The 62,302-nt window shown below is 38.0% G+C and overlaps 2 protein-coding genes across 3 annotated transcripts in view; both read right to left on the bottom strand.

The window, feature by feature from the left end:
* Positions 1-6,291: 6,291 nt before the first annotated feature.
* TBK1 (TANK binding kinase 1) lies at positions 6,292-55,300 on the bottom strand. Its single transcript, XM_023225089.3, has 21 exons — positions 55,144-55,300; positions 51,710-51,827; positions 47,701-47,841; positions 43,663-43,792; positions 41,056-41,237; positions 33,769-33,929; positions 28,247-28,357; positions 26,404-26,583; positions 23,976-24,172; positions 22,968-23,026; positions 22,467-22,558; positions 19,909-20,010; positions 18,382-18,460; positions 12,821-12,942; positions 12,650-12,726; positions 12,025-12,064; positions 11,382-11,483; positions 11,176-11,272; positions 10,665-10,771; positions 10,376-10,447; positions 6,292-7,080 (listed from the first exon to the last, which is right to left on the bottom strand). Exons 2-21 carry the CDS (start codon positions 51,794-51,796, stop codon positions 7,029-7,031), a joined length of 2,190 nt encoding a protein of 729 aa, XP_023080857.1. The 5' UTR covers positions 51,797-51,827; positions 55,144-55,300; the 3' UTR covers positions 6,292-7,028.
* Positions 55,301-58,940: 3,640 nt separating this feature from the next.
* XPOT (exportin for tRNA) overlaps positions 58,941-62,302 on the bottom strand; it is a 44,685-nt gene continuing 41,323 nt past the window's right edge. The window contains exon 25 of one of the 2 annotated variants that reach the window (XM_023225090.2): positions 58,941-59,525. In XM_023225090.2, the coding sequence (XP_023080858.2) occupies positions 59,499-59,525 (27 nt within the window). In that variant the 3' untranslated portion in view covers positions 58,941-59,498. The remainder of the gene's footprint in view (positions 59,526-62,302) is intronic. The other variant, XM_023225091.1, reaches the window with a different exon arrangement.

Raw genomic sequence — 62,302 nt, 5'->3', positions numbered from 1 at the left:
CTCAGTCTCCTGAGTAGCTGGGATTACAGGCACCAGCCACCATGCCCAGCTAATTTTTTTGTATTTTTAGTACAGACTGGTTTTCACCATGTTGGCCAGGCTGGTCTTGAACTCCTCACCTCAGGTAATATACCCGCCTTGGCCTCCCAAAGTGCTGAGATTATAGGCATGAGCCATGGGGCCCAGTCTTCACTTCTGTTTTTAAAGGAGGGTCTGGCACTGGATAATCTGGCACATCATCAGATTATGTGTGATAATGTATCAAACACATAATACAACTGATGTAATTGTTAAGCACTTACATAAAATGCTGAGCTACATAGGTGTGAAAGAAACATAATTAGAATTTTGATTCAGTTGCAAGATGAAACATTATGAAATGAGAGAATTGGCTTAAGTAGTGTAAGTAGTACAACCAGTGCTGCAGAGTATGAAGGCAAAAGCTGGGCTCCTGCAGATACCAGACTTGGAGGGGTCATCTACTCCATTTAACCCCCTCTCCTCTGACCCTTGCATATTCCAGTCAGGCAGGACTGGACGGAAAAGGCAGGGCTTTATGTGGTAGCAAATATAAGGTGCTTTAAATTCTCACATCAATAAATACCTGACTAAAATGTGATGCATAAACTGACGCAAATAAAAGAGATTTAAGGCCCACTGACCTTTTTAGTTTCCTATGAAAAGGAAGGGAACTCATTGTGACTTATTTTTTATGTTCTGTTTATTCTAAAATGTTTTAGTACTAGGACAAGTTAAGAGTCCCTGAGAATAAGAGCTGTTTTTGTTGTTTTTAAATACGAAACATTCTCCATCTCTCTCTAGTCAACTTTTCGGAATCAAAATGCCTAAAAAGCATACAATTGGATTGTAACAGTGTTCATGGTTTCTAATACTGCAGCCTCAAAATGCTTAACTTTATTTTCTCTCAATTTTCCCTCCAGATGACCAAGTGGAAAAATACCTTTTAAAGGCTTCAAGACTTTTCTTTCCCACTCCTCCCTGCCCACTAGAGGGAGGCTCCATTTAAAAATGTAACAGAAAAAAATGGATTTGAAATAAGGCATTAGCCTGAGGTAACTTACCCCCACCTTGGCTCCAGAGCAGCTTGGATTTCCGATTCTTTGAGCAGGTCAGTGATTTGGGGAACCAGTAAAAGAGCCGGGCTATTCTTCTGAAGGTCTCATGAAAGTCACTTCTTATGGCCATAGCGAGAACCAGGAGTGTTCCAGAACAACTCGCTACAGAGAGCATGGATGAGGAGCATAGTAACACCCACATATGACACTTTAGCTGTGAACTGCCTTTCAGCCAATATGTCTGGGGACCACCTGTTAGCCCTAAATCCCCTTCCTCTGTCATTCTTTTGGCTTGTCCTTTAGGCCTTGGCCCTCATAACTAGAAACTGTATTAATAGATGTTCTTTCTAAAGAAAGAGTTTTAAGCTTTCTTAAAAGAAGCTCTAATCTAATGCAACACTTGGTAATTTTCAAGCATGGACCTCCTGACCTCGTTCATAAAAACACAATTATTTTCACAGAGGAGTGAAAAAAAAAAACAGTATTAACTAACTCAACTTCCAACAGAATTGTCAGTGGTAAGTTGCAGGACTTAGTGGTGATGGGCAAGCAATCTCCTAAAGCCATAGCCTTGATCCCATTTGTTTTGTGCATTTTTACTGGAAAAAAGAATCTTATTTTAAACTCTGGCAGGAATTTATCCCAGAAAAAAAAATTAGTTCTTATGAGTCAAAAAATGTGTAAAAGTGCCAGGCACAGGGGCTCACACCTGTAATCCCAGCACTTTAGGAGGCTGAGATGGGAGGATTGCTTGAGTCCAGCAGCTCAAGACCAGCCTAGGCAACAAAGTGCTGTCTCTACAAAAACAAACAAACAAACAAAAAAACAAAAAAGCTGGGTGTGGTGGCATGTACCTATAGTCCCAGCTACTCAGGAGGCTGAGGTGGGAGGACTGCTAGAACCCAGATGAAGCTGTAGCGAGCTATGATTGCACCACTGCACTCCAGCCTGGGTGACAGAGCAAGACTGTATCTTAAAAAAAAAAAAAAAAAAAAAAAGTGCAAAAGAACATTTTCCCCCAGGGTCCTATTTTGATCTTTAACCATTTATTGAACAATTCTCTAGAACTTCTAACATTATTGAATCCCTTTCAGCATTTCAGCAGACATCAATGCCTAGTTGTTTACCACGCAGCTCATACTGAGGTTCCCATCATCACTCCTGAGACTATGTCTAACAGTTGGTCCTTGTGCCTTCTGTTTATGTCAAAAGAAATAAACTTATTCATATATTCATTTAGGAGCTAAGTCGCTTAAACAGCCTGATGCTTGCTTTTTATATGCCACAACAAATTTTTGGAGCTGATTTACTCTCTAAAGAGAAACAAGGGATATTATTATTATATTGCCAGTTTTTATTTCCAGATCAGATGTTTTTGTTTTCTATTCCACTTTCAGTATTTCTTAAGAATTTGGACTTTGATTCTTCTTATAAGTGACAAGTGGGGAGCAAGTCCAACTAAAACAACAGTGTAAGAGTTTTTCAGGTCTTCTTAAAAGTGGGATGTGGGGTGGAGAATCCAGCTAAAACAGTACTGTTAAGATTGCTTTAAATGTTTTTCCCTTCAACTGTGTCTGCCCCAGCACTTACCAGTTTCAAAAATTTGAGTGATTGTAAATTTTCTGCAGCACTTCCTCAAAGACAAAGCACAATGTATAAAACACATCTGAGTGAGGTGAAATTAGAAACAAAAGACTAGCTCTTGGCCAGGTGTGGTGGCTTACACCTGTAATCCCAGCACTTTGGGAGGCTGAGGCAGGCAGATAACCTGAGGTCAGGAGTTTGAGACAAGCCTGACCAACATGGTGAAACCCCATCTCTAATACAAATACAAAAATTGGCCAGGCATGGTGCTGGGCACCTGTAATCTCAGTTATTTGGGAGGCTGAGGCAGGAGAATCACTTGAACCCGGGAGGCGGAGGTGGCAGTGAACCGAGACTGCGCCATTGCACTCCAGCCTGGGCAACAAGAGTGAAATTCCAACTCAAAAAAAAAAAAAAAAAAAAAGACTAGCCCTGGTGGTGGCTGTAATTCTGAAAAGGGAATAAATTGTTGACATTTCAGTTGAGAGTGCTTATTCCTACTGATAGTTCCTTTCTTAATTCTAAACAATCTATCTCTTACTTTTAACACAGATCACCACAAAAGGTAAACACTATTGTAAAAACAAAAACCAAAGAAATAAAAACAATCTAAACCAAAACAACCATAAAAAGTTCAGGATTATTGTAATTTTTTTCTGGATAATTTATTGATAAAGACACTACCATTTGTAAAGAAATGTTGATTTTTTTAATATCTAAGAAGCATTTCTTTTTGACATGGTATAATCAGGTCTATAAGCCAGTAATTTGGTAACCTCCAAAATAATGGCAGCTGGATTTTTTTTTTTTTTTTGAGATGGCGTCTCACTCTGTTGCTCAGACTGGAGTGTAGTGGTGCAATCTCAGCTCACTGCAACCTCCACCTCCCGGGTTCAAGTGATTCTCCTGCCTGAGCCTCCTGAGTAGCTGGGACTACAGGTGCATGCCACTACACCCAGCTAATTATTTTTATTTATTTATTTTTTTGAGATGGAGTCTTGTTGTGTTGCCAGGCTAGAGTGCAGGTGGCACAATCTCAGCTCACTGCAACTCTGCCTCCCAGGTTCAAGCAATTCTCCTGCCTCAGCCTCCCAAGTAGCTGGGACTACAGGCACATGCCACCACACCTGGCTATTTTTTGTATTTTTAGTAGAGACGGGGTTTCACCATGTTGGCCAGGATGGTCTTGATCTGTTGACCTCGTGATCCACCCGCCTCAGCCTCCCAAAGTGCTGGGATTACAGGCGTGAGCCACCATGCTCAGCCTAATTTTTTATTTTTAGTAGAGACGGTGTTTCACCATGTTGGTCAGGCTGGTCTCGAACTCCTGATCTCAGGTGATTGGCCTGCCTCAGCCTCCCAAAGTGCTGAGATTACAGGCATGAGCCACCGCACCTGGCCAGCAGCTCAAATTTTAGGAGACTTAATGGGATTATTTTTCCCATTTCTTTCCTAACCTTACGTTCCTGTTTATTTACTTGAAGCTTTTTTTTTTTGAGACGAAGTCTCACTCTTGTTGCCCAGGTTGGAATGCAGTGGCGCAATCTTGGCTCACTCCAACCTCCGCCTCCCAGGTCCAAGCGTTTCTCTTGCCTCAGCCTCCCGAATAGCTGGGATTACAGACACCTGCCACCATGCCCAGCTAATTTTTTTATTTTTAGTAGAAACAGGGTTTCACCATGTTGGCCAGCCTAGTCTCGAACTCCTGACCTCAGGCAATCTGCCCGCCTTGGCCTCCCAAAGTGTTGGGATTACAGGCGTGAGCCACCACACCTGGCCAAAGCTATCCCTTCTTTTCATATACTTTATGTTCACTTATTTCACTTTTATTTTTTCCGCTGTCCGTACTTTAACTTGTTTTACGCTAAGAGTTCTAACTACTAACTCTTCTATTTTAATTTTTTGAGACAGGGTCTCTCTCTGCCACCCAGGCTGGCAATCATAGCTTGCTGTAACCTTGAACTCCTCGACTCAAGCAGTCTTCACAGTTCAGCCTCTGAGTAGCTGGGACTGTGGCACATACCAGCATGCCTGGCTAATTAACATTTTGTTGTTTTTTTTTTGTAGAGACAGGGCTCTTGCTATGTTGCCCAGGCTGGTATAGAATTCCTGATCTCAAGTGATATCCCTGCCTCAGCCTCCCAAAGTGCTGAGATTACAGGCATGAGCCATCACACCCGTCTGCTATTTGTTATATATACTATTTTTATACCATTAATTGCTATCTTTTCAAAATATAATATTTAAAAAGGGCTACTAAAGTGAAGATACAACTTATTTTAAAGCTAATTTCATTTAAATAGTCACTGAAAATTAGCAGACTGGTATCACCATGCATTTATTTATTTAAAATGTTTTGAAAAATAAATGTTTTGAATGAGGATGCATTTTTGAGGGTAAAATACTGAAAGCAAGAATGCTTCTCTTCCATGTCACTGTAATGGGGGAATAAGAGTCAAACTTCAAAAATACTACTGTGGAATAGATATAGTCCTATCAATACTATTAATAAAAATACAATCTCCACATAAAGGTTCTGTTTATTGGTGTTCTGTGCTAGAGGTGCTGAAATAAAAACTAAATTGGCAAATATATCAAATAATCACATAATTTGAGTAAAATTTTACCTAATATTCAGTGATGTAAGCTTTTAAACTATACAAGACACCCATATTAGATGGTCAAGTGGAAAATTAAAGCGGGATTAAATACTTCCTTGCCCCACACACTCTCAAACTAAACAGGTAACTGACAGTGAATAACTGTATTATTTAAATAAAGGCATTCACCCTTGCATTTATTTGTTATGTGTACATATGATGCCTAAAATTCTCCACTACAATAATGCATTATAATCTCACATAAAATTCTAATCTTCTCATTTCTTAAAACTGAGGGTTACTGATGTTCTTGGTACACAAATTTATTTTTCTTTAGGATATGTTCTTTTTATGATACGCAGGCTGTATGTAATCACACTTCACCAGTCTGAAAAGCCAGAAACCAAAACCAAAAGAAAGAAAAGTCCTGTTGGATGAAATGATGAAATACTTTCTTGCTAAGCACAATCCCTTGGTCTAGGACTCTGGGTAGATTTTTCAGAGAAAACATTCCTTTTTGGCTGGGCGTGGTGACTCATAGCTCTAATCTCAGCACTTTGGGAGGCTGAGGCGGGCGGATTACTTGAGGCCAGGAATTTGAGACCAGCCTGACCAACATGGTGATACCTCATCTCTACTAATAATACAAAAATTAGCCAGGCGTGGTGGTTGTAATCCTAGCTACCTGGCATGTAATCCTAAATACCTGGCAGGCTGAGGCAGGAGAATTGCTTGAACCTCGGAGGCCGAGGTTGCAGTGAGCAGAGATCACACCACTGTACTCCAGCCTGAGCTACAGAGCGAGACTTGTCTCAAAAAAAAAAAAAAAAGAAAATGTTTCTTTTCAATTTGTATACCCTAAGTATATGAAAGAACTTCTATACTAAATTGAGAATTAGTGGGTTTAGAAGAGATACAAAATTGTCCCTATATCCAATATTCTGAGAGTAGTTTATGATTACCATCTATATTGTTACTTTCAAAAGATAACTTTTGCTTCACAAACTGAATACATAGAAACACATGAACTCTTTACAGTAAAATTGAGAAATTTATTTTTTTCATGAAATAGTAAGCAGAATTAAAGTAAAGAAATATACAGCTTAAAACAGTTGAAATGACCTTAGAATTTTAATGACAATTATACATTTATGGCCAAAGGAAAAAAATGAGAAGTTTTTAATAATGAATTCGCTTTAAAATGTCTGCTTAATAATTCATCTGAAATTACATGGATACAAGGATAACTGGGATCTGGGCACCTTGTAAAATAAAATAATGCCACTTTATCCTTCTCAAAAAAATTGTTATCCCAGTATAACAGTGGTGCGGTTCTGCTCCCCACTCACAGTAGCCACCGTGCTACCATTTACAAACGTGTCAACTCAGTCTTCCTGATTTGTAAGGATGCCTATTTTGGTTCCACTTAAAAATATTTCCAGTAGGCAGTCAGAGAAAATGCCTTATTTAGCCCCACTCAGAGTAGAGGATCAGTATGTCAACACATTGGTCGGTCATGGCTTTCTTCTCGTGCTCACTGAGGTCAAATTTCCTCATATAATTATAAATGTTAAAAGATAAAATTACATCTTCACAGCAGCCAAAAATTTATATATTTTTTATGTATTTACAATATTGTACATATTTACATGACCACATCAAATACTGAATTGTAGAAACAAGTGACTATCTATAAAGGCATTCATTTAATGCCCAAGCGTTATTTTCTTGTGCAAACAGAAACTTTTCTCAAACTTCTATTAGAAAGCTAAAGACAGTCAACGTTGCGAAGGCCACCATCCATGGTTAAAGAGCCAAACCTAAAACACATACAAAAAGAAAAAAGGTAATCTCAAAAGTTGAATTTATGTATAAAGGCCCCCAACCTTAAAATACTTTTCAGAGGAATAAATAGCTATTTATTTTTAAAGAGTTTAAGCAACTACCATTTGTTCTATTTCTTACTGGAACAGCATGGTATTATCATAAATACATGAAAAATCGACGTAATGATGTAATTAAGAAACTGTTAGTAAGAACTGGATAATTTCTTTCTGGTGGGGTGGGATTTATAAACTAAGATAGAGTTGGGGCAGGGCGCGGTGGCTCATGCCTGCAATCCCAGCACTTTGGGAGGCCGAGGCAGGAGGATCACTTGAGGTCACGAGTTTGAGACCAGCCTGGCCTATATGGCAAAACTCCTTCTCTACTAAAAATACAAAAATTAGCTGGGTGTGGTGGCACGTGCCTATAGTCCCAGTTACTCAGGAGGCTGAGGCAGGAGAATTGCTTGAACCCAGGAGGCAGAGGTTGCAGTGAGCTGGGATCACGCCACCACACTCTAGCCTGGGTAAGAGAGTGAGACTTTGTCTCAAAAAAAAAAAAAAAAAAAAAAAAAAGGTTTCTGAGTTGGGAGTGTGACATACCCAACGGAAGTTGAGAAATGATACCTTGCTAGAGAACACAATGCTATCTTGGGGAGCAGTGGGAAGTAAAGTTGGGTGAACAGGCTGGGACCAGACTATTATACTCTTTGAATGGAGTATAAATTTAGACTTGACTTTTTAGGTAACAGGAGTTTAGAAACTTTTGAGCCAAATAAGTCGTATGATTACATCAGTATTCTGAAAGATGATTTTGGCTGTAATACCCAAGACAGATGGGAAGAGCTTGGGGTTAAGAAAAAAATAGGTTGGTTATTACCATACACCACATATGAAAGGGAAAGGAAATCTGAATGAGGGTGACAAGGGGAAATATGGGAGCCAAACTTGTTGAGAGGGAATAAAGAAGATTAAGTGTCTAAAATAATTTATGTTTAAGGGAATAGGAGAAAGGTGGTACCTTCAAACAGGATTAAGGAGAGTAGAGGGAAAATTGAGTTAGGACAGATGATTTTAGATTCAAAAAAAAATTTGCAGTGATAGTGGGTTATCCACATGGAGACAGAGTAGTGTAATACTCTGAACAAAATCTGGCTTCCATTACTAGTTCTGGCACTTAACATTTAAGTTAAGATTATGCCATGTTATATCACCCATATATTGTCAAAAAATCTGCAAATAAAACATAGGAGGAATTGACTTACTAAATGTGGTTTAGGAAGTTGGGATTTTATTCCTCAAGGAATAAGTGGTTAAATATAAGTTTGTTACAAGCACATCTTTGGCCGGGCATGGTGGCTCACACCTGTAGTCCCAGCACTTAGGGAGGCCGAGGCAGGTGGATCACGAGGTCAAGAGATCGAGACCATCCTGGCCAACATGGTGAAACCCTGTCTCTACTAAAAATACAAAAATCAGCTGGGCATGATGGCGTGCGCCTGTAGTCCCAGCTACTTGGGAGGTTGAGGCAGGAGAATCGCTTGAACTCGGGAGGCAGAGGTTACAGTGAGTCAAGATCGCACCGCTGCACTCCAGCCTGGCGACACAGTGAGACTCTGTCTCAAAAAAAAAAAAACAAAAGCACATCTTTATAGTCTCTTCTACTTGGTGATCTTTAAGCCTGAAAGGATTTAGCTAAAGCTGTGAAGAAACTGTAAATTGGATACTATAAAAAAGTTGGATAATTACTATAAACAAGAAAAATATTTTTAAAAACGAGTAACTCCCCCCAAAAATGGAAATTGAACAAACATATTAAACGATGTTTGACAGCACTATAAACCACAGAAATATAAATTAAAATAAGATCTCAGTTTTTACTAAACAAATTGGCAAACGTTTAAAAGACATTATACATTCAATGTTGCCAAATGCGTAAGTTTTGTTTGTTTAGGACTATAACAAACACCCTTTTAAAGAACAAAATTGACCGGGTGCGGTGGCTCATGCCTGTAATCCCAGCACTTTGGTAGACTGAGGTGGGTGGATCACCTGAGGTCAGGAGTTCAAGACCAGCATGGCCAACATGGTGAAACCCCATCTCCACTAAAAATACAAAAAAGTAGCTGGGTGTGGTGGTGGGTGCCTGTAATCCCAGCTACTTGGGAGGCTGAGGCAGGAGAATCACTTGAACCTGTGAGGTGGAGGTTAAGTGAGCTGAGATTGTACCATTGGACTCCAGGCTGGGCAACAGAGAAACTCTGTCTCAGGAAGAAAAAAAAAAAAAAAACAACCAAATTAGTAAAACCCAACACAATTTAAATTGGCATACTCTCTGACCCAAAAATTCCATCTCCTTTTTTTTTTTTTTTTTTTTGAGACAGAGTCTCGCTCTGTCAACCCAGGCTGGAGTGCAGTGGCATGATCTTGGCTCACTGTAACCTCCACCTCCCAGATTCACACGATTCCTCGTGCCTCAGCCTCCCCAGTAGCTGGGATTACAGGTGTGCACCACCATGCCCGGCTAATTTTTGTATTTTTGGTAGAGACAGCATTTTGCCATGTTGCCTAGGCTGGTTTTGAACCCCTGAGCTCAGGCAATCTGCCTGCCTCGGCTTCCCAAAGTGCTAGGATTACAGGTGTGAACCACCGTGCCCGGCCAAATGTGAAATATTTTTATTAGCATTACAAGGGTTTGAGAACCCATAGAGGAGCACCTAAAGGCTTGAAAAAGGAAGGGTTCTATTAAAGAGTCAAATATGACTTAATTTCTCTGAGGAATCAGGATAAGGAAAACAGTCATCCAAAAATTGCTTTATTGCCTCTTCAGGTTTTCAAATCTCTTTCGGCCTTATCTATTAGGATTTTGCAGATAATAAGCAGACACCTAGCTCCTCAAAGTACTGCATTTACCTATGGCTTTCACCTGCAAGGAGGTGTGCAGCGGACTCTGTAAGCTACTCAGCACCAGAGTTCTGGTATCTTAACAAGCAACTCTGACTCACCAAATTGAAAATTATGATTCCAATGAATTCAGTTATAAAAATAATGTAAATAGAGTTTGATCTTTACAATTCAAATAAGTAATTCGATTAACCAGTGCTTCTATAAAATGGAACTAATCAACCGTTAAAAGGCATCACAAATACGCAATCATAGAGAGAAAAACCTGAGTTCTGACTTTCCGACCCTTTACCACTGCTGAATCTATTGACACAGGGAAGATATAAGTACAGATGTGTATGAACTCAATTGCAAAGAAAATCACAATAATTATTTTTGTATTACTCACCTTTCTAAAATGTGGTTATTTTCAGCAAGTTCTTTAACCACCCCTTCCATCTCTTCCTTTAATTTCTTCATACTATATAAAATAAACAAGCACTTTTGCTCAAAAAAGTATGCAAATGTTTTAGAATGATGTTTATGTTTCAGTTTTCTAAATTTAACTAGTCAATAAATAACTTGATTAAACATTGTATTACAACAAACATAAAAAATTTCAAAATGTAAGAGCAAGAGCACAAACTGCAATGAAAGCAAATGGAAACACTACAGTTTCCAAATGATGAGTTTCTTACCCAAGAGTCATTTCTACTAATGTGTTAGAACTTGGATAAATTGGGGTCATGGTATGTTTGATTCCACTGGAAGCAGCAAACATTTTCTGAGGCAGAGTTTCTTGTAACTAAAACATCCAAAAAAGAAAAAAACCCCACATTAATCACAGAACAAAAGTACTTACTACAGATCTGACATCAAGTGTTACAGCTTTTAATAAGTCCTTTATAAAAACTTTAAATTTTGATTTCAAAACTATCAATGATACAATACTTAAATCAACACCCTTTTAAGAAAGAAACTTTTCTTATAGTTGATAAAAGGATGGTTTATCAGCTGTTTTTCGCTGTAAAACATCCACATTCTTAAAACTTGGCTCAAAATACATATTAAAAATTGGTGGGTAGAACTGAATGTAGGCACATTATATCCCATTTCTTCCCTGTCAATCACTATCAGTCATAAACTGAGAAGAATTTTAATTTTTCCTAATGAGAAAAAAGCTTTTTTTCTTTTGATAGCTGTACCTACCTCATTAGTATAGTCTTGATATTTTGATACTTCTTCTTCAATATCAAAACACTGATTAGTCAGAGATAATAACTGTTTCCTAAGATGAAGCATCTTTCTGAAAACCAAGAAGAATCAACTGATATGCAGTCTAGTGAAACATTCTTACTTCAAATGTACATTTATATTGTGCAGTCAACCACTAATTATTCCAAAAGTTTCCTCACCTCATCCATTCTTCTGACTTACTCAAAAATGCCTCGTACTTTTTAACACATTCATCTGTAAAGTGCGTCATAGCTTTGGTTGCATGGTAATACAGTTTTTGCCTGTAATTTAGAAATAATCCAAGAGGCTTAAACCAATGTCACTGTTTCTACTTTCGATATTTATAAATTTTCAAATATATGAAATGTATCTTTTTCTTATAATGATTGTTGTGGCTTTAGAGTATCTACAGTAGAAAGTAAACGTTCCTAAGACATTATAGCAGCAAGAAGATAAAGAGAAGGTTCAAAATGGATGTAAAAAAAAATGCCTATTGAATGAGGTTAAAGTTAAGATGGTGGTTAAGTCTGCCCTCGCCTGTGCTCTATTATCTGTCCTTCTGTAATCAGAGCACATGAGGCAGAAGGTGACTGACTGGAACAGTAATCTTTCTCCCCTCTCCTTCTCCCATCATGGTAACTTCCCAATTAGGGAGCAGATGTGTGAACCTCAAAAATGTGTACATATTGTAACAATCCTGTAAAATCAAGATTAAAATGCACTTTTAATTGTAATTAATTTCAACTTTAAGAAGAATCCTAATAAAGATAACCAAAATAGCACCAAAAATAACTAATTATTAAACATAATCTGGATACTTACTTATCAAATTTGTGGATTTGTTCTTCATTATAAGCTAGTCCTAGAAATAGGAACATATATTACTGTTGTTAATGTAGAATCATATCATTATACACAACATATTTTCTTTCGAGATCACTGCTTCAAAAAGGCTAAGAGTTTGAAGCAGATGTCATAGATTTGTGGCTCATGGGCTTCTAATGGCCCACAGATGCTTTTATTTGGTCTGTAAATAACAATGTAAAAAGCAATTAACTGTTAACATTTAAAAATCAAGATATTTCTAACAAATTCTGTATTTCTAGCTTTTTCTGAGAAATGGGAAGACTGGGCAATACCTTTGGTGAATCTGAGTAGTGGCTCTCCCCTGTAGATAAGTCCCCACTGGCCAATCTCATTCCTTTGTTACCTGCCTGGCCTTTAGAGGTTCTGGAGTTCATGACCCTGATTTAAAGTATCCAAAAGGTTGATTTTAAGGATAGTTTTTTTTTTTTTAACACAATCAACCTTTTTCCTGACAGAATCACATCTCCGAAACAAACAGCTTAAGAAGCCACCCTTACAGATATGCCAAATTAATTTAACTGAATTATAACTAATTACTAAGAAGGATTTATTAAATTAACAAACAGCAAATTTTACTTACTACGTTCTGCTTTGTCTTTTTTGAACTGATAGTAAATCTCTGTCATGCAATTTAACAGGACTTGTAGTTTTTCCACACTATTTAAGGAAGAAAAACTCAAATAAATTAACTGAGTCAATGTGAAAAAGGACATTAATAAGAGCAGAAACTACGCACAAAGCTATAACCTACTTTCTATCTTTTGGATGAGTGCCTTCTTGATGTGCCCATGCATCTGCCAGCGATCCACCTGGAGATAATCTGCTGTCAATATCCTGAAGACTGGTTTCTATTGTTCCCTGAGAACTGGAAAGCTAAATAAAACCAAAGGTTCAGATCCAGGTTGCCAAAAGCCAGAAATGATTATCACAGTACCAACAAAGTCTAAAGTGTGGACCACATTTCTTTTGTAGACTACTTCAATTCAAAGGCACAGTAATTATTTCCATTTTTAAATACAAGAGTTCCTTACATTGATTTCCACCAGGGGTACAGTATGATAATAAAACATGAGACCAGCACTAGTACATCTTATAAAACATTTCATTCAATACCCTTCTAAAACCACATGTAAAATACTTCTAATCTTGTTTCCTTATCCGTAAAAAGTGGTTAATTCTCCATCTCACAGCCCTGTTGTGAAAATTAAATAGAACTACTAGAACAGTCCCAAGTATCAACTGTGTAGGTAGCAAGATTTGTGCTCTTCTTGTTTTAAGAGGCCAAACCAAAGCAACTCCTCTTAAAAACAGAAAATGAAAAGAAACCTCACCTAAGATTCTGTTCATTTTAAGCTTAGGAAATTTATCACTTACCTAACACAGAAATGCATACAGTATTTCTAAAATTTATGAAGAAAGGATGAAGGTTAGGCTTAAAGGATAAATAAGTCCAAATATTTTAAAGGTCCTGATACACACTATTGCCTTTCAAATAATGTTGTCAGTAGCAGCTGACATTGCCACTAGCAAAAAACAAGGGTGCTCTTTAAACCACACTCTTGTCAGCACTGGCATTATAATTTTTTAAGCCTTGAAAATCTGAAAGATGGCCGGACGCGGTGGCTCAAGCCTGTAATCCCAGCACTTTGGGAGGCCGAGACGGGCGGATCACGAGGTCAGGAGATCGAGACCATCCTGGCTAACATGGTGAAACCCCGTCTCTACTAAAAATACAAAAACTAGCCGGGCGAGGTGGCAGGCGCCTGTAGTCCCAGCTACTCGGGAGGCTGAGGCAGGAGAATGGCGTAAACCCGGGAGGCGGAGCTTGCAGTGAGCTGAGATCCGGCCATTGCACTCCAGTCCGGGCGACAGAGCAAGACTCTGCCTCAAAAAAAAAAAGAAAATCTGAAAGACAAAAATAGTATCTTACTGTTTTAACAAGCAATTTTTTCTTGCTATTGGATTTGAGCATTTTTTTTCAAGAGTGTTTTCACCAGATATATTTTCTTCATTTATAAATTGTCTCTAAACATTCTTTGCTCATCTACTTTTTGCAGACTATTTTCCTTATCAATGTGTATGAGATATTTTTATAAAAAACCCTTTATCACATTTTCCCAACTTATTTGCGTTCTAGCATTTTTTAAACATACAGAGATCTTAAATTTTTATTTTATTTTTGAAACAGAGTCTCATTCTGTCACCCAGGCTGGAGTGCAGTGACGTAATCTCAGCTCCCTGCAACCTCTGCCTTCTGAGTTCAAGTTATCCTCTCAACTTAAGCCTCCTGAGTAGATGGGACTACAAGTGCGTGCCATCACGCCTTGAGAATTTTTATTTTGTTTTTTTTTTTGGTAGTGATGGGGTTTCACCGTGTTGCCTAGACTGGTCTTGAACTCCTGAGCTCAACCAGTCTACCCCTACCTTGGCCTCCCAAAGTGCTGGGATTATAGGTATGAGCCACTGTGCCTGGCTTAAATTTTTATATGATCAAATATATATCTTGGTTTTTATGCTTTGTGTCTTTTTTAACATTACTGTTTAAAATGTGTTAACTTATACATCCAATATATGGAAAACAGTTTATGGAAAAAGTCATTTCTTACAGCATTACATAGAAGAGTGAAAAGCAAACTAAAGTACCAACAGTAGAGGAATAATAAGTAAGACTGTAATAAATCCACTGGCTGCAACATGGTATCATTAAGAAAATGGTGTTACCAAAAAAACCTGGAAAATGCCTACACTATAATGTTATACAAAAAGTAAAAATAACAACCATATGTTTGTAGAGTAACAATCATTTAATAATACATATACAAGAAAATGAAAAGAGTGATTACCCAAATTTTAGCAGCATAAGAATCACCTGGAAGGCTTATTAAAAAGGGCCTTTGCTGGGTTCTGCCAGCTGAGTTGCTGACTCAACATATCCGAGGTGGGGTCCCAAAATGTGCATTTCTAGTAAGTTCCCATGTGAGGCTGAAGCTGCTGGCCCAGAAGCCACTCTTCTTATTTTTTATTTTTTGAGACAGGGTCTCTGTCGCCCAGGCTGGAGTGCAGTGGCATGATCTCGGCTCACAGCAACCTCCATCTCCCAGGTTCAAGTGATTCTCTTGCCTCAGCCTCCCCAGTAGCTGGGATTACAAGCGTCTGCCACTACACCGGTTAATTTTTGTATTTTTAGTGGAGACAGGGTTTCACCATGTTGGCCAGGCTGGTCTCAAACTCCTGGCCTCAAGTGATCCGCCCACCTCAGCCTCCCAAAGTTCTGGGATTACAGGTGTGAACCACTGAGCCCTGTGACCCAGGAGTCACTCTGAGAACCACTGCTGCAGGGCAATGGATAAAAACTTTTAAGAATCATTTTTTGGGTGCAGAATATATGTGGTATTTTTTCTACTTATAAATTTTACTTTTGTGTGGGAAAAATTTCTTTAAGGTCTCCAATAGGAAGCCAGGCACAGGAGCCTGAGGCAGGAGAATGGCACAAACCCAGGAGGCAGAATTTGCAGTGAGCCGAGATCATGCCATTGCACTCCAGCCTGGCGACAGAGCGAGACTCCATCTCAAAAAAAAAAGAAAAAGAGGCCGGGCGTGGTGGCTCACGCCTGTAATCCCAGCACTTTGGGAGGCCGAGGCGGGCAGATCACAAAGTCAGGAGATCGAGACCACGGTGAAACCTCGTCTCTACTAAAAAAAAAAAAAAAAAAAAAGAAAAAGAGAAAAAATGAAATCTAGGGAAAAGTAGTTGCTTTGAAGTGAGAAGTCCTGATGTCATAAGACTCCATTACCTCAAGCTATTAGTCATCTATGCTTTCTCATAAGAAATCTTAATTTTGGTCAGGCAAGGTGGCTCATGCCTGTAATCCCAGCACTTTGGGAGGCCAAGGCGGGCAGATCACTTGAGGTTGGGAGTTCCTGACCAACATGGAGAAACCCCGTCTCTACTAAAAATACAAAATTAGCTGGGTGTGGTGGCACATGCCTGTAATCCCAGCTACTTGGGAGGCTGAGGCAGGAGAATCGCTTGAACCCAGGAGGTGGAGGCTGCGGTGAGCCGAGATTGTGCCATTGCACTCTAGCCTGGGCAACAAGAGGGAAACTCTGTTTTTTTTTTTTTTTTTTTTAAAAAAAGGAATCTCAATCTCACAGGAATGTCATAAAAATGAGAAACATTTTGAGATCCCCAAAAGAAAATATATTAATTTTGATTTAAAGTGCTCAAATGATGCTGGCCCTGGAAATAAATGTCCACTAGGCCTATGAGCAGGTAAATCATGTTCTAGGGTGAAAACAGAGAAAGAATATAAAACACTGACAGCAATATGGCTGCCTATATTTAAATGCAGACAAAATACTGGGGAAGACTATTTTGTGCTTTCTGACTTTTAATCACTTTATTCTATAGTTGTGTTTTTCAAACTTTCTTGACCAGAACTCATAGTAAGAAACTCACTGTTTTAACTCAGTAACATTTAAAGCGTATATATACCTGAATCCAAAGTTTCATTAATAATGATTTCCTTATGTGATGCATTCTGACATTTTCTCTTCTGTTCCACTGAAAAATATATTGCTGATTACAATGCACTCAACTTCATAACCTACTAGTTGTTCATTACTCATATTTTGAAAACCACTGTTTGAGATCTAAAACTGAGGAAAAGAAACAACTAAACATCAGCCTAAGCTGGAAAGTGAAAAGGACATTGTATCAAGTTCCTTTTACTTTTAATTTAACATCCATTCTTATGAAAGAATACTTCAACTACTAAAAGCTTGCAAGACTACAATACATTTATTTACTTATTTATTTATTTTGAGACAGTCTTGGCTCTATCACCCAGGCTGGAGTGCAAGTGGCATGATCTCGGCTCACTGTAACCTTCGCCTCCTGGGCTCAAGTGATCCTCCCATCTCAGCCTCCCAAGTAGCTGGGTCTACAGGCGTGCACCACCATGCCTGGCTAATTTTTTTGTATTTTTTGTAGAGATGGGGTTTTGTCATGTTGCCCATGCTGGTCTTGAATTCCTGGACTCAAGTGATCCAACTCAGCCTCCCAAAGTGCTGGGATTACAGTGTGAGCCACCACACCCAGCCAAGAGTACAGTATTTTTATTTATCTCATTTAATTAGTACAACAACCCATAAGATGGGCAGGGTAAGAAATTGCTGAAAAAGAAACCAAGGATGCAAAGAATTAAAAGGCCTTGCTTAAGTAGCCAACCATGAGTAGGCAGGTAAATGGGGCAGGTCTGGGATTAGTAATCAGCTCTCACTGATTACTAACATATAAACCTGTGCACTTCTATAATACATTTTAATAAGAGATTTGGAGACTCCCTGAGATTCTTTTGTATTTTTTAGCAGGGTAGAGACTTGTCTTCATTTCTTTTTCTAGTTATAGAACTGCTTACTGCCTTGAGGATCTCAAATCTTTCTTTCCTTAACTTTTTATTTTAGAAAAAACTCTGATAATATTTTCTAATTTAATTTTTTTTTTTTTTTGAGATGGGAGTTTTGCTTTTGTCACACAGGATGGAGTGCAATGGTGTGATCTTGGCTCACTGCAACCTCCACCTCCTGGGTCCAAGTGATTCTCCTGCCTCAGCCTCCCAAGCAGCTGGGATTACAGGCGTCCACCACCACACGCAGCTAATGACACAGGGTTTCACCATGTTGGCCAGGCTGGTCTCGAACTCCTGACCTCAGGTGATCCACCTGCCTTGGCTTCCCAAAGTGCTGGAATTACAGGCATAAGCCACCGTGCCCAGCCTAATTTAAATCTATTTCTAAACAAGCTCAAGCACTTTACATTCAACTGCATGTGAAATTACATTTATGAACTTGCTTTAACTGTCACAGCAACAACACAAGAGCATTATGGATTTAAACACTGAGAGAGAGAGAGACAGAGAGAGAGGTTTAAATTACAGCAGGCATTTGAATATGTTACAAAAAATTTCAAGGCAGTAAGAGTATTTCATATTGTAAAGAAGTTTCTAAAGATGGGAAAATATTCTTTCTCTGCAGTGAGAAACATCATCTCTATAAGTTTATTTATTTAAATTATTTATTTTACAGACAAGATTTCGTGCTGTTGCCCAGGCTAGGGTGCAGTGTCACCATCATAACTCGGGGCAGCCTTTAATGCCTCAGTTCAAGTGATCCTCCTGCCTCGGCCTCCTGAGTAGCTGCAACCATAGGTGTGTACTACCATGCCTAGCACCTAAGAATGTTTAAATCTAATAGTGCCAGCAAAGGAATAGGTTATGAGCTTACAATTTTCATAATTTTGTAAATACTTACTCTCAACAATTTGGTGTGTATGTCTGAAATTTCACCTAACTCTGCCGCTTCAAGGTTGATCTTCATTAACTTTTCATATCTATATGAAAAGTCAAAAGAGAAAATTAAATGAGTATAATCAATACACAGTTTTAAAAAGATGCTTTATAAATAATAATTTGATCTTTCATCATAACCATTTAAAAGTAAAAAATTGATTCAAAGTCTGTAAGCCAGCAGATTGTTAAAAAAAAAACCTGATGCTGGCCAGGCGTGGTAGCTCACGTCTGTAATCCCAGCACCTTGGGAGGTGGGAAGATCACGAGGTCAGGAGATGGAAACCATCCTGGCTAACGTGGTAAAACCCCATCTCTACTAAAAATACACACAAAAAATTAGCCGGGCGTGGTGGCATGCGCCCATAGTCCCAGCTACTTGGGAGGCTGAGGCAGGAGAATCACTTGAACCCAGGAGGCGGAGGAGCTCAGTGAGCAGAGATTGCGCGACTGCACTCCAGCCTACATGACAGAGTGAGACTCTGTCTCAAAAAACAACAACAACAACAACAACAAAACCATGATGCCTGCCTGAAGAAGGAATTTTATCTTCTTCTATTTTAAATTTGCAGATCAAAGGATGGATAAAACAGAAAAGACCAATTAATTTCAAGTAATCATATGTCACGATAATAGTAAAAATACATTTCAGAATTAATGAAGGTCAATAGTGATTATTGATTTCATTTATTGTATTTCCTCTGCTTCACAAATAGTATATTCTAGAAAGAGGGCAGTTAAAAATATCATTCTTTCAAAACACGTTCTCAAGAATAAGATTCACAAGTAAGAATAAACTAAAAGTAATTCCTATACTTCTAAAAATACTACTAAAAGGCTGTTCTAGAATAACTCCTCCTATTTCCTTTGTTGATTACAGGTTTCCTATTTTCTTATTCACAGTTTCTGTTTTACAAGATAGAAATGAGACGTTTTTCCCACTATCTTTCCCTACCCAATGGCTGGGAGGAAATGCCACTAACAGATGGTGTTCATTTCTTACCAAGAAAACTGGCATTTTTGCCTTTGTGATGATGAAGTAATCACTAATCTAAGGCTGATCTTTATTTTATTCTTTGAGATGGAGTCTTGTTCTGTCACCAGGCTGGAATGGGGTGGCACGATCTCAGCTCACTGCAACCTCTGCCTTCTGGGTTCAAGTGATTCTCCTGCCTCAGCCTCCCGAGTAGCTGGGACTACAGGCGTGCACCATCACACCCAGCTAATTTTTGTATTTTTAGTAGAGACAGGGTTTCACCGTGTTGGCCAGGACGGGCTCGATCTCTTGACCTCGTGATCCATCCACCTTGGCCTCCCAAAGTGCTCGGATTACAGGCATGAGCTACCGTGCCCAGCCGCTGATCTTTAATATAAACCCTAGCACAGCATGCCATATTGTGCCAAGGATAACTAAATCAAATAACTAAATAATTAAACAGAAATGGAACATTTAATAATTTAACCCCTACTAGTAAGGAAGTAGTCTACTCACACTTTCACAGTTTTTTCAATGTTTCTGATACAGAAATCCAATGTGATCACAACTTCTGACTTTTTGTGAACAGTTTCATTGTAATCATCTTTAATTAATTCACTAAAAAGAGAAAATTTTTTTTATGTAAGGAGTTACTTTTTCTTATCTTTCACTAATTATACTGCAGTACTACTGTTCAAAAACATTTTATAACAATATTCTTGATATTAGTCAATTCACACTTTTTGAGACACTATTATTAAAAGCATTTCTGTAACCCTTATATTTATCTAGGGAACTCATATTTTCATAAACCATTACTACTTAGGTTAACAGTTTAGAAACCTAAGGTATTAATATTACATTAAGAAGTAAAAACTAATCTACAATTACACAAATAGTTTGTAGAGCATTACAGTTTATACCACCAGAATTAATTTTTACTACTCATAGTAGACTACTGTTTGACTCATACTTCAAACCAATTACAGGTTGAATATCTCTTATTTGAAATTCTTGGGACCAGAAGTGTTTCAGATTTTGGATTTTGGAATATTTGTATATATACATACTGGTTAAGCATCCCTAATCTGAGAATCCAAAATGTTCCAATGAGTATTTCCTTTGAGCATAAACTTTGAGCAAAAAGTTGTGACTTTTTTATTAGGGAATTTTTTTTATTAGGGATGCTCAACTTATGATGTGATCTCTGAAGAAGGATGACACAGTAATATATAATTGAAGGGCTTTTGATCTACATCAGGGATCAACAAACTAAGACTTGAGGCCTGCTTTTATATGGCCCATGAGCTAACATTACACTTTTAAAGACTGTAAAAACAAAGAAGAGACCATACGCAGCCCACAAAGTCTAAAATATTAGACTGAATCTTTAAAGAAAATGTTTGCCAACATTTTCTCATGACTTATTGGACTTTAAACTAGTAAGTAAAAGGAATAAAAGCTTCATGAATCAGCGACTGACGGTAGATAAGAGAGAAAATGAATGTTAGTACATAGAGATTTTTCCAGAAACCAGTAAAAACAAGGAAGATTCTTAGCGGAACAAAAAGGCATAGGCTTAGGAACTTAGGTATGTGAACACAGTGAAAAATATAAACACAAATTTATGGGTTTCATATAATGCTAACAGAAAAAAAGAAGGAGCCTAAAAAGAGTGATGAAATGCTTCATATACATTTTTGCAAGAAGGGGTGGGTATGAGGTAGGCATACATAAACTGTCAAAAGCATTACAGTCCAAGGGCACATACATAGCGACATCAGCGCAGAAAACAAAGTTCTTAGCATCTGTAGGCCACAAGGCCATCATGATGTGTGTGCAAAATTCAAAAGCTTTGAATGATGTATAGAAATAAACATAAATCCCAAAAGAGATCATGTATTTTCCATTTTTTTCAGATGGAAAGATGACGTTTATAAATCATGAAACGTATAAAACAGGAAAAAATTATATCCATCTTACATTTCTTAGAGTCACTTTCAGGAAGAAACTATTTAAACTAGATGATTAGTTATTCTGATCTAGAATAACTATATTAAGTGGTCTAGTTTTTAAACATTAACTTTTAAATTGCTCGTTAGATTATATATTCATATTGCATAATTTCATTTATATGAAATGTCTGGAACAGGCAAATAGTATATTAGTGGTTGCCTAGGGCAGGGCTGTTTAGGCGGAAATGGAGAGTGAATACTAATGGGTGCAGAGATACTTTCTGGGGTGATGAAAATGTTCTAAAATTAGTGATGATGGCTGCACAACTCTGAACATAATAAAAACCACTAAACTGTATGCTTAAATGCATGAATTAATAGTATATGAATTATATCTCAATGTTGTGAAGGCTGGGTATGGTGGCTCATGCCTATAATCCCAGTTGAGGCGGGCTGATTGCTTGAGCCCAAGAGTTTGAGACCAGCCTGGGCAACATAACTAGACCCTCATCTCTTAAAAAGAAAAAAAAAAAAAAAAAAAAAAATTAGCTGGGCATGGTGGGGCATGCCTGTAGTCCCAGGTACTTGGGAAGCTGAGGGGGTAGCATCACTTGAGGCCAGGAGTTTCAGGCTGCAGTGATCTGTGATTGTGCCACTGCACTCCAGCCTGGGTGACAGTGAGACCCTGTCTCAAAAAGAAAAAAAAAATATGGTGTGATAAAAAAGGACTGTGTACTTCATTTGGGAAAATGGTAGGAAATTAAGGAAGACTCTGAGGACTTAAACGCTAGAAAGTACAGACTGTACTGGATTCTAACAAGCCAAAGACTTCTAACATAGTGAAATGACAACTGAGTCAAGGTCCTAGGAAAAGAAATGCATTTGCCATCACATCCTATAGCGTGGTGTAAGTTTTAAAATTCAGATACTATTTGTTCTGTTTCACAAGGTCATTGTAGGACTCATGAAAAAAGAGCTGCTAAATGTTTTATAAATGAAATGTGAAACAAATGTATTATAATAAAAATCAAGTACCTAACTAGTTTGAAGAGAGAAAATATCAATGATGGGGCAACATCTACATGAAAATCAATTTCAAAATTTCAATCTATTACTCACATCAGCCATCGTATCCCCTTTCGCATTAATTCCTGATAAAGCAGTAAGGTACTGGCAATTCTGCAGGCATAACACACAACCCCTGTTATTGCCTAATAAAGAAATAAAATGTCAATATTTGGTGCTAATTGTGGTACAGGGTAAGAAAAACTTTTATACAAAATTATTCAAGCTTATACATTTTTATCAGGTTAATTAAAAACACAACAAACCAATTTCTAAGAGTTAAAAATAGATATAAATATAATAAATATGTTATCCTTAACATTATCTAAACATGCACTGTCTCAATGGAGAGAATTTTCTTATATAGTGAATTCAAGAAAGAATAAAAATTAAAAAAGAAAGCCCACAAAATAACTTGGAAAGGGTATCAATTTAAGTGAATAATTTCCTAAGTCATATAGGCATACATGAAGACACAATACATGTTATTGCTTCCACTATTGATAAGATACATTAAATTCAGATGTTTACATAGTAATTCAATTAAATACTAACCTTAGCCATGCTAGCATCCCCATCTAAATCATAACGTGGATGTACTTTAGGGAGGGAAACTGAAATATGAAGTAAAATAAAATGAGAAAGAAAACTTTTTGAAAAAATCACTTTATCCTTTATAGAGCAAACAGAATGTCTAAATTAAACATTAGTGGAAAAATCTTTAATGTACTTTTTGTGATAAAAAAAATTACTTCAAACAATAATGTTCATTCTCTAACAAATTACCTCCAATATTTCTAAGGAGTTTCATTCTTTCCTTAAAAATACTCCAACACAATGAGTTCAATGCTTGTCTTTAAATCTACATCAAATCCCAATCTTCAAATAGAACCATAAAATTCTGGGGGATTCATTTTTTTTCTATCAGTAGAATGAATAATTTAAAAGATTCTCAAAATGCAGATCTAATTTTTCTTAGACTCTAAAGCTTGGCACAATGTTCTATACATACTGGAAACAAAATATATTTGCTGAAATTTATGATATAAAAGGTAATTTTGAGTGTTAGCAAAACACTTTTTAAAGAGAGTTACAGTGAAACGTATGACAAATGACTATCATTTTATGAAACAAAATATTTGAAGTCAAATGATGTCTACAAGCCTTTTTCAATTTTATGATTACTCTCAACTACAGTAATTTATAAAATTTTAATGTTTATGAAAGTTTTACACTAATGTGATCATCAGCTTTATAAAGATGACAATCATTTCTACAATGACAGATTTTGTGGATTTATTTTTTTGTTTTTGAGACAGGGTCCCACACTGTCTCCCAAGCTGGAGTGCAGTGGTGCAGTCTCGGCTTACTGCAACCTCTGCCTCCTGGGCTCAAACGATGCTCCTACCTCAGCCTCCCATGTAGCTGGGACTACAGGTGCAAGCCACCATGCTCCACTAATTTTTGTTTTATTTTTTGTAGAGACAAGGTCTCACTATGTTGCCCAGGCTGGTTGTGTTTTTCTAATGGCTAGTAAGAACGACGAGAAAAATCCCAACTTACTTTTTTCATATATTAATCCTATGGTATTCAGAGGTTCCCGGCTTACTACAAATATGGGGTTTTCCTCAGTAGTTTTAGGGAAATGCTGTGCCAGTCTTCCAGGTTCTAAGACTAAGCGTCGCCCTTCATAGATAAGTTCTTGATTTGAAGAAATAATTTTGGTTTGTTTATATACCAGTTCATGAAATATAGTAGCACTGTGTGAGAAAAATTCAAAAGGACACTATAACTGGGGATAAAGTGTAATTTTTTTAATGAGTGCAACAACATCCATTTCTAATTCATACTCCTAAGATCATAACCAGTCCATATAAACTTGCTTTGTTAATGTGGATACTACAAACTCCATTCCATGTAACCTGTCCATATAGTAAGCAATTCTAAAGTATTTTTATGTTTGGATACCTGTGTAATATACAGGATTCTTAATATTTTCTCTCTCTGTGTGTGTGTGTGTGTGTGTGACAGAGTTTCGCTCTGTTGCCTAGGCTGGAGTGCAGTGGCGCGATCTTGGCTCACTGTAGCCTCCGCCTCCTGGGTTCAAGTGATTCTTGTGTCTCAGCCTCCTAAGTAGCTGGGATTATAAGCGTGCACCACCACACGCAGCTGATTTTTGTATTTTTAGTAGAGACAGGTTTACACCATGCTGGCCAGGCTGGTTTTGAACTCCTGGCCTCCAATGATGCACCCGCCTCGGCCTCCCAAAGTACTGGGATTACAGGTGTAAGCCACCACGCCTGGCCAAGATTCTTAATATTTTCAAATAGAGAATCAACATAGTGGAGAGGTTTAGAGCACTGACTTGAATCAGATACTTGGGTTCAAATCTCAGCTCTTCCACTAACTTCTTATATAACCGTAAGTGACTTAACTCCTCTGCACTGTTTCCTCATCAGTAAAACGGAAATAATAACAGTACCCACTTCACAGAATTGTTGTGAGGATTAAATGGCTTAAATACGCAAAGAATCAAGAATAGCATTTGTTATGTGACTATATGTTTGTTAAATAAATTAATAAAACTAGGTATTTTCAAAATGATGCTTTAGGGGAAAAAGACAGCTTCCCCATGAATAGATCAATGACATCGAAAGAAATGTTTCAGCAACAATATTGTAATTTGGCTCTACAAGCCTCCACTGTGTGACCTTTTAAAAAAATTTCGTTTTTAATTTTTGTGTGTACATAGGAAATGTATATATTTATGAGGTACATGAGATGTTTTGTTACAGACATGCAGTACGTAATAATCACACCATGGAGAATGAGGTATCCATTCAGTCAAGCATTTATCTTTTGTGCTACAGACAATCAAATTGTACTTTTTAAGCTATTTTAAAATGTACAATTAAGTTATTAACTATAGTCACACTGGGTGAGCTTTTCACAAAACATTTTGACATCATTGGAGATTCACATGCAGTTCTAAGAAATGATGAAGAGAGACACCATATATTCTTCCCCCAGCTTCCCCCAGTGGTGACATCCTACATACAGCAAAGCATCACAACCAGCTATTAACGCCAATACACTGATTTTTACATGCAAGTGTATGTACGTGTACAGTCATGCATTGCTTATGATGGGAACAGTTCTAAAAAATGCATCATTGTGTGAACATCACAGAGTATATTTACAGAAAACTACATGGTATAGCCTTCTACACACCTAGGCTATATGGTATCTGGCCTACTGCTCCTAGGCTACAAACTTGTACAGCATGTTACTGTACTGAATACTGCAGGCAGCTGTAACACAATTAGAAATAGTATTTGTATATCTGAACATATCTAAACATAGAAAAGGTACAGTAAAAATACGATATTACAATCTTACGGAACCACTGTCATATATGTGGTCCATCATTGACCAAAATGTTATATGCAGTTTTATCACATGGGCAGTTTTTTTAATCACATGGGTGTAATGTGTTTTTGTTTACATAAAACAAACACTGATTATTTCTCCAGCACCAGGTGCTTTAACCATTATTATGGTTAATAATAACCATATTATCTCCATATGGTTATCACAGGCAAATAACCATGCAAACTACGAAGACTTAGGCTTTGATATTTTAAAAATGGCAGGATAGTACACTTAGTAAAACCTGGCTCGTTTACTGGTAGATGCCATTTGTGGTTATGTGATTATGTAACTTGAAAGAAGGCACAGCAAGGAAAGTAGTTTTGTAAAACTTACAGTTAAAGAAACAAGCTAATTTAACTATACATTTTAGAATATCAATCCTTTTATTCCAAAAATAAGTGAAAAGGAATTTACTAAGCACTTAAATATAATTTTCTATGTGGGGAAGTGGGTGCTTTTGGTGAAGCTGAGGCATCTTTTCTATTTCTTTTCCTAACTTAGGAAAATATTATATAACAGAATATGCTGATTTAAGAAGAAAACAGAAAGAGATACTTACGTATTATAGCTATGAACATAAATCTTATGAGCTGTCATTTGTTGTAGCGAAAAAACATGAATTATCATTCGGTGAAGTATATCACTAGTTTCTGCAAAAAACTGGTCAAAACCCCAACACTTTTCCTGATCTGCTTCAAGGATGTTTGCAAGAACAGGGGTAAGTAGAACCTGAAGACCCCTAAAACAGTATTGAAAAGTTACTTGAAGAGTGACTATGTCATATTCTGTCTAGGTTAAAAATCATAATACCAGCAAATCGAAGGAACTGTAACTATCACTATATTAGACTAATTTTAAAAATTCAAAATCCGTCAACTTTTCAGAAAGCTAGATAACCTTCATTTAATATCACTCATCAATAAGGGATTATAGCTTTTTCTCTTCTAGAAATGGGGTCTTGTTATATTGCCCAGGCTGAAGTACTACAGCTATTCACAGATGCTTTATACATTGCAGTCTCAAACTTCGGAGCTCAAGTATCCTGCCTCAGCTTCCTGAGTAGCTGGGATTATAGGTGTATGCCACCGTGCCAAGCTCCATTACATTTCTGGTAGTTGTTTTCACTGCTAATTTGTAGTACTTAAAGTTCTTACTATTTAAAACAAAAAAAATTATATAATATACTTTCTGGCATCTAAGCAATTTTTCTCAAAGAATTTATAACTTGGTATGCTAAAGACTGATTCAATAGATAAAGCCTGTTACCCTCCAGAAATATGCTGCCGTTCAGATCATCAGATGTTTTTGATTCTGAGTTTTGGCAATATAATTACTTATCAGCAAGTGTTCATTTCTTGAGCCCTTTACATTTTATCAGTTTTGCCTGAGATCCCCAAAATGAGTATTTCCTAAATCAAAATTTAACACAAATCACAATTATAATATTAAATTTCTGCTCTCCAACACAGTGAATTTCTCTTAGTAATCTAGCTGCATGACAATTTCATTTTGGAAACTTTTTAAAATAACAGACACAAAAAACTGTTAACAACAGTGGTTTTTGAAAATGATTTCAGCATTGGAACTCTTGGTTTAAATGAATTTTCACAGAACCTAACATATAAAATGATAAGTGATATTTTATTAGCTTGTTTTATATATTTATTTCTTTAAAGTCATACAAAAAGCACCCACAACTAAAAACAGGTGTTAAGCCAGTAACTCATAACCTGTGTCCAATTAAGTATTATATAACTACCATACTCAGTCAGGAAAAATGGAAGTTAATTCAGTAATCACAAATACTAAATACTGATGCATGTCTTGGCTTTATTTCCAGGGTGAAAATAATTTACTTTCTACTTTTAATTTCTTTTACCATAATTCTTTCTTTGGGGTAACAGGATTCTTAAATGACAATATAATTTTTTTGATTTCTGTCTGTGACATTAAAGATCCATATGAACATTTGAAATTCTAAAAAGTACAAAAAACTATTATTTCTCACCCTTTGAATAATTTGACTTTTTTTAAATGAAGGTAATACTAAATCTCTTCATTGTTTGCTTTTTACAACTCCAGTTGAGAAATTTACTCATATCCAATCCACTATTTGTTATCCATCAATATGGAGGTCATTATAAAAGGTACTAAGGTCCTGAGCAGGATCCCCACACTGGGAAGAATTCCAAGACCAGTGATTACCAATCTTAAAAATGTATGCCCTGTGTCCTAATGCAGATCTGGGGAAATTATTCGTATAGCAGCAAAGACAAAAATCATTTATCAAAGCAATTAAAATAAAATCAAACTACACTTCAGTATGTGAGTATCTGGTTTTAGGCAACAAAGATTTCTAACACCCAAGTGCAAAAGATGAGAATCAGGTACACTATACTTACCGAGAAAGACTGCAAGAAACAGGCATGTCTCCACTCCAGTCAATTGGTCCATTTTCTGCCTTTTGTACTCCAGATATTGCACCAGAAGGCTTTCCTGTAATTATTTTATACCTTGGGAGGAATAAAAGCAGAATAAAATAAGCAGTTATTTTTGCATGACTTATTAATGGGCTATGCAAAAGTATTTCCTCAATTGCACCTACAATTATCTACTAGATGAAACTTTGTGATTGATGCTCACAGGATCCATAAAACAATCAAAATACTTTGAATCTGACTGACTGAAGTACAATAGTGGTTGTACAGTTATTTATATATGCCATAGTTAATTTTCATTTGCGATCTCACAGTGCTTTATAACAGCATCTTGATGTTCACAACAAAAATATTAATTTTTCCATCTGAAAAAACTGAGCAAACACAAAATAAGTTATGTCACAGAATGTCTCTAGACCATGAAAAAAAAGCATCTAATCCCTCTTACCCATATTATTAAAAGGCACAACTAAAGTTTCTGCAGAATGAATAGCATTCTTTAAAACAAAAAAGATAAAACTATAGTATACAGAGCACAGTATCAGATTCTTTGTACATTGGTAAACACACATTTGCACATTTTGGAAAAAGCATATTTGTTTAACGTTAAATATGCTCTGAGCAAATCAATATTTTTTTAAAACATAGAACAAACCACTACAACTGATTTAGACCATTTGCTGCTTCCTCAGCAGTGGTAGTCAGGATTTCTGCCTTAAGAGATTTTTTCAAAGAGGAAATTAATATGGAAAATAAGGTGTGTTCATGTGAGAACTATCTAAGGAGTAAGGGCACATATGTGAGATTAATGCAAAAGAGAAATGAATAGGATAAATAGCAAAAGTCTTAAGGGAATGCTTACAAGTTTTAAAAAAGTTTAATTTTTGATAAGATCCACATATAAGTACATTCATAACATGCAAATGAGATGCTGAGAAATCAGCACTACTATAATGTTGGATGAATACATCCTTCATTAGTGAAGTAAAACAATTATTATTACTGAGTACTTCAATCACCTCTGAACATTCTTAGCATCAATGTTCATAAAAAGTTGAGTTTCTAATAAAGTAGAATTCTTCTAATGGTATATCTGCCCACAAGGGTGTCAGATAAAATCATCAGGTATTCCTAGCTTCTTATGAGTCACATATTTCCTTTACTAGGGAGCAGCACACACTTTTATTTAAACCATTTTTAGGGCAGCAAGAAACGCTGACATTGCTTTAAATGCTGATACTATCTATGATGAGAAAAGGATTAAATGTTAGGCACAATTTATGTGTAATGAGAAAAACACAAATTATTATAGTTTTTGTTAATGAAGAGATTTCATTAAAAGGGCAATGACACAAAAAAGCCTCAATAGGATGCTATGCCAAAATCATCAGTACAGTTGAATAGGTTATTCTTCCCATAAATATGTACACTGTCCTTGCTGGAAAACATTTAAATACCCAAGTTATAGAAAAAGTCATTGTACCATCTGAATTTGTTTTACTTCCTCCAACCAACAAAAGGAAAAACATGCTTCTCCCTCCATTTTTTGAGAAGAGATTAAATAATTATATTTTTACAGTTGTGATTATTACTTAAAGTCATGTTTCCTTCATAAAAGATAGAGCCAGGCTGGGTGCGGTGGCTCACACCTATAATGCTAGCACTTTGGGAGACCAAGGAGTGGGGGGCAGATCACTTGAGGCCAGGAGTTCGAGACCAGCCTGGGCAACATGGTGAAACTAAAAGTACAAAATAGCTGGGCATGGTGGTGGGCACCTGTAATCCCAGCTATCTGGGAGGCTGAGGCAGGAGAATTGCTTGAACCTGGGAGGTGGAGGTTGCAGTGAGCTGAGATTGGGCCACCGCACTCCTGCCTGGGCAACAGAGTGAGACTCTGTCTCAAAAAAACAAAACAAAACAAAACAAAAGGTAGGGCCAAATATATAAAGGTCCGAGAAATATGTTAAGACCTAAAAGAATGGTTGGATAGGTTAGGCTGTCAGTAGTTGTTGTCCATTCACTAAACTTAATATTCTTCACATCATAGTTTTATGTGTATGCGGTTTGGCTTTCTCATGAAACAAGATTATTCACTAATGTCTTTTAAAATAAAAAGAAGTGTGGTCAATTATAGATTATTTGTACAATTAATTTCACATCTAGAAATCCATCTCTCTTTTCCTTGGCTTACAAAAAATGACTTTATACACAGTAACTATTTCATAATAATTATGGCAATATACCTCAACAAAGTAGGCACAGAAGGAACATATCTCAAAATAATAAGAGCCATCTATGACAAATCAATAGCCAACATCATTCTGAATGGGCAATTCCCCTTAAGAACTGAGACAAGACAAGGATGCCCACTCTCACCACTCCTACTCAACATAGTACTAGAAGTCCCAGCCACAGCAATCAGGCAAGAGAAAACTAAAAGGCATTCAAATAGGAAAAGAGGTAGTCAAATTATCCCTCTTCACTGACAATATGATTCTAAACCTAGAAAACCCTAAAGATTTCACCAAAAGACTCCTAGACCTGATAAATAATTTCAGCCAAATCTCAGGATACAAAATAAATGTACAACAATCAGTAGCATTTCTATACACAGATAAAGCTGAGAACCAAATCAAGAATGCAATCCCATTTACCATAGCCACACACAGACACAAAAATACCTAGGAATACACTTAACTGAGGAGTTGAAAGATCACTACAAGACCTAATACCGCTGAAAGAAATCATAAATGACACAACAAATGGAAAAGCATTCCATGCTCATGGGTTGGAAGAATCAATATCATTAAAATATCCATACTGCCCAAAGCAATCTAGAGAATCAATGCTATTCCTATCAAATTATTAATGTTAAATTTCACAGAATTAGAAAAACCTATTCTAAATTCATATGGAACAAAAACAGAGCCTGAATAGCCACGGCAGTCTCAAGCAAAAAGAACAAAGCTGAAGGCATCATATTAGCTGACTTTAAACTATACTGCAGGGCTACCGTAACCAAAACAACATGGTATTGGTACAAAAACAGATACACAGACTGATGGAACAGAATAGAGACTCCTAAAATAAAGCCACACATCTACAACCAACATATCTTTGACAAAGTTGACAAAAATAAACAATGGGGAAAGGATACCCTATTTGATAAATGGTGCTGGGAAAACTGCCTAACCATATGCAGAAGAATAAAACTAGACCCCTACCTCTTACCATATACAAAAATTAACTCAAGATGAATTAAAGACTTAAATGTAAGACCTCAAACTACAAAAATTCTAGAAGAAAATATAGGACATACTCTTCTATACATTGTCTTAGGCAAATAATTCATGATGAAGATCCCAAAATCAAATGCAACAAAATAAAAAATAGACAAATGAGACTTAATTAAACTAAAGAGCTTTGGCACAGCAAAAAGAACTCTCAACAGAATAAACAGACAACCTACAGAATGGGAGAAATTATTTGTAAACTATGCATTTGACAAAGGACTAAGATCCAGAATATATAAGGAACTTAAACGAATTAACAAGAAAAAAACAAACAATCTCATTAAAAAGTGAGCAAAGGACAGGAACACACTCTCCTCAAAAGACTATGCAAGATGCCAACAAACATGAAAAAACCACGAATCATCAAAGAGATGCAAATCAAAACCACAATGAGATACCATCTCACGCCAGTCAGAATGGCTATAAAAAAGTAAAAAAATAACAGATGCTGGTGAGGTTGTGGAGAAAAGGGAATAATTACACACTATTGGTGAGAATGCAAATTAGTTCAGCCCCTATGAAAAGCAGCTTGGAGTTCTCAAATAACTAAAAAGAGAACTATCATTTGACCCAACAATCCCATTGCTGGGTATATAACCAAAGAAAAATAAATTGTTCTACCTAAAAAGACACATGCGCTTGTATGTTTATCCCAGCAGTATTCACAATAGCAAACACATAGAATAAATCTAGGTTCTCATCAATGGTAGAGTGGATAACAAAAATGTGGCACATATACACCATAGAATACTATGCAGCCATAAAAAAGAATGAAATCATATCCTTTGCAGCAACATGGATGCAGCTGGAGATCTTTAGCCTAAGTGAACTAATGCAGAAACAAAAAACCAAATACTGTTAAAATGTTCTCACTTATAAGTGAGAGCTAAATCTTGGGTTTACAACTTTTCCATCTGCGCCGTAGAGCCCATCATATTGTCTCGCCAATTCCAGAAATCAATTCTTGTAATTATCCCACTTACTTAATGCATCAAAGATGGATATAAGGATGGAAACAATAGACAATGGGGACTCCAAAAGTAGGGAGGGAGGGAGACAAGGGCCAAACACTTCTTATTCGGTACCATGTTCACTATCTGGGTGATAGGATCAATAAAAGCCCAAACCTCAGCACCACACAATATACCCTTTTAACCAAACCTTCACACATACCCTCTGAATCTAAAATAAAAATGGAAATTTAAAAAAAATTGTGACAATACATAAATGTATATACATTATACTAGTAAAATATGTAAGTGTCTGGCCCAAATCTGCAACACTGGGAAAAAAAAGTTTAATGTTACATTACTGCCAAAATGTTATTTTTAAGTTTCTTTCATTTATTTATTTAGAGACAGGGTCTCACTCTGTCACTCTGTAGCTGGGTTGGAAGAATCAATATCATTAAAATATCCATACTGCCCAAAGCAATCTAGAGAATCAATGCTATTCCTATCAAATTATTAATGTTATTTTTCACAGGTGCACACCACAACACCTGGCAGTCGTGCAATCACAGTTCACTGCAGCCTCAATCTCCTAGGCTCAGGTGATCCTCCCACCTCAGCCTCCTGAGTAGCTGGGACTATGGGAGCATAACACCACCCCTGGCTAATTTTTGTATTTTTTTGTAGAGACAGGGTCTCTACAAAACCCTCATGTTGCTCAGGCTAGTCTTGAACTCCTGGGCTCAAGAGATCCTCCTCCCTCAGCCTCCCAAAGTGCTGAGATTACAGGCGTGAGCCACTATGCCTGGCCCAAAATGTTATTTTTTAAATGGTAAAAGAAATCAGTTCACTTTAGGGTAAGACTGATGTTTTAGATCTGGTAATGATTCTAATATTCCACAGAACTATATTATTTTTTCAGTTGTATGGGAGAAAAGTGCTGACGAGTATACAGAGTGAAATAAACAGTGAGCTGAAATAAGTCTAGAAAGCAGTACATTTTTAATGATGGGCCAAAGACTGAATACCATTTATACTGTGTATATAAGATATTTAAACATAACATGGAAAATTATGCATACTTTTATAAGGCTGCATTCTTTTTAAAAACTCAGGTAGCTTAAAATATCAGAAATGATTGTTAAACCAATTTTCATTAGCATAAACCACTAACAATAAGATGAACCAAGATAGAAATCATTTTTTAAATGCTTCTCTGATTTTAGATCGGGAAACCACTTACATCACTTCTTTATTCCTACGAGGCCCTTCAAAGGGTCTAAATGGCAGTGATCCAGTAGCTGCATGGTAAAATGTTACCCCAATGCTCCAAAGATCAACTGTTGCTCCATATTTCTTCTGATGATCTTTTCTTAGCACTGCTCTCTCATACATATCAGGGTGCTAAGATTAAAAAAAAGATGAAAAATCTATGAACTTGTGACCAATTTCATTATACAAATGTATATTCAATAATGCTTAGAAATTCTATTTTGTTTTCCTAATAACTTCACTTTCCCAATCTGAAAAGACTATTTCACATCTTCCCCTCCCTCCTCAAACCTCCACCACCATCTCCTTTGATCCTCAATTTTGATGACCCTGCTTCATAATTTAATGTGGAAATGGAAGGAATCAGACCAGCACTCCCTTATGCCCTTTACCAAATACAACCTACCTGAATCTGTGTCCGTTTTCTTTTTTTCTCTTTTTTTTTGAGATGGGGTGGAGTGCAGTGGCTTGATCTCAGCTCACTGCAAGCTCTGCTTCCTGGGTTCAAGCGATGCTCCTGCCTCAGCCTCCTGAGAAGCTGGGACTACAAGTGCCTGCCATGATACCTAGCTAATTTTTGTATTTTTTGTAGAGATGGGGTTTCGCCATGTTGGCCAGGCTGGTCTCGAACTTCTGACCTCAAGTGATCCTTGAGGACCTTGAGTGCCTTGGCCTTCCAAAGTGCTGGGATTACAGGTGTGAGCCACTGCCCCTGGCCAATCTGTGCCCGTTTTCCAGGCCTCCTTTCCAGTCACAATGGAACTGTGCCTATACATGGCCAACTTTTCCATCTGTACTGTAGAGCCCATCATAGCATCTCGCCAATTCCAGAAATCAATTCTTGTAATTATCCTACTTATTTAATGCATCAATGTTTCCCTCTGTTCTGATTCATTACTTTCTGCTTACAAACATGCTTTAGTATCTCCCATTTTAAAAGATCTCTAAATTGACCACAAAACTCCTTTCAACAATTACCCAATTCTCTGTTTCCCACCACAGCAAAGTTTCTCAGTACAGCTGTCCATGCTTATTATAACTGCCTTACTCCCTCATCTCCCATTCAGACCTAATGCATTAAATATCATATGTATGCTTTAATATCCCAAACTATCTTGGGCCCCAAGCCTCAGATTCATATATCCTACTGTTCTCTTGATGTCTACAAGGCAGCTCACTCTTAACATATCCAAAATTGACTCTTGGTCTTCCCACTTAAACTTGCTTCCTCCTAAAACTTTAAGTAAATAGTACCACCACATATCTAGCTGCTCACACCCAAAACCTATCAGGCAGCCTTAATTTCTTTGCCTTATCCCTCAAATGTAATCTGTCAGGGTAAGTGTATTTAATTTAATGAAATTAAATTCTCTAGAATCAATTCAGAGGACTAACTTGACTGGGTTCACTGGGGATCTACTGACATTCAACACACGTCCTTACACATAGGAGACACTACACCAAGTTTGTCCAACCCGCAGCCTGTGGGCCACATGTAGCCCAAGACACCCTGAATGCGGCCCAACACATATTCATAGACTTTCTTAAAACATTGAGGTCTTTTGCAATTTTTTTTTATAGCTCATCAGCTATCATTATTTTATGTGTGGCCCAAGAAAATCTATCATATTTTATGTGTGGCCCAAGGCAATTCTTCTAGTGTGGCCCAGGGAAGCCAAAAGATTGGACACTCTGCACTATATACCACAGTCACTAAGAACAGATGGAGCTTCTGAAAAATTGTTTAGGAGCTTACAGAACCTAATAGATATTCTGTTAGGAATGGACATTTTGTTCTGCAGAGAATAACCAGTGGTCACACACAGCATGGCCCCCTCCCATCTGCCTTCATGAAAGTTATACACTGGCAACTTTAAGATTTTTGGAAGATAAATCTTAAAAAGTATACTTATGGACCAAAGTAGAGTTACCACCTAAATGATCCCAAACCAAAACAATTCCTTATGACATTGTGGGATTTAGCTACAGCCCAGGGAACTGGGAACCAGTGTAGGAAATGCTGCTGGGACGGGCTTCTAAATGATGCAGTCTGTGAATCTTACTCCCAAAGGATCAGTCTCTGATTTCTGGGAGTCGGGGGTGGGGGTGCTGGAGATGAGGGTGGGAAAAAGACTCTTTCGAGAAATACATTTTAAAGAGAAATCAGAATGCAGACAAGTATAAGACCTGGGTATTGAAGTGAGTGTCCAAACATATACCTACTAGATATATGGGATCTCAGTGGCTCTGCTGGTTCTACAGCACAGCACATAAAGTGATTTTTGTCCAAAGAAGCGACTACCAAACCTTTGACCTAGCAGCTGGTACTTAGTGTGTAAATGGTGTCGTGAAGAGGCCAAGAGTACCTGGATAGGTCTGACGCCTTCCGGAAAATAAAGCCTCCTGGGAAGAGGAGACACAGTGATTCTAGAAGGAGACAAAGACGGACCTCCTCACAAGGTGCAATAATATATAGCCTAATTGGTATAGCAGGAAGCTATTCCCTGGGAGTGACTAACTTGGGGTGGCTTGACACATGCTGGTCTGATACATTTGTGCCCAATGGCTCTCTCCTGATGTGCTACCGGCTTGGTGTTACTGGGCCTGGGCTATTGCATCTCGAAGAAAAGCATAAGGATAAAGCTACTCCAAGGTTTTCAGAATTATATTACTGAGATGATATCCATTATATTAAAAACAGTAGAAGAGACAGGGTGTGGTGGCTCACATCCTGTAATCCCAGAACTTTGGGAGGTCAAGGTGGGTGGATCACTTGAGGTCAGGAGTTTGAGACTAGCCTGGCCAACATGGTGAAACCTCATCTCTACTAAAAATACAAAAATTTGCTGGGTAGTGGCACACGCCTGTAATCCCAGCTACTTGGGAAGCTGAGGCAGGAGAATTGCTTGAATCCAGGAGGTGGAGGTTGCAGTGAGCTGAGATGGCACCACTACACTCCAGCCTGGGCAACAGAGTGAGACTCTGTCTCAAAAATACACACACATATATATATATACACAAAAATATTAGCCAGGTGTTGTGGTGTGCACCTGTAAACCCAGCTATCTGGGAGGCTGGCACATAAGAATCACCTGAACCTGGGAGGCAGAGCTTGTAGTGAGCTGAGATTGTGCCACTGCACTCCAGCCTGGGCGACAGATTGAGACTTTGTCACAACAACAATAACAAAAACAAAAAACAGTAGAAGAATGTTTTCTTTGGACTTTAACATACAAAAGAGAGAGGATTTAACATCTGGGTTGTAGTTTCTGGGAGCTTCAAAACAAGGGAGGTTTTTAATCAAACGTAGAATACAGCTACGCTGCTGAGTCTTAGACTATTATTTATCTCATTTTATAACTTCTGGTGCACTGTATTTGAGTATTTCCCATTCTGAAATAGGAAATAAATAGATTGGAGTTAAATTTCAGCCTAGAGTACAGCACAGACTTGGAGTTAATTTATTTAATGTTTTGCTTTTCCTGATTTAAAAGTCTTAGAGGCAAAAGCTAAACTGTGTTCCCAGGAGGTTACATGAAAGATTAATAGTTGGTATTGGGGAAGCAACTCTCATGAAGGCTGGTACAGGAATGCTCTTTGCTTGTTATGGTAATTATCATGATGGGAAAAGGCAGAGACCAGACACTGAAGGACATACTGCAGTATATGTGACAGTTCTGAAAAATGATCCCCCTACATATAGCCTGAATGACTTTGGAATATTCTGCCAGATACTTGTGCAGGTGAGAAATCTATTTCAAACTCCATTTTATATATAACAAAGCACTTTTGCACAGTTTTTCCAAGAATGTAACTATATTTAAATCCACTTTGTTTAGTTAGAAACTTTACCAAAACTTGTTCACTACTTTGGAAAATCATGTCAATAACAATATTACCACTTGTGATGTGATTCACTAATACAACATGAGTTATCACTGCACTTGTATTCAAAGTGGTATTACATATAGGCGCAAGCATGTATGACTACTTAATTGCTCATGAAGCTGTTTCTAAATTTTTACATATTAAATATCTATTATTTTATTATAAAATATTTTCATTTACATTATTAAGATATGCTATTTTAATTAGGTGTGCAGGTTTACAATATTATCTAGGAATTTCATTTCAAGATACTGAAGGGAACACTGCAAAATATTTATTATAAAAAGGGGATATTGGTCTGACAGGGTTTAAACTACTAGCCTATCTGATCTGGCTAGCCCCTTGATCACTTCTTCAATTCTAACTCCTTCCACTTGCCTCTTTACTCACTAAATTCCAGCAAAACTGCCATCTTTTCTGTTTCTCCAACTCCTGAGGTCATTCTTATCTCCAGGCCTTTATAGCTCCTGTTTTCTCTGGGGTTGATGGAATCAGACTGAAGCACAAGAACATTCTTAGAGCAGTTAACCTTGGCAAGCAGTGCCCTCCTGGGAATGGCTGTGTCCTGAGCACTCATCTACTGTGGCTTTGGCCATGACAGGTGTGGGCTCCAGAGACAACGAGCTGGGGCTGGTGAACTAGCTTTTAGAAATAGGCTGTTCTTACAGAAAGCGGGGTTGGGGGAAAAAAAAAAGTACTGGGTGAGAGAAAGAGAAAGAGAGAGAGAAATTGAATTTTTGAACAAGTTATTTTATCTAATAATTGAATTTGAACGACACTGGCTCGAGCTTGCTACTGGAAAGGAGGCAGTCTGGGAGAACATGGCCTTGAGCTATTTATTGGAGGCTCACTGCTCTAAGAGAAAAGAGAAGGGGAATGTCTGAGCTGGGGAAGTGAACGAATCAGGAAGCTGCCTTGTACCAAAGCTCTGGTGTGAATTCAGCAGTGTTGCTTCTAGAAGCAGAAAGCATGGTCTAGCCAAATATAACTGAGAAGACCACCAACAGAGAAATGAGAATGAAGACGTGTGTTGGCTCAGTCACATGTTGAGGCCCAGGAAGAGACAAAAGGATAATAGCAAAAGCACAAATGTCACGTAGGACAGAGAAAGGAGCAGGAAGGAGGTGATTTCCTCGTCTAACTCTGCTTGGTGTTCTCGGCAGGCTAAGATGAAAGTCCCTGCTTTTGTGGAGCTTACATTCTCGTGGAGAATTCAGGATATGAAGCCTGATTCCATTTGCCAGACACATCTGAGTCCTGTCTCTGTTCCAGCCAAGAGTCTCAGGAAGCTTGAAGGTGAATTCATTACAACTGTACTTCCCTCTGCTATCTATGTTCTATGACACATTCTCCAGATCCACAATGACAGGGAGTCCACTGTGTCACAAAGCAGCTCACATGTCACAACTCAGACAGCCAGAGGACCCCAAAGGCATCCTGGGCCCTCAACAACACAGGTCTACGTAGGGGAGAGGAGGCTAGACTGATGCAGTAGGGTTCAGTAGTACACAGCAAGCAGAGATGGAGGGAACTGCCGAGGAGTATGAGGACTGGTGGTTGAGTTTCTTTACTGCAGGGTGAGGTAGCTTGCACAGGGCCAGAGAATGGCCACAGAACAGCAGTCAGAACAGTGTGCCTGGCTTGCTTCTTTTTATCATTTCAGTGTCAGTTCATTTAGTCCTTAAAGGAGGCTTTCCCAGGCTATCTTTCTCCTGCTAGTCATTCTTTATCTTATTACCTTAATTTATTGTCTTTGCTAAATTTTAATGATCTGAATTTACTTTACTTGTTAATCATCTTTCTTCCCTACCAGAATGTGGGCTCCATAAGAGCAGGAATACCATGTATCTAGAGTCTGAGCACCTAGAACAGTATCTGGTATACAGTAGGCACTTCATAAATATTTGTGCAATGAATGAAAAAAATCCATTTTTAGGTACCTTTTTTTTTTTTCCCCCCTGAGACAGAGTCTCGCTCTGTCACCCAGGCTGGAATGCAGTGGCGTGATCTCGGCTCACTGAAACCTCCACCTCCCAGGTTCAAACAATTCTGCCTCAACCTCCCAAAGTAGCTGGGATTACAGGCACACGTCACCACACCCAGCTAATTTTCATATTTTGAGTAGAGATGGGGTTTCACCATGTTACCCAGGCTGGTCTCAAACCCCCAACCTTGTGATCTGCTCACCTCAGCCTCCCAAAGTGCTGGGATTACAGGCATGAGCCACCGTGCCTGGGTCAGGTACTTTTTTACAAAAAAATTAAGAGACAGGGTCTCGCTTTGTAGTCCAGGCCAGATTGCAGTGGTGCAATCACAGCTTACTGCTGCCTCAAATTTCTGCCTCAGCCTCATGAGTAGCTGGGAGTACAGATGTGTACCACCATGCCTGGCTAATTTTGTAATTTTTTGCAGAGATGGGGTCTTGTCATTGTGCCCAGACTGGTCTTGAACCTCTGGGCTCAAGCAATCTTTTGCCTGCCGAGGAAGCAATCCTCAGCATCCTGAAGTGTTGGAATTATAGGCATGAGCCACTGCGTCTGACCCATTCTTAGGTACTCTTATCTAAAAGATCATCACATATATCTACAGGTCAATTTGGGGTTACCAATTGTTAGGATAACAATTTAAGACACTTAGTTCATGCCACTAAGAATAATCTGAATAAAGCTACAGGGGGTGGTAGACATCTTGCATCTTATAAAATTACAACCGCACAACCAAATGCAAAAAAGTCATAGATTCTATGACTTTTAAGACGAAACCCAGAGCCATGAACAATTAGTGAGCTATATATATTAAACTTCCTGATTACATGTTAAAACTATTTACTTTTAAGTATATTTTTTTAAGTGTTTCAAATATTTACTGACTTTACAAAAACACACCTACATAAACTTTTTCAACCACAGAGCTTTTCTAGCTTTCTAAAATTTCAAGTTAGATCTTCTCAGGGGAATTTTGTGTGTGTGTGTTTCTAACAATGGTCCCTTTAGTCATTCAATAACCGACTCCCCCAAATAGAATTATCTGTTTCATAAATATAATGAATATATAAAAAACAGTATTATAACAAGCTTGTAATATATTGACTCCTCATCAAAAAACGGATCCTTTTGATACAGATCCATAGCATCAGTAAAACTCAAGAATTTAAGGGTGCTATAAAACTTCCAAGAATTTTTAACAGAAAAATAACAGCACCCTTGGAAACGAGTACCTAATTCCCATGTTACACATATTCATTAGAATAGAATATTTAATTTTTGTCATAAAAATGGTATTTTATAGCAAATTGGCTGATCAATTACCCAATTATAATTACAATATATCAAGCTTCTTTAAATGAAAATATTAGCAATGCATGACTTACCAAATATTCTTCTGTGCCATACAGAGAAACAAACTGCTCATCATCTTCTAATTCTCTAGCTGCACCAAAATCTGTGAGTTTGTACACAGACTGTCCATCTTCCCCTATAACACGCATGATATTTCCTGGCTTGATATCACGGTGCACTATGCCATTCTCTCGAAGATGATTCATTCCACCCACTTCAACAATGTAAAACAAAAGAAGTCATAATATATTTAGGTGTATGTGTGCATGTCTCAAATTCATTGATATAGTCACCCAAACTTAATATAAATTTTTCCATAATTTGGTTCAAAGTAATTTTACTCAAAGAATAGATAATAAATAAACATACATAATATCTTATGTTTTAGTTATAAGAAGTTTTAGAATGATAAAAATTAATGTAGTCTTAAGGAAGAATCCAGTGTCTCTTAAGTACTACCAGGAAAATGTAACAAAACAGTCTTAAGCATATGATTTTTTGAATTAGTTTGGTTATATATATGTGGGTGACTGTTTAAACATAAAAATAATAAAGATTCCCAAAAAGATATCAATCTTTCACCAGAGTTTTACATTTCTTTATCTTGCGAGAAAAATTCCCTAAAAAGTAAACTGGACTCAATATGTAAAACACCAAAAAAGAAACAGAAAAACAACAAAGTGTCAAACTTGTTTCCATAAACATGTATTCTCATATGCTTGACACTATTCCAAAAAGCCCATTTTCTTTTCTCTTTTCTTAAGGGCAAAGTTGTCTACTTTGCTGAAATTAAGCTATTTTGTCTAACTGACAGGCACTGTCACTTAGTGGTAACTTTATACATTTGCTTGAGGGCTGATAGATGAATGTTCAAATTCAAAATATGCAAAAGGTTTAGGGGTATCAATGTATAATTATTAAAACTCAGGAAGACATCATATCCATAATTTCTATTTGATTAAACAGGCTGTAGCATACTAGTAATATCATATCTCTCTCATTGTATCCTCAACTAACTAATCACTCTGCTTCCAGTGTCAAGTTCAAGAATTCCCGCCAACCTTTTACCTTCTTTATCACTTGACTTTTTCCCATACCTCAAATATTTGATTCATTTATTTTAAGATGTTATTTCCTTTGATTGCAGTATTTTTTTAAAAAAATAAGTTCACTGAGATATAATTCACACACAACATTCACCTTTTTAAAGTGTATAATTCAGTCAATTTTAGTATGGTCACAGAGTTGTACAACCATCGCCACTAATTTCAGAATACTTTTGTCACACCAAAAAGACACCTCATACCCAACTCTGTCTTCTCCTGATCCCCCAGCAACCACTAATCTGCTTTCTGTCTCTATGGATTTGCCTATTCTTGACATTTCATATAAATGGAATCACATAATATTGCGTCTGGCTTCTTTCACTTAGCATAATGTTTTCAGGTTCATCTATGTTGTAGCATATATAACTACTTCATATCTTTTTGTAAACAAATAATATTCCATTGTATGGACATACCACATTTTTGTTTATCTATTCATCAGTTGAGGGACATTTGGGCTGTTTTGATTTTTTATTTTTTGCTATTATGAATAATGCTGCTAAGTACACTGGAGTACAAGCTTTTATATGGATATGTTAATTCTTTGGGATATATACGTAGCAGTGGAATTGCTGGGTCATTTGGTCAAAAGTTAAACAATTCTATATTTAACTTTTTGAGGAACTTCTAGACTGTTTTCCAGAATGGCGGTATCATTTTACAATCCTACCAGCAATGTATGAGGATTCCAATTTCTCCATATTCTTGCCAACACTTGTTGTTGTTCAATTTTTTTTTTTTTTTTTGAGATAGAGTCTTGCTTTGTTGCCCAGGCTGAAGTGCAGTGGTACAATCATGGCTCACAGCAGCCTCAATCTCCTGGACTCAAGTTATCCTCCCACCACAGCCTCCCGAGTAGCTGGGACTACAGGTGCATGCCACCATGCTTGGCTATTTTTTATTTTATTTTTTGTAGAGACAGGGGCTATGTTGCTCAGCCTGATCTTGAACTCCTAGACTCAAGCAATCTGCCTGCCTCCGCCTCCCAAAGTGCTGGGATTACAGGCGTGAGCCACCACGGTTGGCCCTGTTTGTCTTTTTGATATTAGTCATTTTCATTGGTATAAAGTGGTATTTCACTGTGGTTTTGATGAGCATTTCCCTAATAACCAATGATGTTGGTTATTAATTGATTAATTAATGTTGAACGTTTTTTATGTACTTGTTAGCCACTTATGTATCTTCTTTGGAGAAATGCCTATGCGAATCCTTTGCCCATTTTTAAATTGGGTTATTTGGCTTTTTATTGCTGCCTTGTCTGGATAAAAATTCCTTGTCAGGTGTATGATTTACAAACATTTTTTTTCTCACTCTATGGGCTGTCTTTTCACTTACCTGATGTCCTTTGAGGCACAAAAATGTTTAATGTTGATCAAGTCCAATTTATGTATTTATTTTTGGTATTTGTGTTTTTGGTGTCGTATCTAAGGAAGCATTGCATAAAGGTCTTTAGTTTTGAATGTAAGATGTTTTTTAAAAATTCTGTTATTAAATTTTATATATAAATGAAATCACATAAATAAACAAACATACCCACATCTCGCAAAACAATTAAGAATTCAGATTCTGGTAGTCCATAGGCATTAGAAGGCTCTTCTAAAACAGTGTATAAACTCCCACATGGGCAAAATTCCATAATAAGTACTTTATGTCTTGTTGTTGTCTGAAAAAAAAAAAAAATCATTGATTGGGAATCAACATAAAAAATAAATTTTGATTATATGTCAGTACTTATCTGATTTCATTTAAATGTAGGATTTGTTACAATGATGAAAGCACTTTGCTTCACCTGAGATTCAGTATCTGTTGTCCATACACATATAAGAATTAACATCTTCCAGCCAGGCGCGGTGGCTCACGCCTGTAATCCTAGCACTTTGGGAGGCTGAGGTGGGCAGATCACGAGGTCAAGAGATTGAGACCATCTTGGCCAACATGCTGAAACTCCATCTCTACTAAAAACACAAAAATTAGCTGAGTGTGGTGGCGCATGCCTCTAGTCTCAGCTACTCAGGAGGCTGAGGCAGGAGAATCACTTGAACCCAGGAGGTGGAGGTTGCAGTGAGCCGAGATTGCGCCACTGCAGTCCAGCCTGGCAACAAAGCGAGACACTCCATCTCAAAAAAAAATAAATTAACAAAATAAATAAATAAAAAGAATTAACATTTTCCAAATTCCTATTAAGAAGTTGGATTTGTTTTTGAAAACAAACCACAGTAAAAAGTAGCTAAATCTGAACTACAAAATCATTGGTACAATGTTACAATGGTTTTGTTAAAATTATCTTAAATTTCTTTTCTTTTTTTTTTTGAGACAGAGTCTTGCTCTGTCTCAGAGCAACCTCCACCTCCAAGGTTCAAGTGATTCTCCCGCCTCAGCTCCCAAGTAGCTGGGAGTACAGGCATGCTCCACCATGCTTGGCTGATTTTTCTATTATTTTGTAGAGATGGGGTCTCACTATGTTGCCCAGGCTAGTCTCGAACTTCTGGGCTCAAGCAATCTGCCTGCCTCAACCTCCCAAAGTGCTAGGATTGCAAGCTTGAGTCACCACACCCAGTCACTTGAAATTCTTTATTTCTTTTTTTTTTTTGAGACGGAGTCTTGCTCTGTTGCCCCGGCTGGAGTGTAGTGGTGCGATCTTGGCTCTCTGCCTCCCAAGTTCACACCATTCTCCATTCTCCTGCCTCAGCCTCCCAGGTAGCTGGGACTACAGGCACGTGCCACCACACCCAGCTAATTTTTTTGTATTTTTAATAGAGACAGGGTTTCACCATGTTAGTCAGGATGGTCTCAATCTCCTGACCTTGTGATCCGCCCACCTCAGCCTCCCAAAGTGCTGGGGTTACAGGCGTGAGCCACTGCGCTAGCGTTGAATTTCTTATGTATAACAGTACATTTAGGACAACAGTTCTTCTAACCTCTTAAAACGAAATTTTTCTTATGATGACTATTGTTACTTCAAGGAATGGAGTCCTATCCTTAAAAATAAATGGGGAGCAGAACAGCTGAGCTGTCCCTCTTGCAGCAAAGCTCCAGTCTGCTCATTTGCGTCTGAGCTGCTCATTTGTTTTAAACCTTAATTTTAACATACCATTGATTATAATGCTTCATCAATTTAATAACAGCTTTACAGGGAAAAAGAAATACCATCAAATTACATATACACAATGATTATAAGATGCATACCAATTTCAGAACCTGAAAATGTGAATGAGTCTTAAAATCTACTATTCGTCTCTAACTTTTTATCCTTTCTTTCTTTTATAATTTTTTTCTACATATGTCCAAAACACTTTTATATAATATTTTAAATTACTCTCTGGCAGTCATTTCAAAAGAGAGAGAGAAATAACTAGAGATAACGAATTAATATTTTGGTTTTTTTTTTCAGTCTTTTTTCTATGAATCAAATAATGTCATAGATACATAATGCTGTTTGCATATTACACTGTATATATTAAGATCATACTACATATATATTTTTAATCTTGATTCTTCTCACATAACATCATATATAAGGTGTTCTGAGAAGATTAAAATTTTGGTAAATATCTCTTTTCATTACCACTTAACTACTGTGTGGTAAAATTAACTTTACCCAAAGAGAAGTCAGGCTTTGCCCCTGGCTACTGGAAAGTGATCTCTGGCCCCTGAAATGTCCTATCTGAAAGAACAAGACTTCTGTCTTTGTTCCTCTGGGGGGGCTTTGGCCACTGGAGATCCTAACAGCATGATTTATGATGGGGGCTTTAGAACACACCATATGAGTTCTGCCCTCCAGAGGAAATGGAGACTAAAGGAATTACCCCAAACCTCTGGAAGGGGCTGGGGACTAAAGGTCAGCAATACAGGCAATAAGTGATCCAGCCTCAGTAAAAACCCTGGACACCAAAGGCTTGGGTGAGCTTCCCTGACTGGCAATACTCCATGCATACTGTCACACATCAATGCTGAGACAGTAATGTGTCCCTCGGGACAAAGAAGCTTCAAGTTTGGAACCCTCCCACATTCCACGCTTTGTGTCTCTTCCTCTGGCTAGTTCTAATTTCTGTTTTTTTGCTACAATAAAACAGTAATTATAATTATAGCACTCTCCTCAGTTTTGTGAGTCATTCTACTTTCCAGCAAATTACCAAATCTGAGTGTCATGGGCAACCCCCATATTTGCATCCAGCTGGTATGATGTGAGAGTAGTCTTGTGGGAACTGTTCTCTCTGTGCAGTTTGCCAAACTCCTTTGCAATTGGTATCAGAAGTCTTGAGCAGACTTGGCAGTCTGGAAGGCTATGCTCTTAACCTTGAGTTTGGCTAATTTCAGTTAACTATATGCCACATATTCTAATTTATTCAACTTATTTAACCACTCTTTATTATAAACAGCATGCCAATTAAATCTTTATGCATAAAATTTCTGATTACTTCCTAAGAAATAATCACTAAAAATAAAATCACTAGAATAAAGAGTATAAACTGCATTTTTTCCCCAGAGATTTTATTGATTGCTCATGTTTAAAGGGATTAAAATAATTTCTATTTCCATTATTTCTAGATTACGTTTCCTAATGACATTCTTACTTCCACCATTTCCCCTTATAAAAATCAATTCTTTTATAATTGGACTTCATATCTTAAACTCCAGGACTCTTGAACTTTTTATTCTTTCGTGAAATAAAAAATTTTTATTTTTTTAAAAGTTCGATTTTTTTTTTTGTAATTATTTTTTCTTTTTATAATTATTTGACTTAACGTGTTACCTGTCTTTTTCTAGTAATAATACTGGTAACCACATTCAATACCCTTTTATTTCTTTCTTTATTTTTTTGAGACAGGGTCTCACTCCATCACCCAGGCTAGAGTACAGTGGCACAATATTCACTGTAGCCTTGATCTCTCAGGCTCAGGTGATTCTCCCACCTCAGCCTCCTGAGTAGCTGGAACTACAGGTGCACACCTCCATGCATGGCAAATTTTTATATTTTTTACAGAGACAGGTTTTGCCATGTTGCCCAGGCTGTTCTCGAATTCCTGAGCTCAAGTGATCCTTTCTTTCTTTTTTTTTTTTTTTGAGATGGAGTCTCACTCTGTTGCCAGGCTGGAGTGCAGCAGCACGGTCTCAGCTCACTGTGACCTCCACCTCCCAGGTTTAAGCAATTCTCCTGTCTCAGCCTCCCAAGTAGCTGGCACTACAGGTGCGCACCACCATGCCCAGCTAATTTTTGTATTTTTAGTAGAGATGGGGTTTCACCATATTGGCCAGGCTGGTCTCAATCTCTTGACCTCATGATCTGCCTGCCTCGGCCTCCCAAAGTGCTGGGATTACAGGCATGAGCCACCGTACCCAGCCACACCTGGCCACCCCCTTTTATTTCTTATACTAGTTTCTGATTCCATTTTTATGATATTTTATTTCTATTGTTCTATGTATTCAAGAATCCTTTAGGATAGAGTATTTGGTTGTACAAACCCCAATTTTCAACGGTTTTTTTTTAAAAATCCATTTTTTAATATTAGGTTCTATCTCTTGACTCATAACTACAATAAATGTAAGATTAACTAAAGTTTTACTACTTACCTCCTCTTCAATAGCAAATAATTTGACAATATTTTTGTGATTGAGTTTTTTCAACACTTCAAATTCTCTCATTTGAACATCCACTGGACGAAGGAAGCTTATGTTATTAAATACTTTGATAGCAAATAAATCACCAGTTTTCTTTAAAAAAAAGAGAGAAATGTTTTATTTATTCATAATATTGTAAAAGAGATTAAAAGGTAGCATTAAAACTAGTTATTACAACTTATTTTCTTATAGAATATCGTGCATCTTTTAGGCACAGGGAATCTGTACTAGGACTCTTGACTTTTCTAAAAAGTTAAAATGAATCAATTAACTGCTCAACATTTCTTTCAAATTACACCTTTTGGAATTTAGAAATGTATATTTTATTTCATATCATAAAGCTTTCATGAGGATACAGTGGGGCAAAAATCGTCATACATCGGAAGATAAAAGCTATAATAATATCAAAAGCAAAATCATCTTTCAGAGAGGAAATAGAAAGTGAAACTCACAAGGGCTTCTCCAAGGCTTAATAATTTTAAACAAATCAAAGCAGGACAGAGAGACTGAGCACTGTATTCCACCTATGAGATTTTTATTAAGAATATCAAAGTAATGCAATTAACTTTTCAGAATTATTTTGTAGCTAGGACAATGTTGGGGAGGGGAGTGGGGAAAGCAGGAGTTGCAGAGCGAGGCTAAAGCAGACTTCCTGGTTGGATTCTACCCCTGCTGCCCTGGGTTACTTTCTGCAACTCTACCTAGATGACCAGGGCAGGCTGTTCCTTCACAGACCCTCTCTAGACGATTTAAGGCATTTATTTCTTCTTCTCTACTGATGTATCACAGCATCCCACTCTCACTCTTTCATGACCTACTGAAATAGATCACACACAAAATTACAAAGCACAGCTGTAGTTGGGAGGGAATCTTAGAGGTTCTAAACACACGCTTACATTTCAGGTAAATAAACATCATATTCGTATGTTCTTCTTATTAACCTTCCTTTAAGATTCTCTTTCAGATCCTCTCACTTCCTTCCAGTCACTCTAATGAGCAAGCCTCTCCCTCGTGGCCAGTCCAGATCTTGAGTTTAGCCTTACATTTTCCCCCATTCATCCAAGATTGAACTTCCGTAGAGCACGCAGGAAAATCCTTTTCTCTTTGAGCCTGGGTTTCAAGCACATTTCACGGCTAAAGACATTTCATGACTCTCTATCAGGACCTCTGTACTGTTCCTGCTTTGGAGCCTTCTTTATACTTTCCACAGATTCACCACTTGGAGCTATCATCCTCCTCTCTCACTCCAGAATCGCATGATCCTTTTCTTAAGGCCATTTAACTGCTTCATAATCCTATGTGATTCCCCTCACCCTGGTCACACAAAATGCACAAACTGATATATATTCTTTCCAGAGGAAAATGAAAGATGAAAGAGCCAATGATCATTTTCAGACATATGAAAAGAGAAGAATTTAACTATAGTTCAGTTCCACTCTTTTTCCCTTAGTTCAGCAAGGGTAAAGACACTGCCAAATCTATGTATCACCCAACAGAGTGATTTTTCTTAAGCTGAGACAGACCTAAAACTCAGTCTAAAACTAGGAGAAACCTAACAGAGGAGCAAGCAGGGAAAATAATACAATTTTGCAATATACCCACTGACCTCACGGTCATTATTCTCCAAACTTGTGTAGACTATATCATGCCTGTGAGATTATCGGGATATAGGTGGAAACGTACCATTTTCCCTTTATTCACCTACACAGTCATCTATTATTTACTAAGTTAAAGTGTATACAAATAATAGAGAAACATATATATATTCTATATATGTGTGTGTGTGTGTGTGTATATATATCCATATGTGCAGATCAACACATCTGTCAACTCTCTTCCCTTCAACTTCACCGTGAATATACACATCCACACTCATACATTAGTAACTAAAAGCAATTTAATGAAAAAGAGATTAAGTAGGTAATATACTTTGAATGACGAGTAATACATGTAAGAATTTGGTCATTCTAAGAAATAATATAAAAGGGTTAATATCATGGTAAAAAATCCTTAAATAGTTAAAGGGAAGCAGGATTTTTTGGAGGATATAGTCCTCAACATTTGAAATTGCCATCATTAAGAACAAACATGGTTTCTCAAAGCACCTTCCTAGGAAAACTGTTGGGGACTAAATATTAGACTGGGCCTTGGCCATCTTTTTCGTGTGTGTGTGTGTGTTTCTAGTAGAGACAGGGTTTTGCCATGTTGCCCAGGCTGGTCTCAAAACTCCTAGACACAAGCGATCCACCTGTCTTGGCCTCCCAAAGTGCCAGGATTATAGGTGTGAGCCATTATGTCCGACGTGGCAATCTTTTAATTAATTCTTATATTTCTCAAATCCTCATTTTAGATTTCCACACTATAATGGGTAAATATTTGTTTCTTTTGGAGAGCTTCAGGTTGTCTTGGGGTAGTCTAATCAGTCTTCATTCATTCACTTATTCTTTCATTCAGCAAACATTTATAGAGTGCATACTATGTGTAGTCATTTGCATGAAGCACAGAGTATTTAAGTAAGGAAAGAGGAGCAGGATATGTGATGTATCTTCTAGTGCCAGGCCCTTTCAATATGTCTCATCCAGTCTCTATCACTATTGACTATCTCTCATCCCATCAGCTTCCAATTTACTTCCTTTCTAATCCATCCTGCTACTAAACTCGAAACTGTGTCCAGGGACTGCACATTAGCTTAGTTACATTCACTAGGTCTGCCACAGTGCCTGACACATACCAACTGATAATTAAAAGTTTGTTAACTTGGACTACAGGAAGATAAGATGATCAGATGTGTTCTCAATGCTAAATTCTGAGTCACTAGTCATTTTCTCCTTGGTATAAAACAAAAGCAATTTCTAGGATGGGGTACCCAGGATCGATCACAAGTAATCTGAGTAAGAATCCAGAGCTTGTGGATAATTCTAGATACAGGGGGAGGAAAGCTAAAAGTTGTCCGTATGGTACTTCTGATTCATTCTCTATGAGCCATAAAGGTTGTTTATAGTCAATATTCTCTCCCCAGAGGAAACAGCCCCTCCCCGATGTATGCTTATCTCATCGTCACTGACAGAACTGACTAGCAGTCTCAAGAATACAGGAAAAGAGGAAGCAATTCCTCTCTACTAAAACTTTAGGGCCCTATTTCTGAAAATAAGGATTTAGGAAGCTCCAAACATCATTTAGCTCCAAAACAAATTCATGGCACTGCAAAATTAGTTATTATTTGTATTATAAATGAACTGTGTACTCCATTTTTCCAGCTTCTTTCCCAGAATAGACTCTTTTTCCAGCATCTTTCCCAGAATAGGAAGTTTAATTATCTTCGATTTCTTCATTTTAAATTATTTTAACTATTTTTAATTTCATCCTCCACATGGATTCTGACACAAAATCCTTTTTGGTTCTTGAAGTGCCTCTGGGAATAATCTTATTTTATTCCCACTTCCACTACCAGGTTCTGATGACCTTATACGAAAATATGGTCTTTTCAACCTGGGCTCCTAGTTGAGAATCTCATTTTACTCCCATCTGCTTTGTAGCATGCTGTTTTAGTGGGAGTACTTACCCTTACCAGAGCCTATCAGAAACACCTGTGAGTTCCCCTCCAACTACACATCTGCCTCCCTACCATCCAAAATGCCACATCAAATGCTACCTCAACTCATTACACTGAACTTCTGTCAGTGAAATCACTCTCTACCATAGGGGAGCTGCAGTAATCTTTCCCAGTCCATTTTCAACCAATCTGTTTCCTTCCACTCACTAACACTTAACCTCTGCCACCACTGAGTAGATAGTTCACTGCCTGACACAGCTATGCCTTAAATAACCACAAAAATCATTAAAACAATTTCTTCAGACAAAGGGATCAAAATCACCAAGTCACACATTTTAGCGTAAGCATGCATCTTAGAACAAAATACATACAGTGATAAAAGGTCTTCAAAGTTTTCTCTGTACCAACCTTATGTCTTCCACGAAAGACATTTGCAGTAGCTCCTTGGCCTAAAATATCAGATAAAAGCCACAGATGATTAGAAGTGCTCTGCATCTTGGCTGGATCAGGCAATCCTCTTGCGATACTAAGAGAAAAAAAAAATTTGCAAATATGTTTTAAGGGAGTAACACAGTTAAGAAACAAACGTTAGCTGTTTTTAGTCTCAAGTAAGATCACCCATTATCTGTCGCTGAATTGAAGTGTATAAACAGTTCAATATAAATATTTAAGTTTCAAAGTATTTTCAAGTCATAAGTTGCTAATTGATATGGTATAAACTAGTCAAAATATGAACCATTATGATTCAAGTTAGATTTTCCTTTGGAGAGGTGGATCTGAATGTTCAGTGCTAGCCAAGGTAGATTTTTACTTTCAACTTTTTGTGCTTAACTTTCTGTGCTTAACTCTTTGGTGTCACCTTGTCTGTTTTCATTTGTCTAAAATTCTGCAGGGATGACTAAAATTTGACGTAATGGTATAAATGGATTATTAAGAGTAACTTTAAGTTGAAGATTAAAGCAAGATGCCATTTTCCCCATGATCATCATTTTGATTACATTATTTCCCTTTAAGTTAGTATACACTACACATACTATAATAAAATACAATAATATGACAAAAAAAAAAATCTAAGTTTCAGCTGACAGCAGTGGCTCATGCCTGTAATCCCAGTACTTTGGAAAGCCAAGGTGGGCAGATCACCTGAGGCCAGGAGTTTGAGACCTTGGATAACATAGAAAAGCCCTGTCTCCAGAAAAAATACAAAAATTAGCCAGGTATGGTGGCAGGCGCCTGTATCCCAGCTACTAGGGAGGCTGAGACAGGAGAATCACTTGAACCCGGTAGCAGAGGCTGCAGTGAGCCAAGATCATGCCACCCCATTCCAGCCTGGGTGACAGAGCAAGACTCCATCTCAAAAAAAAAAAAAAAATCTAAGTTTCTAGCAATCTTCAAGGCTAAAATGCTGTGTGAGCTTTGAAAAAAAAACATTAACCAATGATATACATTCAATTTAATTAACTTATCACAGGGCTGAAAGAAACATCTATTTCTCAGTCGGGTGCAGTGGCTCATGCCTGTAATCCCAGTACTCTGGGAGTCCGAGGCGGGCGGATCACAAGGTCAGGAGTTCGAGACCAGCCTGGCCAATATGGTGAAACCCCTCCTCTACTAAAAATACAAAAAAATTAGCCAGGCCTGGTGGTGCATGCCTGTAATCCCAGCTATTCAGAGGGCTCAGGCAGGAGAACTGCTTGAACCCGGCAGGCAGAGGTTGCAGTGTTCAGCCTGGGTGAAAGAACGAGACTCCATCTCAAAAAAAAAAAAAAAAAAAAAAAAAACAATAAAAACCAACACCTATTTCTCTTCTAATTTTGCCTTTGTCAGTGAGAGTGATATTGTTACTTACCTCCTTCAAATATTTTGAAAGATTAATTTAAGACATAATTTAAGGTGTTTTAAAATAAAGAAAATAATGTAAAATATAATAAATATAGAAAAAATTACTTTGTTTCCTTCAGAGCAGGGAAACACTAATGAAAACAAATGTTGCCATTGCATAATATTTCCATAAGCTAAAATTTCATCTACACAATCTACACAGAACCTGACAAGTATAAAGGAAAGGTGCAAAAATTATTATTCCTAAAAAGTTACGAACTCTTCAGAAATTAAGGATAGTTTCTCCAACCTCCAAGTATAAATATATAAACGTACCAAGTAGCCTGTATTATCAAGTCTTTAATACTGAAAAGCTATGGATCTATCAAGGTATACAAAATATCCAAGCTCCACATTGGACTAAAATTGATGTATGCTAACATAGCATAAACACTAGTCCTACCATGCCCCCTTAAACCTGCTGTACTGTCATCAAAACATGGATTTTAATATCCCTCCACAGTAAGTTAAAGCAAAAAGTAGTATGCTAGAGTAGGTATTCTGCGATGAATTAATGACCACCAATATCCCCAAGTTGGGTTAGGAATATGCAGAATGGTCAGGGGTCTCAATTTTACCAATCACAGATACAGCAGGATATTTTTATATAATTTTACTACCCATCTAATTTAGATAAATTTTATATACGACTACTGGAAATAAGCAATAAAAATAAGATTTCCTTTTCACAAATAAGGAATACACATTTGTCAGTTACTACATTTCATTCACGATACAATAATAAACGTCTCAACCATCTAATGAAAAACCTTCCCTAATCAATGTAACTATAAATGGCAAATAGTACCATTAGGTACCTGTATGTATGTACCTTCAGAATAATAAGAAAAATATTTATCAGCTAAGGTATCTGCTCTCTATGCAGATACAAAACTATGGTTTCTGTTTAAGAGTAATCACAATAGTGGTCAGGGGAAGTATCTTTTGAAACTATCTTCCAATAACTCCATAATAACATGCTAAAACATGACTCAGCACACCCACAAAGTGCTTGCCATATAAATCGTCCCAAATTTTTGACAAGCATATAGGCAGGCATTCAACAAGTATGTTGCTGATGATGCCGTGTTCAGCCTACTTCCTTATACTGTCCAAAACGAAAGTTACTATTTGTTGAGGGATGAAAACAGGTTTGACGACATGGCCTATGGACAAAGTTCCAGGATTTCCAAACACTACCCCTATGTGATTCATACACTGGGGCTTCCAGAGTGGAAAAGACCTGTCTTTGGTTATACATTTGGCAATTACTTGGGAGTTGTTTTGAGGCCACCTACTAAAAATACCTGGGATAGAGACTACAAATTAAACCCGTAAGTCAGGTAGACGAGGAGCAAGGAACGTCTGGGAATTCGTATTTCATAGGCATATATTTAAAATATCTTAGGCTTCTAGTTTCCGGTGTGAGTCAACCTCTGCGGACAGAACATCACTAAAACTCTAAGGAAACGTCTCTTTTTAATCCTCTGAAAATTCAATGCATTTAAAAATTGCCAGTTGTGTCCACTCTCGGAAAGAGGGTAGAAAACAGCGAATCTAACTTCAAGGGAAAGAGGTGCCCCTGCCTCCCCGGGCAGCCAGGGCCCAGGCCCGGTAACGGAGTCGTCCTCTTTGTGCCCAAAGCCCCCGGACGGGATGCAGGTCGAGGACCGGCCGCGCGGCGAGGAGCGGGGATGCAGGGAAGAGGGCCCGCGCGACCATTCCACCGGCTACGGCCGCCCCTGACACACACCCCAGAGGCAGTGTCCGCGCAGCCTGGGTCCTGGATGGCTTGGCCTCGGGTCGTGCTGGGCTTCTCCGTGCGCCCGCCCCCGCCCCCGCTCTGACTCAGCATCCCAGCCTCCCACAGGGGGCGGGAGCGCTCCCCGCCGGCCGGCGCAGGCCTGACCGACCGCGCCCCGCGCCGCCTTGGCCCCTCCGCCCGCGGCCGTCTTACTTACCCAGCCGGGTCTCCGCCGCGCCACCGCCGGCGGGCTCCCACGGCCTCCTCGAGCCCCAGGACACTTCCGGCTTCGCAAGCCCTGGCCGGGGGCCACGTGACCGACGGCCGGCGCGCCGGTGCGGGTGCGCGTGCGCACGCCTATGGCCCGTCCGGTAGCCCCCGCAGCTGTGGCGGCGACTGCTGAGTCGGCTTCCCAGGCCACGGTAATGAGGGGGATGTCTGGAGACACACCCCGTCCACTGTTCCCCTCGCCCCCCTTTACTCTAAAGGCGAAGTGAGGAGCCCTGAGCAGCGAACACAGTAACTGGGATTCCCGCAACTGCAAATCCCGCCCCTACCCCGAGCGCCGGCCGACCGACTCTGAACAAGGGATTACATCCCGATTTACAGGTGTGCAGAACGTGGGACACGTTGGGGGCAGGCACAGACGGCCGGCAGAGCCGGGAGGGATGGATTCTATGTTTTAAGGGCCCACTTTGGCTGCAGTGGAACCAGATGATCGTCTCACAGTAATTCAGACTTTACATTATTTTTTTCATTTTCCCATCACCCAGAAAGACGTTAAATTCTTAATGTAATTATGTTCATTTAACTCCCTCTCGGTATTTTGGAAAATGGCCGTTTTGGAGTATCTAACTATAAACTTAAGAATTTAAGAAGTAAAACCTAAATACTAAAATTAGGTCCTGCAATATTCGTGCAGTCAAAATATCAAGCAGCTATTCCCAATAAGGAATAGCTTTCTGAAGGGGTCCCTTCTGCCCACGGACAGCAAAACAGGCCTTTCTTAACGTAAGGAGGGGGCAGAGAGACCGCTGCTAATCTAGGGCTAAATTTCTGAGTGGAGGGGAAGAGGAAGATGGTGTGTCCCAGAGTAGTACTACAGCAAACGCGAATGAACGGGAAGTCATGAGGAGTGGCTTTGAGGCTTTTGAATGGAACAGACCTAGGGTTGCTGTCTTGGCCGCCAATTACTAACTTAAAAGCAAGTTTCTTACCTCTCTGAGCCTCAGTTTTATCAAATGCACAATGGAGATAACAAAAGTCCACTCTAATGTGTTCTTACAAAGCAAGTTACTTTATTAGCATTTTAAACAACGTATAAGTGATGGAATCATTCTAACAACACATCTATTCACTGCTTACAATTCCAACCAATTTCAGTTCTCTGCTATCTAATGACAACAGCGAAGACCTGTTAAAGTTCCTTCCACCAGTAAAACCACAGCTCAAAGTTGTGGGAGTGATTAACTGAGCCAAAGGCCTTCATTCACATGTTTACCACATTAAAATACCACACAGTGTTTTCTTATAAGGTCAACCACCTGGGAACCAATTAACATTAGCATTAAGATTTAAATAAACTGTTAGGCACAGGGCTAAATCAGGCATTACAAAACCCTGTGGTTCCCTAGTCAAGTCACACAAATCCCCAAATATTTCAGCTTGTTAACAGTTTGTCCTTCCTCTCTTGAGACAATTATTTGGGTACTTGCTTTTGGTAATAAGGAAATTCACGAAGGAAGTTTCCTAACTGTGATGGTGCTCTAGGCAACTTCAGAGAAGAAGACAGAAATTATGCATGATTATATAACATGAAGAGTTTAATTTTTATTACACACTCAATTTCCATGCCCTGATTTCTCTTAGCTCTATAAACACATGTAAATCTTCTGCAGAGCTTTAAAGAGCTCCGAACGGGAAAACACCTTTCCATATATGGAATTGATAGCATAGTAGGCCGCGCGCAGTGGTTTATGCCTGTAATCCCAACATTGTGAGGCCAGTGGGAGGATTGAGGCCAGGAGTTTTGAGACCAGACTGAGTAACAGCGAGACCCTGTCTCTACCAAAAAAAAAGAAAAAAAGTAGCTGGGTGTGGTGGTGCACACCTGCAATCACAGCTAATCTGGATGCTGAGGCAGGAGGATTAGTAGAGTATGGGGCTAGAAGTTACAGTGAGCTATGATGTCACTACTGCACTCCAGCCTGGGTGACAGACTGGTCTCTATTAAAAAAAAAAAAAGTATAGTGATACACTATTAATTCCATATATGCTAATATGAGATAGCATCCATATAAACTACTATCAAGTCTTTATGTGCCAGCTACTGTAATAAGTCTTTTCATGTTTAACTCATTGAATTCATAATGAGTTTTGAGGTAGCTACCATTATTTCCCCCATTTTACAAATAGGAAAACTGAGGCTGGGAGACATTATTTAACTTGCCCCACGTTCTAAACCAGGTATTGGCAGAACTGGTATTTGAACCTACTTAATCTGATTCTAGAGCCTGTGCTATATAAACTCTTACCCACTATGCTATGCTATTCATTAGTATCTGTTTAACAATTACTACTATTACAATAGCTGTAATTATCACTCGTATAGTACAGGGGAACCTATCAAAGAAACACTCAGCTTTCACTTATCTATTTCTGAAAACATTCTTTATTAAAGTATAAGATGCATTTCACTGATTTACTTATTTATTTATTTTATTTTTTGAGACAGTCTCCCTCTGTCGCCCAGGCTAGGGTGCAGTGGCACGATCTCGGCTCACTGCAACCTCCACCTGGGTTCAAGCAATTCTCTGCCTCAGCCTCCGAGTAGCTGGGATTACAGGTGCCCGCCACCACGCCTGGCTAATTTTTGTATTTTTAGTAGAGACAGGGTTTCACCATGTTGGCCAGGCTGATCTTGAACTCCTGACCTTGTGATCCACCCACCTCGGCCTCCCAAAGTGCTGGGATTACAGGCGTGAGCCACCGCGCCCGGCTGATTTATTTTTTTAATTGTCAGTTTAGTTAAGTACTTTTATTATATGATGTAAGAAAAATGTTTGAAACGTCTTCTGGAATTAACCAGAACAAAATAAATGTGCAAAATTTAGAATAGAATTTTACAGAGTTTATAGGCCACTGAAGCCCATTCATGAAACCCATTCATGAGGCCAAAGGGCAAAACACACCCTCCCTGAAAATCTCAATTGGGCTTTTAGAATTTAAACTTAAATGTCTATACGAATTCTGCTGCTCAGTTTTGTCCCTCCTCTCCTCTTAATTTTCCAGTGATACTACTGATAACTATTATTTCCTTTTGCTTTCTCAAGTAGCTATGAATAAAAATGGAGGAGGGCAGGGGTAAGTACTTCTAGTAATTAAATGTTAGCTACCATTTACAAACATAATAAACACATAGGTATACTATAAGTATACTGTGTTCTAAATACATCCAATAAAAGAGTTAGAAAATAAATTGGGATTTTAAATTCTTTTTTTTTTTCTGAGACAGAGTCTCACTGTCTCGCCCAGGCTGGCATGCAGTGTGGCACAATCTCAGCTCACTGCAACCACTGCCTTCTGGGTTCAAGCGATTCTTCTGCCTCAGCCTCCTGAGTAGTTGGGATTACAAGTGTGCACCATCACACCTGGCTAACTGTTGTATTTTTAGTAGAGATGGGGTTTCACCATGTTGGCCAGGCTAGTCTCAAACTCCTGACCTCAAATGATCCACCTGCCTTGCCTTCCCAAAGTGCTGGGATTACAGTCATGAGCCACCACGCCCGGCCTGGAATTTTAAATTCTATCAACAGATTCACATAGGCTTTTTCTAGTACATTAAAAAAAAAGACTCTCATATAACAGAACTAAGTTGCATGTTACCTTTGAGGAGTGAGATTAAATGAATTAAAGCATCCACACACTCATATTTGTAAACCTTTAAATGGGAAATTAGGGAGAGATTAAGATGAGAAATAAAACTAAAGTATTTATAATAATTCCAGAAAAGACTTGGTAGATTTCACTACGTAAAATTTATTTATATATATATATATAAAAAAAGTATAACACTGGAGCCTAAAACCATTCTCTTGTAGAATACATATTGGCATTGAAACAGTTTAAAGAAATGAAATGGCTATCTACAAAAAGTTAGTTTTGATTGTTGTATTCCCCCCATACTTTATGTGTCTTCACACATAAAGAAAATTTTCAAACATTTTATACTCAGCAATTTTTTAAAAAGTACACTGTTTTCCACTGCTATGGTCTTTATAAAGGACTTGACTTAAAATTTCAAATAAAAAAGAATTAAGGTTCTAGGATAACTGTGTCTTTTAAGAGCATCTTTATACAGAACAATTTGGACCGGCATGCAGGCAACTTCTTTTGTTGTTACATACCTGTATCAGGAAAATTACACCCATTTTACAGAAAAATCCCAAAACATATACTGCAGTAAGCTCAAAACAGTGTGAAAAAGACCAGTGTGAATGGCACACAAAAATCGCTTCTTTATACACTAACTGGAATTCCTGATCATGAAGTAGGCATAGGGAAATCCAGTCCTTAGGGCTTTGCTCTCTGAAAGAACACCTGTAAATAAAGTATTAATGCAATAAATACTAATGTCAGAAGATACCACTTTCACCTGAAGAATGGCTCCAAGTTTCTGAGTGCTAGCAGTGTTCTTTTGTAACATATGATAGATATTTAGAACATTTCGCATGCCTTATATATCCAATATGTAATCCAAGGTAAGAACTTTCTGTTCTGGAGAATTTGGTAAGTCTAGATATAACTTATGCTGACATCACCCAACTGGGGAAGTAGTGAAAATATGGTATTATCTCTCTGCTATGGAAATCAAGTGGTCAGAAGAAAACATGCTCTTGACACCTTTTTACTGATTGGTACTATTTCAAAATTAACACTGGTAAATTAAATATTGAGGCTGGGCACAGTGGCTCACGCCTGTAATCCCAGCACTTTGGAAGGCTGAGGCGGGCGGATCATCTGAGGTCAGCAGTTTGAGATCAGCCTGACCAACACAGAGAAACCCCATCTCTACTTAAAATAGAAAAAATTAGCCTGGTGCGGTGGCGCATGCCTGTAATCCCAGCTACTTGGGAGGCTGAGGCAGGAGAATCACTTGAACCCAGGAGGCGGAGGTTGTGGTGAGCTGAGATGGTGCCATTGCACTCCAGCCTGGGCAACAACAGTGAAACTCCGTCTCAAAAATAAATAAATAAATAAATAAATATTGAGGAGGAAACAAGTCAAAGCTAAACACAGCAATTCTAACCCCATAAGGAATTTACTATTTATTTGATGATTCAAAAGTACCTCCAAGTCAAAATTTGAGACAACAAAGGAGTTGGCTAGAGGCTGTGCTAGGCATAGCCTAGTACTACACACTGCCATCCATAGCAGGTCAGGTGAGCATCAGACACAATTCACTGTTCTCAGTAAGGACAGTGATATGGTTTGACCCTGTGTCCCCACCCAGATCTCATAGCTCCCATAATTCCCATGTGTTGTGGGAAGGACCGGGTGGGAGATGACTGAATCATGGGGGCAGGTCTTTCCCATGTTGTTTTCCTGATAGTAAATGGGTCTCACGAGATCTGATGGTTTTAAAAATGGGAGTCTCCCTGCACAAGCTCTCTTTTTGCCTGCTGCCATCCATGTAAGATGTGACTCACTCCTTCTTGCCTTCTGACGTGATTGTGAGGCCTCCCCTGCCATGTGGAATTGTGAGTCCAATAAACCTATTTTGTAAATTGCCCAGTCTCAGATATGTCTTTATCAGCAGCGTGAAAATGGACTAATACAGACAAGAACAGTATTGATAGTGCCCTAGTACCTAGGAGATTCATTTAACAGATAATCTACTGACTATGTGCAGGGAAAACAATGATCACTATATAGGCAAAAGAAAACCTTAGAAGGAGACCGTGCTTAAGGCAAACACAGAAAAATGGGTACAGTTCATACAGAAGTTGGGCTGCTATTAAGGCAGGATTTTTGAAGAACTACAAGAACAGTAAAGACCATTTCTGCAAGAAAAAACAGAAAGGTAGTCTCAGGTCAGAATACGAAAAAAAAAATTAAGTGCCAAACTGAGAAACATGAATTTGTTTAGGAAGATTATGAGGAAGGCGAATAAATATCAAAGGACTATTTGAAGAGTCAAACACATCAGCCTGGCTAGAACAAGAGAAGAAAGATCAGAGTAAGATAACATCAGCCTACACCAGAGCAGCAGAGACAGAAGAGAGGATGAGGAAAGAATCTGCAAGATCTGAGGATCAATCAGATGTGAAGGGAGGAGTGAGCACAAAAGAATGAAATTCATTTTTTCCAACTAGAATAATAATGCTAACACTGATAGTTATGATCACTAAGATAATGTCATCACTGAAGAGAAGTTGGGCCCAGAAGGAAGACTTTTTACAAAAGCTATGCAGATGAATAACCACATCTGGAGCATAAGCCTTCTACAGGGTACCTAGATCTACTGTTACAGACACCTCTAATAGTGAGGATTGAGTCCTTAAATTCAGTTTGACTGATGGTTATTCAACAGGGGTTACTCGCGTAGGCACTTTGCTTTTTTATGGGAGGATGGCAAAGGGGAGGGTTCCCAATGATTAAAAAAAAAAAAAGCCCTCAATATTCTTCCACACAAACTCTCTGAGATGTTTAAGCTGACAAACTACAACTAAGAAAAAACTGAAAAGGGAAAATGTTAGAAACACAGTCAAAGGATGACACACTTAAATTATTTACTGTGCAGAGCCCTTTGATTTACAAATTCCACTGAATGTCTTCACCAAAAGAACCAGGTGCTACACTAAGTTACCTGCTGCTGAATTTAATATAGTGCTTTGTCTTCAAATTATCTGAGTGAAGATAATAAAAAATAAACAATTCATCTTGTCACACTAACTTTATTTCTAGATCATGAGCTCCTTATGGGAAGGGAAAATTACTCATAGTTGTATTTGCAGCCATTACTGTAGTACTTGGTACATAAAAAGCAGTCATGATGTATGAAATGAATGACTACCTAAGGTAAGACCAAGATAGTTTCATCTCATGAACTTGATTATAACTATGAATACCAAATAAACATGTGACACTTTTTGTTGATTTACAGAGTTAAAAAAAAAAAATCAGTAATTTCGTAAATGTAAAAGGAGGCTTGATGGCCCAAATCTGAGGATTCTCGTTTTTGTCTGTTTTACAGTTCAAATGTTTCAAAATAGGATATAAGCAAGTATCTCATTCTTCTGTTTTTGTATTTTTAGCCCCTTCTTTTCAACTTAATGTAGACAACTGTTCCTGAACATTTCTTATTCTCCTAATCC

This window comes from Piliocolobus tephrosceles, chromosome 10, assembly GCF_002776525.5.
Source record: "Piliocolobus tephrosceles isolate RC106 chromosome 10, ASM277652v3, whole genome shotgun sequence".
Lineage (NCBI taxonomy): Eukaryota > Metazoa > Chordata > Mammalia > Primates > Cercopithecidae > Piliocolobus > Piliocolobus tephrosceles.
This window is presented reverse-complemented; position numbering and strand designations above follow the sequence as displayed.

What these genes read in the sequence shown, in the direction of transcription:
- TBK1 (XM_023225089.3), bottom strand. Translation starts at nt 51,796, where the DNA reads ATGCAGAGCACTTCTAATCATCTGTGGCTTTTATCTGATATTTTAGGC. An exon ending in GGGATGCTAGCATGGCTAAG is followed by an intron (nt 22,559 to 22,967) that starts GTTAGTATTTAA and finishes TTTCTTTATTAG; the next exon opens with GCAATAACAGGGGTTGTGTG. An exon ending in TACACACCAAATTGTTGAGA is followed by an intron (nt 12,943 to 18,381) that starts GTAAGTATTTAC and finishes GGTTTTATTTAG; the next exon opens with CTTTCCAGTTCTCAGGGAAC.